General features: G+C 36.8%; 2 protein-coding genes across 3 annotated transcripts; both read left to right on the top strand.

The window, feature by feature from the left end:
- The first annotated feature begins 3,835 nt into the window (after window positions 1-3,835).
- On the top strand, window positions 3,836-21,099 carry LOC112033912 (uncharacterized). Of its 2 annotated transcripts, none has more exons than XM_024066845.2 (4): window positions 3,836-4,236; window positions 7,128-7,354; window positions 12,711-12,968; window positions 20,597-20,889. In XM_024066845.2, exons 1-4 carry the CDS (start codon window positions 4,053-4,055, stop codon window positions 20,774-20,776), a joined length of 849 nt encoding a protein of 282 aa, XP_023922613.1. In that variant the 5' UTR covers window positions 3,836-4,052; the 3' UTR covers window positions 20,777-20,889. The 2 variants fall into 2 exon arrangements, with proteins under 2 accessions (XP_023922613.1, XP_023922487.1); XM_024066719.2 differs by having other exon boundaries at window positions 3,848-4,236; window positions 20,625-21,099.
- Window positions 21,100-41,965: 20,866 nt separating this feature from the next.
- LOC112034233 (uncharacterized) lies at window positions 41,966-68,447 on the top strand (the record flags this gene model as incomplete). The annotated part of the gene is made up of 4 exons (XM_065771724.1): window positions 41,966-42,263; window positions 53,240-53,466; window positions 59,458-59,715; window positions 67,874-68,447. Coding segments are annotated over 4 exons (1,089 nt in total), but the record flags the coding sequence as incomplete, so codon positions are not given.
- Between the last annotated feature and the right edge of the window lie 3,642 nt (window positions 68,448-72,089).

The following is a 72,089-nucleotide window of genomic DNA, read 5'->3' as shown; positions in this document are numbered from 1 at the left end:
AAGATTTTTAAAACAAATTGGAGAATAAACTTTCTGCCTTAAAACTAAATAAAAAGAGGTTTTTAATTTGTAAAAAACATGCTAAGGGGCTGTGTGTGATTTTTGGAAAAGATAATTAGGGTTTTAGAGAAGATGAAGGCTAAAAAATAACTCTTTTCAGCTAGTGTTCTGATTGGAAACATAAAATGAGTAATTATAAGTTAAAATTAGGGTTTTTGGGGCTTTTCAATGATCTTTGGACGTTCTCAAGGTCTATGGGCTGGCCCACATCAAAGCACGATGTTTTGGGCTCTTAAAATAAAGTTTTAAAACCTAGAAAATTGGACTGTCCAGTTGGCCCAACTTCAAATGGTCATAACTTACTCAATATAAGTCCAAATTAGGCAAAATGTGTGTTCAAATTGAAACCTAGGGGCCAGGATGTCTACTTTTCAATAAAATACACCTCACTCAAAATTTCTTTGTGGATCAAAAGTTATGGTCAAAATAATGAGAAAATGTCATTTTTCAATATTGATTTCAAAGCAATTTGAACACTTTTAGTTGTGATTACTTCCAAACTATTGTGAACTCTTTAATTACCCTTGGTTGACATATGTCAAGCTCATCATTGGGGCTAGGGACCAAAATTTATTAACGGGTACAAATACAGTGTCTATAATGGTCATTGGATAGTCTTCTATAGAATTCTTGGGAGTAAGTATCTCAGACGGGAAATACACTTTGTAACCACACATTGTTGCCTCTCTTGGAGAATTTTCAGATAAGTTCACAAGTGCCAAACAGATACAACAGTTTCTTGAAATTGTTAATTACATGTTTGACTTCATCCCAAAGATCTATAGATAGAGGAACTGTTTAGCTCAACTCCTAAAGAAAGCCCCTCTAGAATGGAACTCTTTTCACACAGAAGCAGTCCAGTAATTGAAGAAATTAGCAGAAAAGCTTCCCCTGCTACAGATTCCAAGACCACAAATAAATTATGTAGACAAATGCAAGTGATGAGTATTGGGCATTAGCCCTTTTTGAAGAAAATGATGGAAAAAAAAATGTGGATATAAAAGTGGTGCATTCAAGCCTTCAGAGCTTCATTATCATCCTACTTTCAAGGAAATACTCACAGTAAAACATGGAATTGAAAAATTCCAGTTTCATCTCCTTAAACATAACTTCTTGGTAGAAATGGACTTGTCCTCCTTACCAAAAATGCTTCTATTCAAGCGGAAAATGCTCCCTCATCCTCAGTTGCTCAGATGGTCAAATTGGTTTTCACAATGGTCCTTCCAAGTCAAGCGCAACAAAGAAAAAGACAACTTGATCACTGACTACCTTTCTAGGAAGCCCCCAGCCATTAACACCACAATTATTCCTCCGCTTTTGTGTGTATATCCTATTATAGACCCGTCCTTATCCTCAGACTCATCCTCTTTAGCCCTTGATGATATCCTTAATATGATAGAAAACCTTCTTTTAGACATAAAAGACTAAATAAAAATCCTGACCCTTGAAGCCAGATCTAAAAGAATCATCAAAGTCCTCCATAATTACCTTAAGCAAAACCACAATCATTTTCTTACTCTTTGGGTCCGTTTGGATATAACTTGAAAACTGATTGTTTCTAAAAATACTGTAGCAAAATAATTTTTAAATGTATGAATAGTACCGTGGGATTCATGTTTAATATTTTTTAATGTGTGAACAGGGCATAAACAGTGTGTAAACAGTGCACGCACGGTTCATGAACAATACTTTTTGTCTCTAAAAAGTCAATTACTCCGGCGTAAAAAAAAAAAAAAATAAAAAATAAAAAACTGAAAACGCAGCTTACAAAACGCAACACAACATTAAGCACAATCCAAACCCTCACTTTATCCTAACCTGGACCAACCATTGAAAACCCCTTTTGCCTTTTGGATAACCAACTGGATTGTCATACATTATTTTTACATGTGGTACTTACTCAATGAATATTACTTATGCCTTTATTTTGAACCAAGATTCTATAGACTTGTTTTCCCCCATGAAAATAGACATTTTTAAAAATTCTGGTTTGAAATTTTGAAGAATGATGCTTATAATGGAGATTGGAAAAAGTATCCTATCACAAAACATCCAAGATTTGGTCACAAAATTACTAGAGGATCCATGATTGCTAAGCTTAATTCAAAAAAGGAAATCTGAGCAAAAGGTATCTTTCACCCACCAGAAATTCATTGGCTCACTAACCCAGATGACTCCCTTCACTTACATATGGACACCACTTGGGCATGTTGTAAGAATGCTCTTACAAAGACAAAATCCCTTAATATGGGAACCTTATCCGAAACAGGACAAAGCACTCCAGAAGCTTACAAACAATAGTGGCCAGATGAAGATGACCCTTGGGAAATGCCCAATCCAATCCAAATAGGCTGCCCTAACCTATATGAGGATAATTATGACCTATATGCTGACTTTGATGAAGACTAGTTCTAAGGAAGAGACGGATGAGATTAAGATTGTCCAACACTTAAAAAAAAAAAAGTCCCAAAAACATCCTGAAGTAGCTTCACTTAGCCTTATCCATGCATGCCAGTCACACTTATTGCTTTCTGCAGCAGCCTTATCCAGTAGAAGCTTTCACTCAGCCAGGCCCCTATCTCTTCATCCACTTATCACCCATAAGCCAAGCCCTTATGACCTCATGCATGATCGGATATAACTGATTGTAAATTGTAGATAAGTTGTTTTGAATTTCATGGCCTATAAATAGCCACTTGGAAACTATGGAATGACAGAACTTAGCCTCCTTCAGAAATCCTTCCCTTGTGTCTAATGTATAGACCCTATTCAATCTAATAATATCAATGAGCCTGTTTTATATAATCTTCTATTCTAGTTTATGTTTCCAAGTAATGTTCTATGTTTCATTAGTAGTTTACTTTCTTAACCAGTTCCTATAAGTATCTTCTTACACCCCCTTTGAATTCCTGTCTGTGTGTCCTGTCTATGTGTCGCTTCTCATCTCACTCTTTATCCAAACTCATTCAAAAAATTGACTCTCTCTCTCTCTCTTTAGTTACATTTGTTTAACATACTCAATTTCACAGTATATCAAAATGTCAAGTAATTATATGTCAAGTAATTATGATTATAACATTACTTTCATTATTTCACATATGAATACTATTTTTATTAGAGAAATACTCAATCCGTCTCATTTTGTTTGTCCTCTATTCTATTTTGGGATGTCTCAAAAAATTGTCCTATTTCTAAAAATAAAAGTCATTAATTTACTAATATTCTAATTATACCCCTATTAATTTACTAGTTCAATTTTTTGATAAATTTATTTAAGGGTAGTTTTAGAAACTTATACATTTTTAAAAGGTGACAAGATAATAAATAATGTTCCTTTAAAAAGTTTGACCTTTTAAACAGAACAAACAAAGTGAGACAAAGGGAGTATTATATTGATAACATTTTTACAACAAATTTTAAATAGTAAATTGTTATGGGTGGACCAAAAAAAAAAATTTCCACTGACATAACATAACACTTTTTTTTATCATGCACCAATCATATTTCATAACCTTTTTTTTTTTTTCTTGGGAATATGCCCCGATCAAATCATAACTTTTTTTTGTGGGTGAGGGAAATCAAATCAAATCAAAACTTGACACAACAAAATCAAATAATTTTTATTTATTTTATTAAAAAAATAAAGAGTGATATATAATTTGAAAATAACCATCATTGAACTTGCCATGATGGTCACATTGCCCCTATTCCGTCCACATTCAGAACTAAAAATATTTAAAAAAAGAAAAAGATGAAAAAGACAGAATTACAAGTCATAATCAGCAGAAATTAAGAAAAAGGGCTTACTATTAAGACTGGGAATTCATCAGTGCCACTGCCACCAGTACCACCACCTATTACCGGTACTTATAAAACCAAAAATTTCCGATTTCCATTCCCATCAAAATCCAAACCCACTACCATTTACACCTACACGTGCCAGAAGAGCATCGCAAACAGTGCGAACACTTGCAGAAGCAGCACCCAAAAAAATGGTCAAAGCTATTAGAGTTCACGAACTTGGTGGTCCGGAAGTCCTAAAATGGGAAGATGTGGAATTAGGAGAACCAAAGGAAGGCGAGATTCGTGTCAAAAATAAGGCCATTGGCCTTAATTTTATCGATGTTTATTTCCGCAAAGGAGTTTATAAGACCCCCACATTGCCCTATACCCCTGGTTTGCTTTCATTTCTTTTCTTTCTCTTTGCTTTATTATTATTATTATTATTACTTTTTTAATCTAAGAGTGTTATTATAATATTAGCTTATAATGCTTTAGGATTTTAGATCATGTCAATGATTAATATTAATGGCTCATGTTTGATTGTTATGACACATGTTTGTTATTATTTCTTATTTGACTTTATTAAATTTTAGTAATTGAGCTAACTAGAATCTTCTTGACGATGCATGTTAGTTTAACATAAAATATGTGATATAAAGAGCCTTAATTAGTTGGCATATTCTAGTGTTTCCAATGGAGACTTCGATAGTTCGAATTTCCCCTCCCACATTGTCACTATTGAATTATAAAAGTTAAAAAAAGAAAAAGAAAAGAAAAAAAAGGGTGATGTCCAAACCTTCTCTAATCACTTCATAGTTCATAGATATGCCTTGTCCTTAACTTGCTCTAAAATGTAACAAAAGGAATAATAGTGGGGGGAGCTCCAGCCCTCTACAATGTGAGCCATTGGCCAGAATTGATGGATCATCAAGTGAACAAGAAATTTTTATGTGAATTAAAAAATGGAAGGTATGAAGGCTACTCAATGGGTGATGAAAATTTTGAAGTATTAAGGGATTTAGCAAATTCCTAGGAGTTTCTAAGAGTCTTTGGAGAACAGTTTATGGCTTTATTTGGTACAATTGAGGAGAGATAGAGAAAGTCAGCAAGTGCGGGGAGTGTGCAGCATTTAACTAACCCAACTCCTAGAGGAGCTAGGGATCTTTAAAATTTGGTATCTACAGTTAATTATGATGCTGGATGACATGGGAGTACTAGTAAGGAAGGTTGTTAATGTATTCCTAATGAAGCTACGCCTGTTTTCTTGGAATATAGTGCGTTTAAATGACTCTAACAAATGAGCGGTTGTAAAAACCATGTTGAAGGGATGGAAGTCTGATGTGGTTTTTGGTTAGGAAACAAAATTGTCAAAATGTATGCAAGTGTTGTTAGAAGTCTTTGTGCTAGCTATTTGAAGATTGGATGGTACTTGCAGGAAAAAATATAACAGGTAAGGTGCTCTTAATATGGGGCAAATGGGTGGTTGAAAAAATTGATCCAAGTGTGGGTGTGTGGGGAGGTTTTCAATGTCATGTTTATTGAGTAAAGTGAAGGATAAATTCAATTGGGTCTTTATTGGAGTACATGACCCTAATGATGACAAGGTAAGTAGTCGATAGGAGTTGAGAGATTCACAACAGAGTTGGGAGGTGGCTTGGTGTGTGGCAAGGGAGTTCAATGTAGTTAGATTTCCAAGTGAAAGGCTAGGTTACAATCAATTCACTATTGCTATGACAGAATTCTTAGAATTCATTAATAGACTCTGACATAGGACAAATTGGAGAAATTTGTCTACGTGTAGTTATGGTGGGTTAAGGTTTAGAAGGATTTGTGGATTTCGAGGTTTAGAATCTTTTTAGAAGAAGGGTGAGGGACCAAGAGAGAAAAAGATTGGATTTATGGTTGAAAAGAGGAAGAAAAAAAAAAAAGAAATTGAATTATTTAAATATGTGAACAGTACTGCAAACGGTGCCCATGAACAGTATAAAGACTTGCCTAATACTTCTAATCAACTCTCCATCTCCTTTGAATACATTGAACACAGATATAAAGACTCTTTCTTGTACCAGAAGTATTAGGACCACTAGTTTGAGTGTTTGACTAATTAACTAATACCTTAAAAAATACTAACTTGGACTAAAGAAAATAATATCTAAGATACTTAGGATCTCATAGAAAATTCTAGACTCAACTAAATTACCAAAGTAACCTTAATTTGCAGGAATTATAGAGCGACTGAATATAAAATTGACCATAACTACAACACAACAAAGCCTTAGTCCCAAAATTTGGATCGGCTATGGATCATCGACATATTAGATTGGGTCGGCCATGTGAATTATTTTCCTTCATTCTATTCTATCTGAAGTTATGCTCTCTGTTACTTCTCTAATTGACATGTCAGTTTTTATTACTTCTACTAATGTTATTTTTGGCTTTCCTCTACCCTTTTTTTTTTTTTCATTCCCTCGACTTGGATCAACTCACTATTTCTCAAGCTATCAAGATGTAGGCAAAAATTTATGCAGAACTCACAAACATGTTAATACAAATACTTCCAATCATGTGTCAGCCTCCGACAACAATAAACTAACCATGTGCCTTATATGTGTACAACACATGAAACTAACAGAATGGGGGTTACCAAGATTTGAACTATGGACTTTCACAGGGAATCTAGCTCAATACTGTGCTAGTAACCATCAGTTCTACAGGCTGTAGCTATCAAGAAGTGGGCCAATAATGTATAAGTGCTCACCAAATTGATAACTCGACCAAAAGACTTATTTTCTTGTGATGAAATTACTTTCCTTCAATTAAGCTATTATTAAATTACCGATTGTCCCAAAAGCTTAAACTATTAGGAAATGGTGAATTTAATCACTTAACCATAAGTCCAACACTTCCCCTCACTTGTGGGCCTAAACTTCCCCTTAATAAGTGGGGGCCCAACAAGTGGGAATTTAACATTTTAATGGGTGGTATAGTAAAGCCAAGGATTGAACTTAGGATCTCTTACTCTGCTACCATGTTAAATTACCGATTGTCCCAAAAGCTTAAGCTATTAGGAAATGATGAATTTAATCACTTAACCATAAGTCTAACAACTATTATTCGAATAGTGATTTCTTTACAACCATAGTGCATATGTGGTCTCAGAGAGTTTTGTTAGTTTCTGGAACTTGGGATAGTTTCTTGGAATGGCACAATACTGGATTTACCTATTTTATATGAGGTTAGGTCCTAAGGTGGGACCAATTTATTAATACCAGTTTCTGATGCAGGTAGGGAGGCTGCTGGGGTAGTGACAGCTGTGGGACCCGGACTAACTGGCAGGCAAGTTGGAGACCTTGTAGCTTATGCTGGTGATCCAATGGGCTCATATGCTGAAGAGCAGATCCTTCCTGCAAACAAGGTTGTGCCTGTTCCTCCCTCTATTGATCCTATCGTTGCAGCATCCGTCATCCTCAAGGGTATGACAGCTCAATTTCTACTCTGCCGTTGCTTCAAGGTAGGTTCTATACTGATGCAGCTGCATGCATACTGCAGAAAGTTGAAATTTATATTAAATTGAGCCTTTAAAGTATTTGGACTAGAAACCTTGATAGAAATAAAAATTGTGGTAAAATGTCATCTAATATTGAGTTGGTATCGTCTGTGAATATGTATTCTGCATCACATGCATTTAATGCTTGTAAATTCCAATCTATATTTAGAAGAAGGATCATCATCGCCATGTTAAGGGTGTGGCTTAGGAGTGTGCATGGGTTGGGTTGGGTCAAGTTGAGGGAATTTTTCGACCCAACCCACTATGGTGGGTTAAAAAAAATCCAACCCAACTCGCTTGGATCGGGTTGGGTCGGGTTGAACCCTTGGGTTGGACAGTTATTTATTTATTTATTTATTTATTACTATTACTATTAAATTGAGCAGAAAAAAATATATCCCATTTGCTACCTGAGTTGATAAACAAAATATTCATAAATTAGTATTCCAACTCAGTTATAAACAAAATATACATGAACCAGTATCCCAACTCAGTTATAAACAAATTGGAGTGGAGTGGGAGAGCGAGAGTGGGAGGCAATAGAGCGAGAAATAAAATTGTTAGGGTTTGCAAGGTAATTAGGTTTTATATAGGAAGAGCTGAATAGGGGAAAAAATTAAATAAAAAATTTATTAATTATATAATATATTTTTAAATATATATAATTTAAAATTTAAATATATAGATGGGTCGGGTCGGGTTAGGTGGGTTTGTGATTATTATGACCTGAACCCAACCCGACCCACTATTAAAAAAATTTTCATAATCCAACTCAACCCACCAACCCCTAAAAACCGACCCAACCCAAGTTGAGTTGGGTCAGTTTTGGCGGGTTGGTGCGTTGGTTGCACACCCCTTGCATATGTATGTGAATGCATACATGAAAGTATGATAAACACCAAAGTTATCATTATAGCTTTTGGCCAGCTGTGCCTGTGTTACAATGTTATACTTATTTTGATTAGCCACAATGCTGAAGCCCATATCTATTAAGTTATTTGAATGAATTATTTTTGTTACCAAAAAAATTGTAAGTTATCCTTTTTTTTTTCCCACACACACGTCACTCATATATATATATATATATGTATAATAATGAGATGAGTTCAAGTTACACATTTTTTACACCGTAGATTCATAAGAGATCTAACGGCTAAAAAAATAGCATTAAATGCTGTTGATTTCCACCTCATTCATAATTAATACTCTAGCATTTTCTCTCTATCCTTATTTATTGTTTTTCACTTAATTAAAGAGCATATTTCCATTTTTAACAACTTGCAAAGATTTTTCCTTAAAATCTTCCATATATATATATACAGGAATCATAATCCACTAGCAATAGAGCATCAAAACCCCTATCACTACATCAAGAAAATGTTGGCATTTTCTGCACCGATTTCTTTGCTTTGTAAATTGCCTCCTACAAGTGAAATTTACGATCAAAGATAAGCGAAGAAAACTAGGATCAGTCCAGATGAAACTTTCAGAATACCCCAAAAATGGTCCAGTGTTGAGATCTTTGTAAGCCCAGGATTTCGATTTTAAATCAAACCCAAAGATAGTCACAGTGGATAAATTCCTTGCCTCCGGAAATACGATGGATGCACAATAGGCCTTAGTACCATCCACAACTACAGCTCTTCCACATGGAATAGTTGAGTTAACCAATACTGGATACTGAAACCAAGTTTCCCATGTAGAAGACATAACATTGTATTTTAAAAAATCAGGATCTTTTTTACCTTTATTAGTAATATCAACCTCCACAATCTCGTGTTTGTCTTCCTCCAACTCCAAATGAGCGTAAATAATACATTCGAACTTGCTGGTATAAGAGGGTGGGTTTGGTAGGCTTTCCCAGGTTCCCAATATATGGGGGCATAAACCTCAATCCATCCACAGCCAGAGGAATGATTAAACTGTTGAGAAATACCTCATGGCTTTAGAAGATTTTAAGGAAAAATCTCTGCAAGTTGTTAAAAATGGCAATATCCTTTTTAATCAAGTGAAAAACAATAAATAAGGAGAGAGAAAATGATAGTATTAATTATAAATGAGGTGAAAACCAATAGTATTTAATGATATATTTTTTAGCCGTTAGATCTTTTATGAATCTACGGTATAAAAAAGGTATAACTTTTATAAAGTTACATCAGGTGTAACTTGAACCTATCTCTATAATAATTGTTTATTGGTAAATAAAACTTACACATCCATAAGGGGTTAAACCACCCGTGACTTCACCCTCCACCTATTTTAAGGGAAGAGATTCAGTGGTAACAGAAGAAGACACTTTGGAAAGGCCTACAAGAGACATGGCATTCCAAATTCTAAAGCATAGTTTTTAATTTGAGTTTTCAATGATGCTAGGATGCCACTCATGATCTATCTAGCTAGTTTGATTGTTGGGAGTTGTTTTAGTTGGGTCTTAAATTTATTTTCTTAGTTGCTGCTTAGTTAATGTTGATTTTTAAAGGTTTTCTTTTGTATAAATTTAGGGGTATTTCAAAACTTTTTGTCAACAAGTTTCTAGCAACATCACCAGAAAAGCATATGTGGCTGTCTTATGAGATATTAAAATTTCTGAATTTTTTAATTTATTTACAGTTGTTTACATGAGTGTGTGAAACATACAAATCCTAGGAGTGATTCGTAAAGAAACCTTAGCTAGTTTTATTTTTAGGAGTTATTTTTAAAATCAGGTGAATTTGGTAACTATCAAAAAAATTCTGGTGCATTTTTATACTTCTCATCAAATAGGGTATCTAGTGAGTCTTTAAAAAAATCATGTTCAAATTCAAAGTTGACTTTTATTCAAGTCTTGAGCTGCTGAGCACATGTGTGTAGGTTTTGAGTCTTGAGAGCTGCCACTTGCTTTATGCCATGGTGAGAGAAACTTTTTGGCAGTAAATGGTTAATAAAATTTTTGAGCTGATGGAGGACAAAGATAGATAACCTAAGAGGCTGCACCTAGGCTTTTGGAGTCAACACAAAGTAAGAGAGAACAAACCTAGGAGTCCGCACCTCGGGTTGGTTGGACTTAGCACTTGACCATTAGAAAAATTCCAAGAGAACTTTTTATTTAGCAGTGTGTCATGTAGTGTCTTTGGCAAGAACGGAATGCGAGATGCTTTGAGGGAAGTGAATGGTCTATACTCTAAATCTCTCCTTCTTCACTCTTTACTAGATCGGAGTATTGCTTTTAACTCTCTTCCCTGTTCTAATTTATTAGATATGTTTGAGCATTGTAATTTGAAAGATTGATGTACTGTCAAGTATACCTCTGGCGTACTTGGGTTTTTTTTTAATTAAAAACCTTTCATTACTATAAAAAAAAAAAAAAAAAAAAAAAAAAAACTACTCTCTCCATTGAAGCATAATAGCTTGATTTTATATCACTCCGCTTTTAGAGGAGCATTTTTCTATGATTACTTAGAGGCATATCTACCAAGGCTTTTGTTGGATCAACACCCTGTTTTATTGGAGTGTGGTGCTGTGAAATGGGGTTTAGTTTTGAAAATATGTGGAAAGAGGCAAATGGCTTTATAGAAAAGGTGAAAGGTTGATGGGATTCATATTTATGGATCTCCTAGTTTTGTTCTGGCAAACAAGTTGAAAGCCTTGAAGCTTGATTTGAAAAAGTGGAATACCTTAGAGTTTGGCAATATTATTCGATAAAGAGACTTTGTTGAGTAGTATTAATTCTATGGATGAGATTGAGGAGCATAGGATATTACTTGATGAAAAATTGCAAATGGAGTAGGCCTAAGTAAAGCTTGAATGAATCTTGTTGATGAAAGAGATTAATTGGAGGCAAAGCCAAAAATCAGTGATGTTGTGCTGGAAGGAAGGGTACAAAAATACAAAGTTCTTTCATAGGCTTACAAATTCACACCGCCATCATAATTATATTGGGGGATAACTTGTAGATGGAGAGGAGCTCACTAATCAAGAGGCAATTAATCATTAATGGGAAGATTGCAGATTTTTATAAAGGCTTATTCTCTAAACAAGGAGTCTGGCAACCTTTACTAGATGGCTTAGATCTTCTAGCCCTTGAGGAGGTGGATTCTAAGTGCCTGGAGAGGTGTTTCACGGAGGATGAGGTCCATGAGGCGGTGTCAAACATGAGTGGGGACAAAGCACTAGGTCCAGATGGCTTTATGATGGCTTTTTTCCAAAACTGTTAGGGTGTTGTGAAGGTGGATTTAATTATGGTTTTCCATCACTTCTATGAGCACTACACCTTTGGGAAAAGTTTTAATGCTACTTTTGTCTCTCTTGTTCCAAGAAAGCCTGGGGCAGCAAAGATTAAGGACTTTCTTCCTATTAGTTTGATTACAGGGGTTTACAAGATCTTGGCTAAAGTATTGGCAAAAAGATTAAAGTTGGTGCTTCTTAAGGTGGTGTCGGTTCCTCAAAATTCCTTTGTTAGCAAGAGGCAGATTCTAGACTAGGTTTTGATTGCCAATGAATGCATATATAGCCATCTAAAGTCGGGTATACCAAAGGTTTTGTGCAAGCTAGATCTGGAGAAAGCATATGACCACGTTTGCTGGTTGCTAGAGAATTGTGGGCTGTGGTCTTTTCTTTATTTAAGATTTAGTGGATCATGCCAAGATGTGTTATTGAATTGTTGGCTTTCTGGAGGGGTAGATTTGATCATCACAATATAAACATACAGAATGCGATTCCTCTGTCTTATGTGGTGTATATAGAGAGAATGAAATGTTTAAAGCTTCGAGGGGTGTGAAATTTTTTTTTTTTGGATTTGAAGCTTTTGTCTCTGTGATTAGTATATGATTGGACAATTGCCACTTTATATTTTCCTTTTTCAAAATTACTTGAGTTTATTTATCTTTATGTGAAATTCAATTTTGGATCTGAAGTTTTTGTTTCTGTAGTCATTATATGATTGAACAGCTGCTACTTTACATTTTTCTTTTTTGAATTTACTTGAATTTATTGATCTTTGTGGTTTTGGTTGATAAATTTTGGCGTGTCTCTCATATACATCCCATGTACATGGGTTGTGTCCCTTTTCTTTTGAATTTTTTAATAAATTGTTATAGTGTGTATATGTGTGTAAATAATTTGGATTGGCAGCAATACCATGATAAATCTGAAAAGGTCTGTTTTCATTGGTTTGAAAAACTGTTATTATTAGTATATTGCTATGCATTTGTCCCCTATTCTCCTAATTAGCACAAATGGAACACTTCAAACCTGGCATTGTGCTAAATTTGGCTCTCTTTCCCAGCCTGTTAAACATTCTTATTTACATCAACTACTAGATATGAATAATTGTCTTGTGTAGGTTGAACCTGGACACACAATCCTTGTTCATGCAGCAGCTGGTGGAGTTGGTTCTATATTAAGCCAGTGGGCTAATGCCCTAGGTGCCACTGTCATTGGAACTGTCTCAACGAAAGAGAAGGCAGTTCAAGCCAAGGATGATGGATGCCACCATGTTATAATCTATAAGGAAGAGGATTTTGTTGCTCGTGTCAATGAGATAACATCAGGCAATGGGGTTGATGTTGTCTATGATGCTGTAGGAAAAGATACCTTCCAGGTATTAGCATTTTTTTTTCTTCTCACTCTCCCTTCATTTCTGGAGAAATTTTGGGTATTTAACTGAGATAACTTCATCTTCTGTATTGGTGCCATCAAATGATGCATTTAAGATATATTTATATAATTATATATGATTTTCATAGTTAGCTCCTTGTGTCATCTCATATTTGTGGCCAGGGGTGCAACTTGATTTAGGTTGCTTTACCTTTGAACTTTGCAAACCCATTGATTGATAGAGTATTCATTTTTAGGGTTGTATGGTTGAGTGGATAGAAATCTAGGATGGACAGTTTTTTTTTTTTTTCTTTTTTTTTTTTAATTCTATTTTTTTAATAAATAGACGAGATAGGAAGGATGAAAAAGTGTAAGGATATATATATATTATTTGGTTGAAAAGAAAAAAAGGAGTGGATAGAAAAGATAATTTTTATAAATTTATTGTTATTATCTTATTACATAATAGGTAACTTTTTATTAGTTTACAATTTTTTTCCCTATTCTTTTATAGGAAAAGGGTAATATCGCCACATAGATCAGTAGAGATGAACACATCATATTTATTATATATATTTTTTTTCCTCTACCTGTTTATTTTGTGTAAAAAATGCTATTATATAAATTAAATACCGTGATATCTTATAAAAATAATAAAACGAAAGTCTTATTATCTATCCAAAAAAAAAAAATCTCCCAATCATATTCTTTGTAGAAAAATGGTCTTATGATCTTGAAAACAACAAAAGTCACCATTGTCTAGGTAATAAATTCAACCGAATTTTCACACCTGCCACACATATTCCTTCCAGTCTTGAGATCTTGAAAGACACAGGAAGAGGGCAAAAGTATTATAACATAGTTAGGAGTTTTGGTTATGTTACTAATAGACAGGAGATAAAGGAAATTTAGGGACATATAAGATGAGATAACAAAAGAGTGGGGCTAAGATTAGCAATGCCCAAACCAAAAATGAGTGTGGTAGAGCCATTTGCCCAAGTGACATGACAGGAATGATTAGAGTGGTGAAGTTGGAAAGCAAACCTGACCCATCATGTGATTATATGCACCTAAGTCAATGATCCCTATCTGAGTGAGAGTGGTAGTGGAAGAAGATGCAGCGGAATGAGGTTGTAGAGACACAAGACGACGATGCTCTCTCTCAGGAATAGAGATAGTTTGGTTGCTGAAGTGGGTGTAAGAGGCGATGAAGTATTTTACTTTATCTGAAAACTGACCAATGGGCTATAGGTTTGCCATAAAGGTCCTAACAAAAATCTACATTGTGATTCTCACCTCCACAATGAGTACATTTATAAAGGTGCTTCCTTTACTTTGGCCTCCCCATTGATCACAACCTCCACAGCCTCTATTTTACCACAACGTCTGTTTTCATAGGCCTCCAGCTGTAGTAGCTATAGATTGATCAAAAGATTAAGTTATGATATTTGTGCTGGAATCAAACAATTAGACCTGATGAAGATGATTAAAAACCTCACTTAAAAGTTCTTAGGCCAAGATTTGAGATTTCTTTTTCATTCTTTATTTATTTTTTATTTTTTATAAGTAATGATATCTATTATGTGAATAGACTATTCAGTATGCATAAGAATGAGCATAGAGTAACCTAAAAGAATTACAAAAAAAAAAAAAAATACATATATATTATAGAGGTAAGAAAAAATATCTTAAAGACACTACAATATGCTGGAAAAGCACAAAGTAGTCAAAAAGTACATAAAGAAAAAGGAAAAAAATAGAAACCAAATTACAAAAAGAAGAGAGCTAATGAACAAGGGATGGAGTGACGTAGGACAACGACACTATTTCAATGGAGCAATTAAACAACAATAGAACAAAGGATAAACCCTAGTAGTCAACACCTAAGGGCTGCTTGAAGTTAGCATTAAGCAAAACTGGAGTCGGCACCAGTGTAAAAGAAACACACTTTTTAATAATTCTCAAAAGTTGTCTTACAATAATCAGAAAAAGTGCTTAAATAGCTAACAATAAAATGCATAAAGAAACCCTAATTATTAAATGCTCGGGCTTGCTTAATCTCAAGCCCAATAACTAATAGGCTCCATTCATAAGGCCATAGGTTAGACCGTCTTCTTTTTGCTCTTCTCCCATGCATGCGTATAATTGGGGTTTGTACCTTGTGTCCTCACCATGGAGTCACAAGATGTGAGTTTCCAAGCCCGAGAACAATCAAACCAAAAACCATTGAAAGAAGCAAGCAATTGATCTCCAGAACTATTTACATTCAATTCCTCAACCAAAAGGAAGATCAAGCACCATTCTTGGTAAGACCTAGGCACCCAAAAATCAAAAGACAAAGCACCATAATTGTTGTGCCTTCTCACAATGAATCAACAAATGATCCACAATTTCCCACTACAGTGACACATGCAACACCAATCAACAAAATCAAACCCCCCTACTCCTCATATTATCACTAGTGAGAATCTTATTCTTAGCTGCAGTCTAAACAAAAAAGAAACTCGCTTAGGTGCCTTCACTCCCCAATACCTTCCTAAGAAAAAGTGACAGAGGAGGAGTCTCGTAGAGCATTATAGTGCGAGTGAATGTCAAAATTCTCATTCTTCTTCAAAATCCATCTCAATCGGTCCCCATTATCAATTAAAGGGGTATTATTCTCCAAAAATGAAGAAAATCCACCATAGAACACCTCCTAATCATTCAAATCTCGGGCAAACCTCAAATCCAAGTCCACCTTCCCCCTTCCTCTGTCTGGTCAAGGATAATGCACCAAAAGTCTCTTTTCTTTATGGATATCTCATACAAAACTGGGAATGTCACTCGAAGAGGTTGAAACCACACACAACAATCATGCCAGAATCTCACTTTATTCCCACGCTAATCTCAAATGAGTATTTTTGGCTAAAATCCTCCCAAACCATCCCATACAAATATCTCTCCTCAAACTGCAACCATGAACACCCCTGCCCAACTTAGAAGTCTATCTCCCCATTCTTCCCCAAACTTCATAGTTATCACCCTCCTCCAAAGACGATTCTCCTCAACCAAAAATGCCATAGCCATTTTCCTAATAGGGCTTAGTTTCCTTATCCCTAAACAACCATGGCCATAGGGACACACACTTTATCCCATCCTACAAATGTTGTTTGGATTCACTCCCCATACCTTCCCAAAGAAAATCCCTTTGCAGTTTTTCAATCTTATTTGCCACACTAGTAGGAATGTTAAAAAGTGATAGGAAATAAGTAGGAAGACTTACTCTTAAATTAAAGTGAGCCTAGCACCTTTGGACAAATATAGCTTCCTCCATCTTGCCAATCTTCTCTCAAATTTCTCCAATATAGGATTCCAAATAGAAGACGACTTATGAGAGGCCCTAAAGGCATGCCAAGATAATACATGGGTAGATTCCCAACCCTACACCACAAAAACCTTGCCAAAACATGCACATTATCTACCGCCCCAATTGGGCCATTTTGCTCTTACGAACATTAACCTTCAAGCCAGTGACAGCTTGAAAGCATAGAAGCAACATCCGTATATGAAGAATTTGCTCCACATCTGCATCACAAAACAAGCTTGTATCATCTACAAACAAAAGATGTGAAACACAAACTCCATCACCTCGACTACCATTAGCCTTAAAGCCGCTAATTAAACCCCCCTCCCCCCCACCCCCCCTCCACTCTCTTCAACATCTTACTAAAGATTTCCATCATGATCAAAAACAACGTAAGAGAGAATGGATCTCCTTGTCACAATCCCCTCAAACTTCCAAAAAAATTAGCTAGAGACCCATTTACCAAATCTGAAAACTGAATTGTCGAGATACAAGTGTGAATCTGCCTACACCATCTCTTTCCAAAGCCCATCCTCCTTAACAAATCTAGAAGTGCCTCCCAATTCACATGATCATAGCATTTTCAATGTCTAGCTTGCATATAACCCCGAAACTTGACTTTTCACTTGACTATCCATGCATTCATTGGCAATAAGAACCTAGGTTGCACGGACACGCCATTTTTGGCGTCGTGTCGGTGTCCGACACGTATCGGACACCGGAACGGCCACGACGCGCCAGATTCCGGTGTCCGGCGGTGTCCTTTTTTTTTTTTTTTTTTCGTTTCTCCGACACGGCTCCGACACGGCTCGACGCGGCTCCGACGCGGCGCCGACGCGGATCCGACGCGCGAGCAGTGAAAAAAAATATATATAACAGATTCTGCCCTCTCTCTGACCTCTGCCCGCTGCCGCAGCCCTCTGTCCCTCGCCGGAGCTAGATCGGGCCGATCGGAGAAATCCATAGACGTCGACGCGGTGCCGGCGTACCCTGTCCCTTCCGATCGGCGAGCTCCTCCTCTCTCTTCCTTCTTCTTCTTCTGCTTCTTTTTCGTTTTCTTTTTCTTCGCAGAACCATCTGCCTTCTCTCTTCTTCTGTTCATTTAAACTTTTATAATACTTTTTTATATATTACCTCTTTGTTTTGTGTGTCACCTGCCAACCCACGTGAAAGCCACTTTCAAACTTTCAACTTCAAATTTTATATTATTATTTTGACTATTATTTTTAGTATTATTATTAGTATTTCACCATAGCCTATTTAAACTTTTAGTTTGTATTATAAACATTTTATGTATATTATTGTATTAATTTGAGTGTTAATTTATTTATTTGTAATTTTTACATAATTTAAATTCTAGATATAAACGTATTTTATGTCTAAAAATATTTAAAAATATGCCTAAATATAAATTTAATTAATTATTTAACCGCCGTGTCCCCGCCGTGTCGTGTCCTTATTTTTCAAAAATTGCCGTATCCCCGTGTCCGTGTCCGTGTCGTGTCCGTGTCCGTGTCAGTGTCCGTGCAACATAGATAAGAACTGAGTCAAGTATATGTCTACCACCCATAAAACCATTCTGAGATTTTGAGATCAATTGATCTAAAACCCTTTTTAGATGATTTGCTAACACCTTAGCCAAAATTTTATACACGCTCCCCACCAAGCTAATAGACCCGAAGTTTCTAATATATATATATATATAGCTAAATTGTAGCATTTATTGTTACTACGCTCTTGTTAACACCTCATTAGCCATATCATTATTCTTTTTCTTAATCGTTTTTATCTTTAATTTTTTTTGCCAATATTAAATATATTAATATATTGGTTTTACATATCCCTCTTAGGCAGTTTTAACTTTCATATTCATCTACTTTAATTTTGATGTTATAACTAGATAATAAATAAATAGAAAATTAAAACAAATATTGTCTATATATATTCATATTAGGCGGTTTTAACTTTACATATAATTTTGTCTTTACATGTTCATCTACTTTAATTTAGATATTTATAACTAAAAATTGAAAAAAAAAAAAAAAAAAAAAAAAAAAAAAAAAAAGGACTATAAAAAGGTCTCCATAAGTCTTGCTTAATCTTTGATGGTAGAAAAGATACAGCTTGACAACTGCTCCATAGGAGGAGTCCGCCTAAAAGATAAAAGAGAATTGCCACTTGAAAGACCACACACACAAGACCAGTCAAAGTTTGAAATATCAAAAGTGCGGCTATTTTGTTCATTCCATAAAATCCACATTAAACATAAGGGGCAATGTTCCAAATATCCGATGAGTGCTTCCCAAACCAATTCTTCCACCCAAATATGATGTCCACTATCCTTTTAGGTAGCACCCATTGATCCCAAGAGCTCCAATGATGCAGCTCTACAAGATATCACAATGAATCAATAATTGATCAACTGGCTACCTGCTACACCAACACATAAAACACCAACCCACTAGAGAAAATCACTTTATGAGATTATCACTAGGATTTTTCCCCAATCTACTATCCATACAGAGAAGGATAGCTGCTTAGGAGCCTTAACATACCAGATACTATTCCAAGGGAAGGATGTGACTTGTGTACCTTGAATGGCCTCATAAAAAGAGCAAACAGCAACCCTATTACTCCCATTTAGTGCCCTTCTCATTTTATCACACCCCCTAGGGGAATTGGTGGATAAAAGATATAGGATAGAATGCACTTGCTCCAACTCCAAATCATTAAAACCTCTGTGAAATCTCACATTCCAACTCCGCCCCTCCCCATCAACCAATGCTGAATGAACAGCAGCATCTCTAGCTACTACGCAAGCATTTACATCTGGATACAACACCTGCATAAAAAAAATTCCTGCACCACTTGTCCTGCCAAAGTCTCACTCATTCACCGTCCCCCCACTTCGAAACACACATATTGCAGGAATCTGTCCAGACCAGTCTGAATGCTTTTCCATAAGCTAAAACCATGTGTTCATGTAATTGGTTTCGAAGTTCAACCAAGTAATGGAATATTTTAAGCTACAACCATGTGTTCATCTAATTGGTTTTGAAGTCCGACCAAGTAATGGAATATTTTTTACCAAATAAAAATACTTCTATTGACTTTGCCCGCTGAGCATAATTATTATTACTTAATTTAATTGAGGTGATTGAAAACAGTTCAGGGGAAAAAGCAAACCAGAGTCCAATTCTTTCTTTGATTCCATCACAACCACTAAACATGTAACCCAACTACAAGAAATTTAATTAACCAAAAAAAAAAAAAAAAAAAAACCTCACAATTTCATAACCAGAGAAAACAGATTCATTAATTCAAGAGATTAAAGAGACCTAAATAAATTGAGTTGATTAACAGCACAAAGAACTTTCCAATAACACAGCTGAGATAAAGAAATGACAAACATGTTAAGAAAGTGATATGGGTTGGATTACTCACCGAGACTCAACCCTTGGTTGCAGTGGAGTGAATCATTGATGAAGTCTTTTTGACGGCATACTGAGTTTGTACCAGCAGATGATATCTTCTCAGGGTGACAAATTTAACCGGTCATGGTTTAAATGAACCAACTATCTTGGTATTGAGAATGTCGAAATCAGGTCTAAGGAATTATCACCATCAACAGAAATTGACTGTGGGTGGTTGCGATTGGGAGTTGTGGTGCTGAACTATGATCGCAATGGTGATAGTCACAATGGTAAAGTGGTTGCAGTGATGTCTTGGTTATCGACACTGGTTGATTAACGGTGATAACGGTTCCATAGTTTGCATGGCTCTAATACCCTGTAACCCATTTTTTGGTAAATTATTCTTAGGGTTAATAAATATCATTAGCCCTAATAGATATTATTTATAGTTTTGTGAATAAATACATTATGACCAATTTACTCTTACTCTTACACTAATACAACATTACTTTTGAACTTAATTTTATGAAGGGTTTGTAGTATCAACGCATCATACTTATAGAAATAAAAATAAATCATACTATTTACAGCCAGCTCTCCCCTAGTGTTACCTTGGCATTTCTCAATTCTTAGCTAGAGATGTCAAACTCAGATATTTCTATTTCAAGTAAGGTTTGAAAGATTATGAAACATGTAAGGTAATCACTGAATCAAGTTCTGCCATTCCACATAATAAAACCAAGCTCGAATACTAATAATTGGTAAATAATCAAGCTCAAATTTAATGTTCCCAAACCTTAACTTGAATCTACTGAAGCTGGTACGTCATAGCTTTGGTTAACTGTTCTGATTTGTTTGTTATGTGTTGGTAAGAAGTTTCTTATTCAGAAGGTAATATATCCAGGGATCATTGGCATGCTTAAAGCCTCGTGGGTATATGGTGAATTTTGGTCAGTCATCAGGTACACCAGATCCACTTCCATTGTCAGCTCTTGCTGCAAAATCCCTGTTCTTGACCAGACCTTCCCTCATGCAATACACTGCAACTCGGGATGAGCTACTGGCAACTGCTGGCGAGGTATTTGCTAATGTTGAATCTGGTATCTTGCGAGTTCGAGTAAATCATACCTACCCGTTATCTCAGGCGGCTCAGGCACACGCAGACCTTGAAGGTAGGAAGACTACTGGATCCGTTGTGCTGATACCGTAAGGCATCATTCAGTAAGTCCTTCCAATTATCTTATTGGTTTGAAATGCCTTGTGGTCTGTGTGGAACGAAATATGTCTTCTAGATATGGCTGGGTAGCCGAATGTAAATCTGTTTTGAAACTAGTCATCAAGAGAACTATTGTGACAGGAATAAATGGATTTGAACTGTATCTTCTGTTTTCTCAAAATTTATAATTTCTTTTACTTTTGTATATGTTTGAATTTTGTATATATTTAAATATTGTTTAAGTGATTAAATTTACAGTTTCTTAATATATTAAGTTTTTAGGACAATCAATAAATTATCATGATATCATAGCACGTCGTCCTAAGTTTGAACCATGTCTCTACTTTACCTCGTATTTAAAAAGTTAAAAATTGCATGCGCTTTGGTGGGGATCTGGGATAGGTAGTATTAGAATAATAATTAAGTGATTAAATTCACTATTTTTTTCAGTTTAGTTTTTAAGACAATTGGTAATTTATCAATATATATCATAATGAATTCATTGTGAGAATATAGATTAAGCGTTCTTACAAGGTGATTTAGAGTGAGAGAGGCTAATGAAGCAGGAATAATTTAGATTGTATGTTTCTTTCATTTCACATACTGGCAATTACTTCATCCCATTTTGCTTTGTTTGTTTGTTTGTTTTTTTATTTTTTTAAGAAACAGTACCATTGTTGGTTCTTTATGTAAATTAGATTAAGAAACAATGGTTGCCAATTTAGATTAAGCGTTAAATGTCCCTTCCACTTTCTGAAAATAGTGTTATACTGCTACTTCATAGCATTTCTTTATTACACTTTTTTTATTATTCGAAATATAAAGTAGTAATATTCCATATAGAAATTACGAGAGTGTAATTTATAGAAAATGACGCTTCTATTTTACATTCGAAAGCCTTAAACATATTGTCCCCGTAAAAGTCAAAACGTTGGACTTAGAGCATTCGCATCAGCTCATTTATAAATTTTTCCATTTTACACATTCAAAATCTACTTTTTCTATTTTACACACTTAATTTTACAAGACACCTACATCAGTCTGTTTATTATATACACCTATTTAAATAAAATATTCACACTTCCCTATTTTTTATTATATCTCCCAACTACCCTACGCGCCCCCTCACTTATCAGATCACCTCTCCCTCTCTCTTCTCATTTTTTTCTTAACAGCCCTCTCTCTTATCTCTCTCTCTCTCTCCGTCTTGTTCTTTCTCAAAAAACTACCAGCCCAGATATCTGTCTTCACCGGCCGTTCTTCACCGGATTCAGAAGCTTTCTTCACCGGCCGGTCCAGAAATCAAGCTCCGGCAACCCAGATCGCGTCTTCACCGGCCGTTCTTCACCGGATTCAGTTCAGAAGCTTTCTTCACCGGCCGGTCCAGAAATCAAGCTCCGGCGACCCAGATCGCGTCTCCACCGGCCGTTCTTCACCGGATTCAGAAGCTTTCTTCACCGGCCGCCCCAGAAATCAAGCTCCGGCGACCCAGATCGCGTCTTCACCGGCCGATCCACGAACCATGCTCCACGAACCAAGCTCCGGCGACTCAGAACCAAGCCCCGGCAACCCAGATCGTGTCTTCACCGGCCGATCCACGAACCACGCTCCACGAACCAAGCTCCGGCGACCCACGAACCAAACTCCGATCTCTGTGTCTTTTGGTTTGTCTGTGTGGGTTTATTTGTGTGTGGGTTTGTTTGTGTGTTGATATGTGTTTGTGTGTGGGTGTGTCTGAGGTCGTTGTGCACGGAATGGGGAGAGAAAATTTGGTGCGAACTGGATAATATTATTTTAGTATATACACGAGCTACAGTACCCGTGTATATTTACACGGGTACTGTAGCTCGGGGAAAAATATGGATGGTTTTACATATTTTTACACCCACTGATGTGGGTAAAGCTCCGGCGACCCACGAACCAAGCTCCGATCTCTGTGTCTTTTGGTTTGTCTGTGTGGGTTTATTTGTGTGTGGGTTTGTTTGTGTGTTGATATGTGTTTGTGTGTGGGTGTGTCTGAGGTCGTTGTGCACGGAATGGGGAGAGAAAATTTGGTGCGAACTGGATAATATTATTTTAGTATATACACGAGCTACAGTACCCGTGTATATTTACACGGGTACTGTAGCTCGGGGAAAAATATGGATGGTTTTACATATTTTTACACCCACTGATGTGGGTGTTTTTTTGCTCAAAATGTGCAAAATTTACACTATATATGTATTTTAGAAGACTATAACTGATCTGATGTGAATGCTCTTAGAAAAAGGATTAACGGATCACACAAGCATCATCGGTGTCTGCCCTTTTTTTTAAGAAAAAAAATATTTTTGACTTTGTTTATTGTAGTGTAAAAGAAGCTCAACAAGAAAAATAAGAAACGGAAAGGAAATTACTATTAGTCCTAGAGCCCGTGCGATGCACGGCTTAATTAAAAGTTATATCTGTTGAATCTATATTAATAATTTGAAAGTTACATATGTTAAATCTATATTAATAATTTGTAAGTCACACAATAAAAACAAATAAATTTTACAAATTGAGGGGATGTAAACAACATATCACCATTAGAATGTTATAAACATGTAATTCATATATGATATACAAAATTATAAATCTTCCAAAAGGAGAATAAGGGATTTGTAGAAATTAATATATTCATTCTCATGGAAGATACACCACTATGAAAGCATGTCTAACAATATTTAATCATTGATAATCAAACCATAAGCATATAAAATATATTAAATTTCAGGAAATTAGCTCCAAAAAAAAAAGCAACAAATACTAAAGAGAAATTTATTTCCACAACATTTTCACAACAAATTCAAAAAAAAAAAAAAAACAACTAACCACTTATAATTTGTTGTGAAAATATTGTAAACATAGTAGTTCTCATAAAGAAAAATGCTATGTTCACAACATTTTCACAACACTTTCACAACAAATTATAAACGATAGGTCGTTCTTACTTGTTATGGGTGGACCAAAAAGTAATTTAAGTTGTACATTCAAATTAGAACCAATAACAACTAACCATTTATGATTTGTTATGAAAATGTTGTAAAAATGTTGTGGATATAGTAGTTCTCAGTTAAAACCTATTTAATTTGATTATAAAAAAAATAAAAATTAGAGTAAACAAATACGTACTTGTAATGTTGTAGATGCCATAGGTTGGATAAAGAAAGACTAAACTAAATCAAAAAGCTGTACAATTGGTAGGAGAATGAAAAAAATACACCAAATAACCATGCACGTGTGTGTGCGTGCGCTCCACCTAAAAGGAGTCCACATAAAAATAAAATACCCTAAAGAAAAAGAGTCCATGAGGTGTATGTAAAATCAAAAAGGATATAGACGTTCTCAAGAATTAGAAAAGATATAAATAAACAAAGATTACACATTAATTTCGTTTTTGTTATTCAAACTTATCAGGCCTCTTTTAGGCATAGTAGTTGTATGCCACCAACTAACTAAATTTAATTTTTTTAAAAAGAAATTTAATAAATTTTCTGCAATTTTGTGCAATCAGGGCTTCTAAGCTCAACTTTTATTATATACGATGATATTTTAATTATCAAGTTTTACAATTTTTAATGATATTTTTAAAATATAATAATGTTGGAGGGGGGGGGGGGACGAGAATCCAAGGATACGGACAGATAGGACGAGGATAGCATCATATGTACGGACCTCGAAATACACTAATAACATACCCTCGGGAAAATACGAACAATCCCCTGCCGGATCAGGAAAACCACAATGCCCGAGGACTTCGAGGACACCTGTGCACTCTTGGGAGGCCGAGATCCCATGTTGTAGGTCGTCGAGCATAAACTGATGATGAAAAGGAAGATTTGTCATCAAGTTAGGAAGAAATGAAGATAGATAAAGTATCCACCACCTTCGCATTTAATGTTCTGCATACACTTAGTTGGTTGTATTAATGAGGACATGACTCCTAAATAGTGTCACCACAGCTCATAGTCTAATGTGGGAGCCTTCTAGTAAGGCCCTGATGGGATAAGTATCAATGGAGGTGAGCCATGACCCTCCATATGTAGGGCTTAGATGCACTTTAGCTAACTATATAAAGCACATGAATCCCTAGAGAAGGGGGATTTAGAATTTCTAAGGAAGAAACACTTGTAATATCTATCTTGGACTAAACCTAAGGAGTTCAATACAATCCCTTTAAAGCTATCATTCTAAAATACTTGCATAATAATACTTAATGTTAATCTTTCCAATTACAAATAGTTTAATCTATTCAAAAGAGGGTATATAAGGTTGATTAAACATCCCACTTCTACAAATTAATTGTGTGAGCAAACATAGCAAGTATATCATCCTTTCAACTTATCTTATCTTCTTGCCGCTATAATTGGCACCATCTGTGGGAAGGTCACCTAAGTACCCTTAAAAGTCTTCTTACTATGGCCAATTCTAAAAGAAGTGGCTCATTGGAGTCCGTGGGATCCCAGATGTGAAGAAGGGATCGACATATGGCCCATACCCATAGCGAAAGATCACCATCTGTACACTCTGAGCGAACGGGTCAGCATCAAGCTAGTCATAATTCACGTGATAAGGAGGTGTATAACCTTAAGAAGAAAGTGGACTAACTACGCCGGTGTATTCATCACAAGGCCCAAGTAAGGGAAGAGAGGACTCCCACCCTAAGCCAGAGTTCTAGCTCTGAGGATGATAGAAATTATCAATGAAGAAGTAGAACTCCCCCCAGTGAATCTTTCAAGTTGTCATCACGATACTCTTTAGGTGAAAGGCACCATCGCAGAGGTCTAGGACCCCGTCGAGGAAAAGTCAGGGATATGACGCCATGGCAAAAGCACTCCAGCAGATATCCCCGTTCACCCTTTTCTAGGCATATCAAGCAGGCCAAACTCCCCCGTCGCTTCAATCAACCAACTTTTACAATATACAATGGCAAGACAGACCTTGTTGAGCATGTGAGCCACTTTAATCAAAGAATGGTCGTCCATTCCAAGAACAAATCGTTGATGTGTAAAGTTTTCCTCTCAAGCCTCGGCCTAGTGACTGTGAGGTGGTTTGATGGCCTTGAGGAGGGATCTATAGGATCTTTTGAGGAACTAACAAGGGCATTCGGTGCAAGATTTGTCACATGCAGTCAAGTCCTAAGACCTCTAGATTCTTTGCTTTCAATGTCCACGAGGGAAGGAAAGACGTTAAAAATCTATTCCGACAGGTATTGGGAGATTTATAATAAAATAGATGGGGATTTCTAGGATGTGGCTGTCAGAACCTTCAAGGTGGGTCTCCCTACACATTCCGATCTATGGAAATCTCTTACCATGAAGCCTCCTCAGAGCATGCATCTATTAATGGACCGGATTGAGGAGCATAAGAGGGTTGAAGACAATCAGAATCATAGTAAGGGGAAGGCAAATGCTTTCACACCTGACCACAAAGATAATTTGGCCAATCGGTTTACACCATCCCTACTGAGGAGAGATTTTTTCAGTTAAGCATCCTGCAACCCTGCTAGACCCCAAATGGTAAGCTCGGTATTTAAAGAACTGATCTACCGAATGTTAGAAAAGATCAAGAATGAGCCTTACTTTAAATGGCCTAACAGAATAGGAGGAGATCCCACCAAAAGAAATCAGAATCTGTATTTTCGGTATCATCAGGACCAAGGAAATACCACGAAGGACTATAGGACTTTACAAATCTTCCTGGATCAATTAGTTAGAGCCAGGAACTGAAGCAGTTCTTACACTAGCTTGCAGTTCAAGAGGAACAACCCATAGTAGGATCTCAGAGAAATAGAGTTCCTTGATCTTCCCTATGAACAATTAATGTCATCTTTGCAACCCTGAGGAAAGGTTCTAGCTCAGTCAATGGGATGATGACAATATCTCCACAATCAATTGGGGATGAAGAAGGTGGGTTGTCCAAGAAATTTAGGATGCAGGACTAGCCAATCCTGGGGTTTTTCGAGGCCAATAAGGAGGGAACAATTCAGCCCCATGACAATGCCCTCGTGGTAACCTTGCGAGTTGCAGGATTTGATGTCAAGAGGGTAATAATTAATCAAGGAAGTAGGACTGAGATCATGTACCCGGATTTATTTAAGGGCTTGGGGCTTAGGCCAGAAGATCTAAGCACATATGAGACACCTTTGGTCGGATTTGATAGAAACACTATTATCCCTAAAGGGATGATTAGGCTACCTGTGTAGACAGGAGAACAGGTGGTGAATGTGGATTTCATTGCGTGGAGACTTATTCACCTTATACAACCATTCTAGCAAGGTCATGGCTTCATGCAATAGGGACTGTATCTTCAACTCTGCATGTAAAGTTGAAGTATCCCACCGAGGAAGGTGTTGGGGAATTATTGGGATGCCAGGTAGTGGCCAGGCAATGCATGGTAGTGGCGATTAGGCACCAAGTGATTGAAGTTAGTTCGTCGGAGTCAATTCCTGCCTTATAGCAATCACAGCCTATATTACTAGCCCCCTTGAATTCCTCGACATCGTGTGAAAGGCATCATCGGAGAAGACGAAGAGAAGTACTTCCAGATTGGGACTGAGCTCCCACCAGATAAGAAAGAAGAGTTAGTGAGATTTCTAAATAGAAATTTAGATATCTTTGCTTGGGGTGCATACGAAGCACCTAGAGTTAACCCAAAATTCATTTGCCATAGTTTGAATGTGAACCCGAAGACAATCTTGAGGAAGTAGTAACCTCAACGGTCTTCCAAAGAACATGCCGAGGCTATAAAGGTGGAAGTTTGGAAACTTAAACAAGCGGGGGCTATCAAAGAGGTTTTCTATCTCGAATGGTTAGCCAACATGGTAGTGGTAAAGAAGAAGTCCGAGAAATGGTGAGTATGTGTGGATTTTACGGATCTCAACAAGGCTTGCTCCAAAGATCCATTCCTTGTTTCGAGGATCGATAAACTTTTTGATGCAACATATGGCCATCCTAGGATGAGCTTCTTAGACGCTCTCCAAGGATATCGCCATATTCCACTAACATTATTAGATCAAGAGAAAACAACTTTCCTCACCTTAACAGGAAACTGTCATTACTAAGTAATGCCCTTTGGGCTAAAGAATGCTGAATCCACTTACCAGAGGATGGTAACAAGGATGTTCAAGGGCCAATTGGGCAAAAATGTGGAGGCCTGCATCGATGATATGGTGGTGAAAAGCAAGAAGGTATCTGAGCACTTGGGGGATCTTGATGAAGTCTTTATGGTATTGAGGAAGCATAGGCTTCATTTAAATGCCTCCAAATGTTCCTTGGGGGTAGGATTGAGAAAATTTCAGGGCTAAATGATTACACACCGTGAATTGAGGATAATCCTTACTAGATTAAAGACTTTACAAGAAAAAAGTTCATGGCAAAAAGACTTTGACAACCTGTATATCTGAAACACTTTAAACAAAACTCATTAAGGTATCTTAGTGTGAAACAGAAATAAAAGATTACATAAAATATATAATAAGCATGTGCATAAAGAGAGAAAAGAAACAACACATGTAGAGATAAGTGAAAGAACTATAATAACAACCTCATCATATATATATATATATAACATCATAAGTACAAGGTTTGCTATCACAAAGTAAGAACAATGTATCTATAAAAGAAGAAAATAAAAAAATACATAAGTCCTCACTACATCCCTCAAAAAGAAAAACACTCCCCCTAATAAAAATCTCTTATGCTAACTCTCCCCCTAGGTATATGACTACACTCATATCCAAAACTACTCCCCCTTTCTGTCACGAATGACAAAAGGTAAGTAAATCAAGCAGTCATCTCGTCGTCACCGGGTAAGCTAACATCCTCATCCTCATCATCATCGTCGTTGGAGTCAACATTATCATCCTTATCCTTAAATTCCTCTAAAGAAGGAGAGGGAGACTTTACAAAGCCACCAAGGTGAGCCTACTGTTGAGCAATACAACCAACACGAGTGTTCACCTAACACAACTCATCACTGAGTGTGTCAAGGCGAGCATCCATGCGCTACAACTGCGCTATGACCGCCTCGAGGGTCATACCACCCTTCGATGAAAAAGGTGCAGATGTGGAAGGAAGGAAAGAAGCCAAAGGAGTCACTATCTCTGTCTGTGGCCACTTCGGTCAAAGTTAGGCCTCGTTCCATCTGACGGTAGCAGCATCTATGGCACATATAACCAAAAAATGAGAAGACACAGTATAGGAGACAGAAAAATAGCGAAGAAGCCTTATGATAACTGAAGGAAAAATGAGCTTATCACGAGTCGACGTATCCCTATGGACATCTATGAGAGATATAATGAAGTGAGAAGGAAAATCTATGGTAAGCCTCTCAAGGAAGGATAGCAAAAATTAAGCACGAGACTCTGTGATAGAGTTATAGTGAGACAAAGGATGAAGAATGAATGTCATCACCATGTTAAGGAACTTTAGACCTTTTACAAAGACCGAGTAAAGGGTGTTTTAATTGTCACCCCCAGAAGAATGTGTCTCATAGAAAAGAGACAAGAGTTTGTCTTTGGACACAGTCCTCAGACGATCGCAACCAAGGTAGCCAGGATGCGCTACCCTAAGAACATGTAGCATCTCAGATACAATATCCGGAGTGACTACAATACGCATACCTCGAACGTGAGTGATAAAATGAGGTACTGAAATATCGAATCCATGCATATTAGAGTAAAACTCTTGTATGATCACGGAGGGACAAGTGACCAGGATGCCACACAGTGACTTTCAACCCCTACTGTAGATGACAATGGGAAGATCAATATCAGAAAAGTCTGATAGAACGACTTGGTGTTTCGAATGAATGCCTTGTCATGAAAAGTTCTTTGAAAAGTCCTTACAGGCTTTATCATCACGAAACTTGACATGAGATGGAGTAGGATCAGAAGGGGAAGAAGAAGAAGATGCCCCAGAACGAAGAAGGTTTCGGGATGATGTAGATTTTCATTTAGGTGCCATAGAACAACTAACGAAAGAAAGAGAGAGAGAAGAGGACAAACAGAAAAGCACCAAACAGTTCAATATAAGAATATAAAGAAATGAAGGTATGTATACATAAAAATGCATGAGCATGTGATATGCAACATTAAAAGCATCATGGGCTCAGCCCAATCCAATCCTACTAGTACACAACATTTTAACATAGTAGTCACACATCTAAAATGCATGAACATTGTTAAAAATGCAAATGTGATGCAATGCATGAACATTTAGGATCATTTACACAAAACCCATCCTAAAAATTTCACCAAAACTTCATCAGTTTTGAAAAACCCCAAAAATTCTTTGAAAACCCAACCTAGGTCTAATGCATGAAATGCATGAAGAACGAAGGATTAAAGACCCTTTCCAAAGAAGAAAAGCTTGATCTAGGCCGAAAAACACTTGGGAATGAAGTTTGCAGTGAAAGAGAAGTGTTTGGGAAGAGGGAGAGACATTTTTTGTCGAGAAAGAACGTTGAGAAATGAGAGAAAATCACGCTGAAGCATATATATAGACATCCTAGTTTCTTGATAAATCGAGAGGTGTCGAGAGCTATTGAGAATTAAAATAGCGAGAAATAGCTATCGAGAGGTATCCATAACAAAAGAGGCGCAATGGATTGAGAAGTTATCAAGCATCTATTGAGCATACAGAAACTTCCTCGATGGATCGAGAAGCTTTCGAGCAGCTCTCGAGATTGAATCTCAAGAATCTCGATGGATTGAGATTGTGATAACAGCTATCGAGAAAAGAAGCTCAAGAGGCTCGATAGATAGCTTAGCAGTCGAGAGGTATCGAGAAGCTATCAAGATTGCATAAAAACGATTTTTCAAGTAAGAGAAATGTCAAGCATTTAGATCTAAAACACACACATACACATTAAACAAGTCTAACCAATTTTATATTTCAAAAACAAGTTAAGACATTTTAGTGGGCATACATGAACACATGTATTCCTTGTGATGGTCAAATCACATTGTACTTGCACATGTATCAAGAGTAGCAAAGAATATTGCGTGTTGTATGTGAAAGATATCGCAAGATTACGTAAGTGTCTACATGTTATGACGATTTGAAAAATGAGAAAATCACTTTAACTCACACACAATCATAACTGTTTGATGGAGACTATTGCCTTTGAGGTACATCGTATAACTCCCACATCTTCTAGAAGATACACTTACAATCATATATAAAGCATTTTGATTCTTTTTGCTTTTATTTTTCTTTGCATTTTTTTTAAGCAAACCATGCAAGGGCATATAAGAGAGAGAAAAGAAATACCCAATAATGTTAAGCTTTTGACATTGCACTTTTGCTATGCCGAAGTATACAGATGTCATTTCATGATTGGCGAGTAACAATGGTGAGATAGTTATTTATGCCTTTCTCTTAGGATTTTCAAGTCCTTCCTGTCAAAAGAGTGATACGAGTGTTAAGTACAAGAGATTACTTAATCTTACTCATCACAAACACGAGTCATAAAACTCACTTATTTAGTTGTGCATAGAGATGCTCATCTAAACTATAAAAGATACAAAATTTAGAAAATTTTGTTTCAATGACCATCCAAGGTACACAAGTACCAATGTACACAACCACACACTGCTTTTGTATTTTTTCGATTTTTCAATTTTTTTTTATGAGAAACAAAATAAAGCAAAACTGAAAAAAAAAAAAAAAAAAAAACAAAAAAAAACAAAAAACAAAAAAAATCAAAAAAAAATCAAAAAAACAAAAAAAAATCAAAAAAAAAAACAAAAACATGGTAAACAAAGCAATGCATAAAACTAGACTGACTCAAAACAAAAAAGCAAAACACACAAGTAATGCAAAATCAAAAACAAGAAGGAGAGAGAAAAAAATTGACAAAATCACTTGGAGCCTTTTTCCTTCCACACCTTGGAAGAATATTTCCGTTTAGCAAACCCTTGATCTGGCGGTGAAGGATAAGAATTAAAACCGTTCAAGTTCAAAAGGAACATGAGGGCTTTAAGTAGATCTCCAAGATGAGCAAAAGAGGATGGAAATTGATTCTGGTTTCCCGATGAGATCATGATGTTGCTCTGTTGAGTGGCTAACCACTTATAGTAATTAGGTCGAGTATGCCCAACTGCTCCACAGTGATGATAGAGATGCTTCTTTTTCTATTTAGGCTTTTGAGTGTTTCCCTTCTTAGCCCTAGGGTTTTTAGTCTCTCTTTTATCCTACTTAAGGGGTGCTCCTAAGATAGATTTACCCTTATCTATGTTCTCACTAGCTAACACATTTTTCACATCATTGTTTTCAGATTCAACATTATTAGTAGGAGAAACAAAAATAATAGTACTAGTAAAAACAATATTAGGAGAAGAGAAATCATACCCTAAATCGATTTGATCAGAGGCAGATTACTAAAGACTAAGCATCTCTTCAAGCTTTGCACTTGAAGTCCTCTCCAACTGAAACAATTCTGCCTCAAGTTTCTTGGTCTTCTTAGCCAAGAAATTATTCTCAAATCGTAGTACTCCAATAGTTTGATTGGTTTCATCAAACTTTATGAAAAGCTCTTTTCGATCAAGTTCCAAATCACTTAGCTTCTTGGTGGCCAACCTATATAGTTTTTCATGTTTCTCAAACACCTTATACGATTTTTCATAAGCTATATGGATAGCATCTTGATTATCCATTTTCTCGAACTTAGAGTCCACCAAGTCCTCTTCATCATCAATATCTTCAACAATCCCTTCAATAGGATTTACAGTGGCAGTAAAGGCATTTAGGATTTCATCATCCTCATTATCAGAATCATCCTTAAGCTCGATGTCGCTCAAAGTAGCAGCAAGTGCCTTGCACTTCCCAATGGTCTTAAGATACGTAAGGAACTCTTGTTTCGTGTGACCAAAGCCTTGACACCCAAAGCATTTTGGTCCTAAGGGAACACTGTACTGACCACCATCCCTAACATCTTTCTTTCCTTTGTCCTGGTTCTTGAATTGAGACGAGCTAGACTGCTTGCAGTCTTTGTCAAATCCTTTAGCATTGGCATTCTTCATAAACTTTTTGAATTGCCAGGTGATATAGGATTTCATCTTAGAATCTTCATCGTCTGAAGACTAATCAATGTCACTGCTCTTAGCTTTCAATGCCACGCTCTTGCCCTTACTAGATTTCTCAATCCTTGTCAAACCCAACTCATAGGTTTGCAGATTGCCAACCAGCTCAGTCAAAGGAATTTTGTCAATATCCTTCGATTCCTCAATCGCGGTGATCTTGGCATGAAATCTCTCGAGTAGAGATCTAAGCACCTTTCTAACAATCTTAGGTTCGGGAATGGTTTCCCCAAGATTAAAGGCTAAGTTCACTATGTCCTTGAGCTTGGCATAGAACTCATCAAATGACTCATCTTCCTACATCTTAATCTCTTTAAAGTTCGTGGTAAGCCTTTGAAGTTTGGAATCTTTGACAGTCTTGGTTCCTTCATAGGTTGTTTAGAGGATGGTCTATGCTTCCTTCGTAGTTTCAGTAGAGGATTCTTCTTGAACTCCTTCTTTGTGACTGCACTGAATAAGCATTCAATGCCCTACTGTTGAAGTTTACCACTTTGATCTTAGCATCATCCCAATCGACCGGCACTTCCTTTGGCTTGGTCCAGCCTATCTCCATAGCTTGCCACACTTTCTCATCTAAAGACTGTAAGAAAACTCTCATGCATACTTTCTAGTAAGCATAGTTAGTGTCATTAAATAAATGAGGTATAATAAGAGACTGTCCTCTACCCATGACAAACAAGGGTCAATAGATCACACAGTAAAGATTAAAACCTAATCAAAATGTGCTTGCTCTGATACCACTTGATAGGCCAAGAATATATTGACCATTTGTGATGAATTAACCAATTAATTAGTCAAGTTAATTAATTAATTCAATTAGCATGCAATACGCATGGTAGCACAAACAAATCACCAACTAAGTTAATATACAACGGAAAATAAATTGACACGGTAATTCATTTACAAATGGGAAAAGCCTACACAGCAAAACCTGGGTGATTTTAAGGTCACCACTCCCGAGAATTCACTATTATCACAATAAGCGGTTACAAGTAAAGAAATCTCAATACCTTATACCAACCTACAGTCGAACCTTTACCCCAATACCCAATTGGACTTGTTCTGTAGTGACAATCTCTCCATTCAATGCACCGTTCCCAGTACGTGACTAACCAATTCGGTGCACGGATCCTAGTACGCGGCTTACACACCAACTTGAGAAGGATGTTGGTTGCAAAGTTCTTCAGTTCATGAACACGATGAAGATCACGAAACTCCTTGGTTACAAAACCCTATGATGTACAAACATAGTAGCTTCTTGAATAGAAAGATGAACTAGGGCATATGTCTCCGGTTCATAATATGCTTGTGAAAAACTATTGCATTGAGGTGCATCAGCAGTGACGTCTCTTAAAACAATCCTTATATATGTTTAGGGTTATAAGAAAAGAAATCTCAAACATCTATACACGGATTGGATGAAAATCAGAACTGAAAATCTAATTTTCTTAAATCTCGATAGATACCCTATCTATCGAGCAGCTGTCGAGCATCGGGCTTAAACAGCCTTTTAAACTTCGATAGATACTAGCTGTCACGTTTTAAAATCCAGCACTTCTTCACTTGATTCTTGGACAAATTTGCATGGGTTTAACACTTGAACTTGAAACCTTATTCCTTGAAGCATTAAACACATCTTAAATCTACCCAATTACAAGTAAAGTGTGTTTTGTCAAAGAACTAACCAATTCTATATTGACATAAGTTCCTAATATGATCCGCATATGTTCTAACACCTAAAATAGGTACTAGCTGTCAAGTTTTAAAATCCAGCACTTCTTCACTTGATTCTTGGATAGATTTGCATGGCTTTAACACTTGAACTTAAAACCTTATTTCTTGAAGCATTAAACACATCTTAGATCTACCCAATTTCAAGTAAAGTGCATTTTGTCAAAGGATTAATCAATTCTATATTGACATAAGTTTCTAACATGATTCACATATGCCCTAACACCTAAAATAGATTTTTGCTCATTTAAAAATTATATTTTCCATTTTAACACTCCTCAAGTCAATTTGATATCTGATTGGGCTCTAAACTGGTCTTAGGTCTTAGAGCTTGAGCATCATTAGGGAACGAGGGCCCTAGTCGTAAAGGATACAAAATGTGGTGTCTACACTTACCTGCTTGCATCATAGCACCTATAGCATCAATGAATGGGTATGTGAATGAATGTACATGGCATTAAGATAAGAAAGGGAGAGAAAACCCTAATTTAAACATGTAAACAAACAACCAACATGTAAAAGGTAAACAAACAACAAACATGTGAAACAGAGACTCAAGATAATAAATATGTGAAAAAAAATCTAAAACAAAAGCACATTATACAAGATAAAGAACAAAACAAAAGAGCTAGGGTTTTTGGGCAGGATCATGCATACACATGAACAAGCCTGCGTATGTATAATCAAGCCTGCATACGCAGAAAGGATTATGCATACGGAGAAACCAGCCCAGAAACTTTAACAACACAGCAAAACAGAGAAAGCACAAAATGATAAATCTAACATCCTAACATACTCACAAACATAAAGAAAGCCTGAAACTAACCTAAACAAACATATATAAATATAAACTAAACAAGGAAACAGATTAAAGAAAAGATTAAAGGCAGAAATGGTAAAAGAAAAGTTTAAAAGAATACCTCGAAAAAAGAAGCTTTCAAGCTTGATTTTGACCGTTCCCCTCAGTCAATCTATTCACAAATCAATAGAAATGTGATTAGTAATCTTAAACTCAAAGGATCAAGGCTAGAAAAGGCCCTAGTTAAAGAAAACTGACTTGAGGATGCTTTGTGAAAGACTCTCTCTTTGATTCACTATTTTTAGTGAATCTTAGGTTTTCCCTTAGGATTTTCTATGTCTTGAAAAGGTACCATGTAAGGTTTTATATAGTTGAAAAATAGGGGTTTAGAACAAATCCTAGACAATGTGGGATTCACTCCAAACCTCAGTCTTTAATGCAAAAAACTTGCATTTTTTATATCTCTAAAACCCTAGTTGCGTACGCAGAATTGTGCCTGTGTACGCAGGTTTGTACTTGGGGACGCAAACTGTGGGTTTTCTTTGGCTTTTATTTTCTCAAATTAGATTTTTGCTCATTAAAAGTTATATTTTCCATTTTAACACGTCTCAAGTCAATTTAACATCTAATTGAGCCCTAAACCAACCTTGGGCCTTGGAATTTGGGCATCATTGGGGAAATAGGGCTCGAGTCGTAAGGGGTACAAAATGCAGTGTCTATACTTGTTGCTCTAGAAAAACTCTGCAACCAGAGAAAATTTCTTTCAGAAATGGAAAGGGTTCATAAAAAGCTCAAGGACAGTTGCAAAAGGAAAGACTTGTAGATAAAGTGCTATGAGAAAAGTTGTAGTTGTTCGACGAAAAGAAGAAGTCATTTCAAGGAATGTCCTTTGGAAAAGAAGTACCATGCAAAACCAAAAAAGAGATTTTTCATAAAGAAAAATGGAAGTTTCTCAAAAGGAAGAAATTCAAAGGAAAAACTTTAAGAATCTGTTTTGTATACAGAAAACCAAGCCACTTTGCAAAGAACTGCCCAAGAAAAGAGAATGCAGCAAAACTTCTTGAACAAGTATAGATCCATGCAGAAGGCACTCCCTTCTCAGATATAGAATCACTCTTTTCACTTGATAATGACTACTCTCCTCAAGCCCTAGTAGTTATGGCATATTCCACATTAGAAGAAGATTCAGACTCACTCAGTTCGAATGCCTTAGACCTAAAAATCCAAACCATCTATACATCCCAGCCTATTATAGCCCCCCTAAACAGTCCTACTCCTATAGCCTAAGTGCATATTCCCTTGGAAACCTACTCTAGACTCATTCCAGTTATAGCCCTTTTTGACACTAGCGCTACAGCAACAATTCTCCATCCAAGATTTTACCTACAGAATTCTGGTTGTCCTATAACCAGATGTTTAGTGCAGCAAATGGAGAAACATTTTAATCACCCAAAAATGTAAGTCTATATCAAAATTTTTCCAACCCTCACCATAAGACATCAAGTCCTTGGATCCCCTCTCACTGGCATAGACCTCCTTATAGGATTTGATCTCCTTCATCAAATACCTTGCCTTAGATGGTCTTCAAAAAGACTTTTGCACAAACAACATCTCCTCACCTGGACTTAGGTTCCTCACCTATTCACTATTGACCCCTATGACTCTTTAAGAACCTAGATCATCAATGATTGTTGTGCAAATAGCCATTCTAAATTCTTCCTTAAAAATCCAAATCATTTATGGAAGAATCCAAATTTTTTTCATACATCTCCCTTTCAAAAAGAATAGAGGAATGAATCAAGAACATTTAGCTTTAGCCAAACAAGAGTTATCCACCCTCCTCACAGAAGACCTTATTGAACCCATGACCTTCTCGTGGGCATGTGAAGCCTTTTATCTCAACAAACATGCTAAGCAAATCCAAGGAAAACTCAAACTGGTAATTAATTACCAAGATCTCAACCATTTTCTTGTAGATGACAAATTCCCATAAGTTTTTTTTCAAATTTGATCTCAAAGCAAGATTTTGGCAATTAGGTATCCACCTAGAAGAAAGGTACAAAACAGCATTTTGCATCCCTAATCACCATGGACAGTCATCCCCTTTAGTCTTAAAAATGCCCCATCTCAGTTCCAAAAGGCAATGGTATCGCTGTTTCAACCACTCTTGACTAATTCATTAATCTATGTGGATGATATTCTTCTATTCTCAAAAGATGTCGATTCTCATGAAAAATTGCTCACTGAATTTTATAATTTAATGAAATCTCAATGAATTATACTCTCAAAAAAGAAAATGGTTGTGAGCACAGCGGCTTCCTCCTTAAGAATGGGAAGTACACCTCAGCCAAGTGGGCCGAGGCGGAGAAAAGATGGAGTCACCACCTAGATTAGGTCTAGGAACCATAAATATAGCGCCCTTACATGGAAGAACTAGTCTTACTACTAGAGTATGGATTCGGAGTTTAGGTATGGGGATGGGAAGGTGTTAGGCACTTAACCCCACCCGACCTATGGGTTGGCTTTTAGTCATTGTATCTTACGTCTTAATCTCATTAAAGGCTTATTCAATATTGTTATCTATACTCACACACGCGCGTGCGCACACACACGCACACTAGCATACATCTAGCAATTAACATGGCATCAATCATCCCAAAACCCTAACATACATCTACATGGAAACTCATATCAAACCTAGCATACATCTATCATGCATATCATCATATCATCTCACCCAAGGCTGTAAACAACAAGACATCACAAGGGCAGAAACATAGACATGGCAACATCAAAGAAACATGTGATTGCATTCTAGACATCAAGAACACATCATCCAACCAAGCATGTTCAACTCATCATTAAATACATATCCAATGCATGTTCATGTGGATGCATGACTCATCTTACTGCATCTCAACACCTATGCATCAATGAATGGACATGTGAATGCATGTTCATAATATTAAAGCAAGAAAATAAAATCCTAATCTAGCATATTAAAGACAAACAAATAATTAAACAGAAGAATAGAGACTCAAAAACATAAAAATGAGCCAAAACAGAGGCATATGACACAAGGATATAAAGAAAAAGAAGCAAAAAAACTCAGATTAAGGTTTCTGGGATGAAGTATGCGTGCGCATACATAAGCTTGCGTATGTAGGCTAGTTGTATGCATACGCATACTTCAAGCCTACATGCCCCCAGAAACCCTAACCCAGAAACTCAAAAACATAGAAACAAAGAGAAAACTTAAAACCGAGAAACTAACAATCTAAACATGCTTCTGATATAAAAATAAACAACCTAAAATAATATTAAAACACATCAAACATAATTAAAAACATCAAACAAACAAATATAACGAATGGAGAAATATATCAAGAAAATCACATGAATCATATTAAACAAAGTGGGAAACCATGGAAAAGAAGTTCACCTTGCTTTAGAATCATAGATTTGAAGTTTTTTAACTGACCCCTCAATGCCTACCACACAAAGATTAGATTAAGGACAAGAATAATCAAAAGAACACAATAGTTTAGGCAATCACAACTCAAAAAAAAATTTAATTGAAAAAGATTTTGAAAACAAATTGGAGAATAAAATTTCTGCCTTAGAACTAACTAAAGAGAGGTTTTTAATTTGTAAAAAACATGCTAAGGGGCTGTGTGTGAGTTTTGGAAAAGAGAATTAGGCTTTTAGAAAAGATAGAGGCTAAAAATAACTCTTTTTAGCTAGCGTTTGGATTGGAGACATAAGATGAGTATTTATAAGTTAAAATTAGGGGTTTGGGGGCTTTTTAATGATCTTTGGACATTCTCAAGGTCTATGGGCCAGCCCCCACCAAAGCATGATGTTTTAGACCCTTAAAATGAAGTTTTAAAACCTAGAAAATCGGACTGTCCAGTTGGCCCAACTTCAAATGGTCATAACTTACTTAATATAAGTCCAAAATAGGCAAATGTGTGTTCAAATTGAAGCCCGGGATGTCTACTTTCCAATGAAATACACCTCACTCAAAAATTCTTTGTGGATAAAAAGTTGTGGTCAAAACAATGAGAAAATGTCATTTTTCAGTCTCATCCTGTCCTTATCCTCAATTTCCTATTTAGACCTGTCCTCATCCTCAGTCTCATCCTCTTTAGCCCTTGATGATATCCTTAATATGATAGAAAACCTTCCTTTAGACATAAAAGACTAAATAAAACCCCAACACTTGAAGCTAGATCCAAAAGAATCGTCAAAGTCCTCTATAATTACCTTAAGCAAAACCACAATCATTTTCTTACTCTTTATCCTGACTTGGACCAACCATGGAAAACCCATTTTGCCTTTTGGATAACCAACTGAACTGTCATACATTATCTTTACATGTGATACTTATTCAATAAGTATTACTTATGTCTTCATTTTGAACCAAGATTCTACAGACTTGTTTTCCCCCGTGAAAATATATATTTTCAAAAATTCTGGTTTGAAATTTTGAAGAATGATGCTCATAATGGAGATTGGAAAAAGTATCCTATCACAGAACATCCAAGATTTGGTCACAAAATTACTATAGGATCCATTATTGCTAAGCTCAATTCAAAAAAGGAAATCCGAGTAGAAGGTATCTTTCACCTACCAAAACTTCATTGGCTCACTAACCCAAATGACTCCCTTCACTTACACATGGACACCACTTGGGCATGTTGTCAAAATGATCTTACAAAGACAGAATCCCTTAATATGGGAATTATCTGAAACAGGACCAAGTACTCCAAAAGCTTACAAACAACAATGGCTAGCTAAAGACGACCCTTGGGAAATGCCCAATCCAATCCAATCCAAATAGGCCCCCCCCCTGACCCAATGAGGATAATTATGATCCATATGCTGACTTTGATAAAGGCTGGTTCCAACTTCCAAAGAAGAGACGGATGAGATTAAGATAGTCCAACACTTAAAAATAAAAAATAAAAAAAGTCCCAAAAACGTCCTGAAGTAGCTTCACTCAGCCTTATCCATGCATGCAAGACGCATTTATTGCTCTCTGCAATAGCCTTATCCAGTAGAAGCTTTCACTCAACCAAGCCCCTACCTCTTCATCCACTTGTCACCCACAAGCCAAGCCCTTATGACCTTATGCATGATCGGACATAGCTGATTGTAAATTATAGATAAGTTGTTTTGAATTTCATAGCCTATAAATAGCCACTTTGTAACTATGGAAGGGCAGAACTTAGCCTCCTTCAGAAATCCTTCCCTTGTGTCTAATGTAAAGACCTTATTCAATCTAACAATATCAGTGAGCCTGTTTTATATAATCATATGTTCTAGTTTATGTTTCCAAGTAATGTTCTATGCTTCATTAGTAGTTTACTTTCTTAACCAGTTCCTATAAGTATCTTCTTACACCCCTTTTGAATCCTTCTGTTTATGTGTCATGACTGTGTGTCGCTCCTCATCTCACACTGAATCCAAACTCATTCAAAAAATTGACTCTCTTTCTCTATTTAGTTACATTTGTTTAACATACTCAATTTCACAATGTATCAATATGTCAAGTAATTATGATTAGAGTAACATTACTTTCACTATTTCACATACGAATACTATTTTTATTAGAGAAATGCTATATTGATAATATTTTCATAACAAATTCTAAGTAGTAGGTTGTTACGAATAGACAAAAAAATAATTTCAACGACATAACATAACACTTCTCTTTTTATCATGCACCCATCATAATTCATAACCTTTTTTTTCTCCGAAATATGCCCTGATCAAATCATAACTTCTTTTTTTTTTTTTTTTTTTTTGAGGGAAATCAATCATAACTTGACACTACAAATCAAATAATTTTTATTTATTTTATTAAAAAATAAAGAGTGATATATAATTTGAAAATAACCATCATTGAACTTGCCATGATGTCACATTGCCTTTATTCCGTTGTCCACATTCAGAACTAAAAATATTTAAAAAAGAAAAAGAAGAAAAGACAAAATAACAAGTCATAATCAGCATAAATTAAGAAAAAGGGAGTACTATTAAGACCAGGAATTCATCAGTGCCACTGCCACTGCCTCTATTCCGTAGACCACAATCAGAACTAAAAATATTTTAAAAAGAAAAAGACAAAATTACAAGTCACAATCAGCATAAATTAAGAAAACGGGATTACTATTAAGACCAGGAATTCGTCAGTGCTACTGTCACTGCCACTGTCTTTATTCCGTTGTCCACATTTAGAACTAAAAATATTTCAAAAAAAGAAAAAGAAGAAAAAGACAGAATTACAAGTCATCATCAGCAGTAATTAAGAAAAGGGATTACTATTAAGACCAGGAATTCGTCAGTGCCAGTGCCACCAGTACCACCACATATTACCGGTACTTATAAAACCAAAAATTTCCCATTTCCATTCCCATCAAAATCCAAACCCACTACCATTTACACCTGCGCGTGCCAGAAGGCATCGCAAACAGTGCGAACACTTGCAGAAGCAGCACCCAAAAAAGGGTCAAAGCTATTAGAGTTCACGAACTTGGTGGTCCGGAAGTCCTAAAATGGGAAGATGTGGAATTAGGAGAACCAAAAGAAGGCGAGATTCGTGTCAAAAATAAGGCTGTTGGCCTTAATTTTATCGATGTTTATTTCCGCAAAGGAGTTTATAAGACCCCCACATTGCCCTATACCCCTGGTTTGTTTCATTTCTTTTCTTTCTCATTGCTTTATTATTATTATTACTTTTTTAATCTAAGAGTATTATTATAATATTAGCTTATAATGCTTTAGGATTTTAGATCATGTTAATGATTAATATTAATGACTCATGTTTGATTGTTATGACACATGTTTGTTATTATTTTTATTCGAATTTTTAAAATTTTACCAATTGAACTAGTCGGAACCTTCTTGATGACGCGTGTTAGTTTAACATAAAATATGTGATATATAGAGCGTCAATTGGTTGGCATCTTTTAGTATTTCCAATAGAGAATTCGATGGTTCAAATCTCCCTCCCACATTGTCACTGTTGAATTTAAAAAAATAAATAAAAAAAATAAAAAAGGGGTGATGTCCACACCTTCTCTAATCACTTCATAGTTCATAGATATGCCTTGCCCTTAACTTGGTCTAAAATGTAACAAAAGAAGAATAATGGGGGGAGCTCCAGCCCTCTACTATGTGAGCCATTGGCCAGAATTGATTGATCAACAAGTGAACAAGAAATTTTTTAAGTGAATTAAAAAATGGGAGGTATGAAGGCTACCCAATGGGTGATGAAAATTTTGAAGTATTAAGGGATTTAGCAAATTCCTAGGAGTTTCTATAGAGTCTTTGGAGAACAGTTTATGGCTTTATTTGGTACAATTGAGGAGAGATGGAGAAAGTCAGCAAGTGAGGGGAGTGTGCAGCATTTAACTACCCAACTCCTAGAGGAGCTAGGGATCTTTAAAGTTTGGTATCTACAGTTAATTATGATGCTGGATGACATGGGAGTACTAGTAAGGAAGGGTTGTTAATGTATTCCTAATGAAGCTACGCCTGTTTCTTGGAATATAGTGCGTTTAAATGACCCTAACAAATGAGCGGTTGTAAAAACCATGTTGAAGGGATGGAAGTCTGATGTGGTTTTTGGTTAGGAAACAAAATTGTCAAAATGTATGCAAGTGTTGTTAGAAGTCTTTGTGCTAGCTATTTGAAGATTGGATGGTACTTGCAGCAAAAAATACAACAGGTAAGGTGCTCTTAATATGGGGCAAATGGGTGGTTGAAAAATTGATCCAAGTGTGGGTGAGTGGGGAGTTTTCAATGTCATGTTTATTGAGTAAAGTGAAGGATAAATTCAATTGGGTCTTTATTGGAGTACATGACCCTAATGATGACAAGGTAAGTAGTCGATAGGAGTTGAGAGATTCAAAACAGAGTTGGGAGGTGGCTTGGTGTGTGGCAAGGGAGTTCAATGTAGTTAGATTTCCAAGTGAAAGGCTAGGTTACGATCAATTCACTATTGCTATGACAGAATTCTTAGAATTCATTAATAGACACATAGGACAAATTGGAGAAATTTATCTACGTGTAGTTATGGTGGGTTAAGGTTTAGAAGGATTTGTGGATTTTGAGGTTTAGAATCTTTTTAGAAGAAGGGTGAGGGACCAAGAGAGAAAAAGATTGGATTTATGGTTGAAAGAGGAGGAAAAAAAATTGAATTATTTATGTTATGAGTAATAGGAGCAAAACAATAATATCATGTACTTTATATATAAATAATATTTTATGTGTTAGGGTTGACTTACAAACCCTAAACACTTTCACAGTAAACAACATGGTATCAGAGTCACCAACCTGCCGCTGCTGTTAACCTCCGACCACCACTCACCGGCAACCATATCCTTACGCTAGCTCCGACGATCTCGATTTAGTGGCTGAAGGAGCTGTCCAATGCTAGTGACCCTCTCTAATCTCGCGACACCAGATTGACATCGCCTGATCTCGAGAGGTAGGGTTTTACTCGCCCTCCTCCGGCAACCATTCTAGCTTACTCGCGGTCCTCGCGCCGCTGCTGGAGTTTTTCAATTGAGGGTTTCAACCATGGTTTGATTTTCTTCCCTTCTTCAATATGTTCTCTGCTTATTTGTTTAGGCAGCCTTAGGTTGCTATTAATGGTGGATTGGGTTTTTTTTTTTTTTTTTTTTTTTTTTTTGGTGTTGGTATGGATTTGTTGCTGCCTTGTTTTTGGAATAGTTTGGTGTTGATTCTTTGATAGATGAGTTACTGTTGGTGTGGCTGATTGGTTGAAGTACATTGGTTGCTGGTTAGAGTTTGTTTTAATTCAGTCTAGCTTATTTCTTTAGTGTTAGTATGTTCTTTAGATTGCTATTATGGAGTCTAAAGACAATGCTCAGCCCCCTAATTATTTCTTATCTCCTGATATGTTATCAATTACCTCCATTCATCTAAATGGTAGTAATTATGCTCAGTGGGCACAGGCAGTTGAAGTCTTTCTTCTTGTTAGAAAGAAGTTTGATTGCATGATTAAGAAATCTCCTGTACCTACAGACCCTAAATTTGCTAATTTGAGAGCCGAAGATACACAAATTAGGAATTGTTTGTGGAATAGCATAGAGTCTAAGATCAGTTGTAGTTTGGTTTTCTTACCATCTGCTAAACTTGTTCGGAAACAAGCCAAGGAACTTTACTCTAGTGTTAACAATTTGAAGCGGATTTATGATCTTCATCAAAATTATTTCTCCTTGAGTTTGAGTGATATGTCTTTAGAAGACTATTATAACAAGTTTAAGGATGTATGTGAAGAACTCAATATTTATCAGTCTATCTCCTATGATGTTCAAATTATGAAGAAACAACGAGATTCTAAGCATGTTGCTCGCTTCCTCTCTGGATTGCCTAAAAGTTTGAATCTAGTAAAATCACAAATTTTAGCTAGTCCAAACCTCCCTTCATTAAGTGAAGTTTTTGGTAGACTTCGACAAGTCACATTATCTGATTCGAGTACTAACCATTTCTCTTCCTCCAATATTGATGCATTACCTTCTAGTGATAAATCTACCTTTACCACTTATATGGGGAGTAATAGAGGTGGTCGTGGAGGTCGAGGTCGTGGGGGCTAAGGCCGTGGAGGTTGTGACCAAAGGGGCCGTGGGAGTGAACAAGGGGGTCGTGGTGAGTACTAACCGTTTCTCTTTCTCCAATATTGATGCATTACCTCCTGGTGATAAATCTACCTTTACCACTTATATGGGGAGTAATAGAGGTGGTCGTGGAGGTCGAGGTTGTGGGGGCTGAGGCTGTGGAGGTTGTGACCAAGGGGGTCGTGGGAATGAACAAGGGGGTCGTGGTAAAGGACGTGGTGTTTGTTAGTGCACTTATTGTCATGGTGAGAATCATACAGTAGACTTTTGTTGGGAGTTGTATGGTAAACCCTCGGCTCACCAAGCTAGTTTTCAAGTTCAAGAACCACCTTCACAGTCACTTCCACCAACATCCAGAGTAGTCTATATTCCTGAGGAAGAGTACAATCACCTATTGACTTTGCATTCCAACTTTGTTGGGTCTGATTCTACTGCTACTTTGGCTCAACAAGGTACTTTCGCTGCTTGTCTTACCACTCAGGACCCTTGGGTCGTTGACTTAAGTGCTACTAATCATATGACAGGTACCTCAGGTTTACCCTCTGACCTTGAGCAATCTAGTATCCTTACCAATGTTACATTGGCAGATGACTCAGCCACTATAGTTTTTGGTTTAGGCAGTGCCAATCTTAGTCCTAATCTTTCTCTCTCTTATGTCTTATATATTCTTGATTTTCCTTTTAACCTTTTGTCAATTAGTAAGCTTACTAAAATTTTGAATTGTGCTATCATTTTTTTTTTCCACTCATTGTATCTTTCAGGATCTCAAGACGGGGAAGATTATTGGTGGAGGGCATGAAGCCAGTGGACTTTATTACTTGGATCGATGTGGTTCTTCCCGTTTAGTGGCTTCTCATTTGTCTTTATCGCCTTTTCAGCATCATTGTCACCTTGGTCATCCATCTCTCAAGAATTTGAAGTCATTAGTTCTGTTGTGTCGTCAAATTGAGTCTTTACAATGTGAAACACGCCAGTTGGGTAAACACCATAGGGTGCCTTTTGCCTCTAGGCGTGAGAGTCATGTTAGTAGTCCTTTTCATTAGTTCATTCTGATATTTGGGGTCCAATAAACACTCCCTAATTGTTGGGATTTAGATATTTTGTCATTTTTGTTGATGATTATTCTTGAGTCACCTATCTTTATCTTATGAAAGAACGATCTGAATTGTATTCAATTTTCAAATCATTTTATATGGACATAAAAACTCAATTTAATGCTTCACTTTGTATTTTTCGGTCTGATAATGCCTGTGAATATTTTCATACATCTTTGTCTCAATTTTTTGATGATCATGGTATAATTCACCAATGTTAATGCCCTCATACTCCACAACAAAATGGTGTTGTTGAACGCAAAATGCATCATTTGTTAGAGGTCACTTCGTGCCTTAAAGTTTCATATGCATGTTCCCAAATCATATTGGAGTGATGCTATTTTCACTACCTGTCACCTAATTAATCGTATGCCTTCCACTATTCTAGGTGGTTAGATCCCTTATACTGTGCTCTCTCCTGGTGCACCTTTGTTTGATCTACCTCCTAAGATCTTTGGTTGTGTGTGCTATGTTCATATCTTAGGTCTAAGGAGTGACAAACTTGATCCTAGATCCATTAAATGTGTTTTTCGTGAGTATTCTCGTACTCAAAAAGGATATTAATGTTACTCACCTACTCTTCGGCGTCGTTTCATTAGGGCTAATGTCACATTTGATGAATCTCAGTCCTATTTCTCTCCTTCGGTTGCTAGTGACAGTTCTCCTCCTTGTCTTCCTCTTGTACCACTTGTGTCTCCTATTGAATCTCCTCAAAAACCACTCCAGGTATATTGTCGTCGGCAGAAACCTCCAACCGAGACCTCTACCTTGCCTAGTAATCCAACTCCTGATCCTGCCTCTCTTCCAATTGCTTTGCAGAAAGGTAAGCATTCTTGTACCTCTCACCCTATCTCTCAGTTTGTCTCTTATGATCACTTGTCTTCAGCTCTTCATGCCTTTACCACATCCTTAAATTCTACTGTTGTTCCTAAGTCTGTCCAGGAGGCTATGTCCATCTTTGGTTGGAAATTTGCTATGGAGGCAGAAATGTCTGCCTTGTCTGAAAATGCTACTTGGTCTTTAGTTACTTGTCTTCCAGGGAAAACTATTGTTGGTTGTCATTGGGTGTATAATGTGAAGTATTTTCCTGATGGTTCTATTGAGCGTTTGAAGGCTCGCTTGTTTGCCAATGGGTATTCCCAAACATACGATGTTAAATATGCTGAGACATTCTCACCTGTTGCTAAAATTTCTTCTGTCCGGATTTTGATCTCCTTGGCTACTAATTTGGGTTGGCCATTATTTCAGTTAGATGTTAAAAATGCCTTCTTAAATGGTGATTTGAAGGAAGAGGTGTATATGGAGTAACCACCTAGGTTTGTTGCTCAGGGGGAGTCTGGAAAAGTGTGTAGGTTGCATAAGGCCAACTATGGTCTTAAACAATCTCCTAGAGCTTGATTTGGTAAATTCAGTGAAGTAGTGTTAAAGTTTGGATTGAGACGTTGCCACTCTGATCACTTTGTGTTTTCTCAAACCTCTGATAGAGGAAAGATTTTGTTGATAGTATATGTTGATGATATTATAATAATCGGAGATGACAAGTAGGGTATTGATGATTTGAAAAGATACCCTCAAAACTCCTTTCAACCTAAGGATCTGGGTAAACTTCGTTATTTCTTGGGTGTTGAGGTAGCACGATCTAAAGAAGGCATCAGTTTATCACAGAGGAAGTATGTGTTGGATATTTTGGAAGAAACTGGCTCGTTAGGATCTAAACTAGTGGAGACTCCTATGGATCCTAATGTCAAATTGTATGAAGATCAGGGGGAGCTGTTATCTAATCCTGAGAGATATCATCGTTTGGTTCATAAACTAAATTATCTCACAATTACTTGCCCAAATATATCATTTGTAGTTAGTGTTTTGAGCTAGTTTATGAAAGATTCTTGCCTTCCGCATTGGGAGGCAGTTATTCGAATTGTGAGGTATCTTAAAGCACATCCAAGCCGTGGTCTTTTGTATAAAGCTAATGGTCACCTACGAGTAGAAACCTACACTGATGCTGATTGGGCTGGATCTCCGTCAGATAGAAAATCCACTACCGGGTATTGCATTTTTCTGGGAGGAAATCTAATTACTTGGAGAAGTAAGAAAGAAAGTGTTATTGCCAAGTCTAGTGCAAAGGCTGAGTATAGAGCCATGGCACACACATCATGTGAGCTTATGTGAATTAAGCATTTACTTGAGGAATTAAGATTCGTTGTGAAGCTGCCTATGACTATGCATTGTGATAATCAAGCAGCAATTTACATTGCCTCCAATTCTGTGTTCCATGAGCGAACCAAGCATATTGAAGTAGATTGTCATATTACTCAGGAGAAAGTAGAAGATGGTGTAATTGCTACTCCATATGTTTCTACAAGAGTCCAGATTGCTGATATGTTTACTAAACCTTTATGTAAGACTCGTTTGGATTTATTATGTAACAAGCTAGGATTTTATGATATATACTCTCTAGCTTGAGAGAGAGTGTTATGAGTAATAGGGGGCAAAACAGTAATATCATGTACTTTATATATAAATAATATTTTGTGTGTTAGGGTTGACTTATCAAACCCTAAACAGTTTCACAATAAACAACAATTTAAATATGTGAACAATACTGCAAATAGTGCCCATGAACAGTATAAAGACTTGCCTAATACTTCTAATCAACTCTCTATCCCCTTTTGAACACAGATATAAAGACTCTTTCTTGTACCAAAAGTATTAGGACTACTAGTTTGAGGGTTTGACTAGTTAACTAATACCTTATAAAATGCTAACTTGGACTAAAGAAAATAATATCTAATATACTTAGGATCTCATAGAAAATTCTAGACTCAACTAAATTACCAAAGTAACCTTAATTTTGCAAGAAGTATAGAGTGACTAAATATAAAATTGACCATAACTACAACACAACAAAGCCTTAGTCCCAAAATTTGGATCGGCTATGGATCATCGATATATTAGATTGAGTCGGCCATGTGGATTATCTAATGGGTCTGAAGTCCCGAATATTAGAGGCATCATTCTTCTTAGGAATCAAAGCTATAAAGGTAGCATTAAGAGATTTCTCAAACTTACAGTGCTGATGGAACTCTTCAAAGACTGCCAAAACATCTCTTTCTACTACTCTCCAGCACTGATGGAAAAAGGCCATAGGAAAGCCATCTGCACTTAGAGCTTTATCCCCATCCATATCTCTGACCACTGATAGAATCTTATCTTTCTCAAACCTTCTCTCCAACTAGCCCCTCTCTAACTCCCCTATTTGGTCAAACTCCAATCCTTCCATAAACGGTCTCCACTCCTCAGGCTCTTGATGCAAAGTTTTACAAAATTGAAGAACTTGAGCTTTAACTTCTGCTCCGTCCTCATAAATCACCCCATCCACTTCTAAGAAACTTAGATGGTTATACCTTCTGTGAGAATTACCCATCTTGTAAAAGAACTTAGTATTATTATCTTCCTCCTTAATGCATAACATCCTTGATTTTTGTCTCCACGAGATCTCTTCTAGAGAAAGAAGAAGCTCAACTTGCGATCTCGCTTCATATCTCTCATCTTTTTTCATCTCAATGAGACCAATAACCCCTTCCTTAGCATCTAGTAACTCTAAAGCCCCCAACAATTCTTTCTTCTTACGCCCAATATTGCCAAACTCTTGGCAGTTCCATTGAATAATATCTTCTTTTAAAGCTTTCAATTTTTTAGCAAACACAAAACAAGGTGTGCCCGAATAAGTATGTCGATTCCACCATAAACCAACCCTATCAACAAACCCATCCGTCTTCAATCACATATTCTCAAATCGGAAAGGACTTTTCCCCCTTGCCATACCCTCTACCTCCAAAAGAATTGGGAAATGATCTAAAACAGTTCAAAGGAGAATCCGTTGGATCACATCCGAAAAGTGTTGCTCCCAGTCATGAGAAACTAGAGCTCTATCAATCCTAGACATGGATGGTTGGTCCATGCCACTAGACCATGTGTAACTCCCTCCCTCCAACGACAAATCTATCAAGTTTAAATCTTCAATAAATTCAAAAAACTTTTCCATAGCCGGAGTAAGCCAAGACCTACCCCTTCGTTCACTAGGAAAACGAACAACATTAAAATCCCCAAAACAACACCAGGGAACATTCCAATGCTGCTGAATACCAACCAACTCATCCCACAAATCGCCCCTCAAAATATTATCATTTGGGCCATACACCCCTGAACATGCTCAAATAAAACCATCCTCTACACCTTTCCAATGAACTGACATCGAAAATGAGCCCACCAAAACCTCCAGCTTTTCTAAGACCCTCCTATTCCACATAATCAAGACCCCACCAGCCGTCTAATCAACATCAAGAGCCACCCAATCCACATACAAACAGCCCCATATACTACAGACCAGTTGTCTATCTATGTAAGCAAGCTTTGTTTCTTGAAGGCATACAACATCACCCTTCCACCCACGTAACAAATTTCTTACTACCAGACATTTTTGAGGGTCATTCAAACCTCTAACATTCCAAGAAATCATTTTCAGCTTCATAAAGACTTTTAAGGCCCCACAACTATCTCTACCTCACTACCAACACACTATCTCCCATCATAATTAACTGTTGAGATTAGATTCCTCAACTCTCTTTTCCCTTTACCTGTGGAGGACGCTATTTTTTGGTTAACAGCTGCTTTCTTTCGTTGCTGGTTAATAACCGCCATCTCCCTTTCTAGCCTTTGAAGATAATCAATACACAATTTTTCATGACTATTTGCAGAAAGCCCAATCATTTTACTAAAGCTTGGGATTCTGTTCTTCACCCAACTAGAGACATCCAACGTATTTCCGATATTCAACACCTTAGAATCATTGTGCGTATCCATCAACAAGGTCATCCCCGAAATGATAATAGTAGACAATGGGTTACAATCTGCCAAATTCTCCTCCTCACCTGAGACCACTTCTAATAAAGCCATTTTCTCCACCATCAAGGCACCCAAACCAGGTTGGCCACAACCTGACTTCAATTCCATCATCGCTGAATTGGGCTGACCAATCTCACCAACAACTATCTGCCTGGTTCCTTCATTATCCGCCCTTTGAAACAAAAGCTTACTACTCACACTACCAACTTTATCCACATTATTGACTCCAAAATCCACGAAGCCCCTTTTTGCCAAGAACCTACCCTTTAGGAGTTGCAAATTTGCCAAACCGATCTTGCCCGGGACCACCGCGACTTCATCGAAGCTAACCCCATTGGAGGAGCAACCATTTAATTCCAACAGAGCCACTGCGAGTCCGTCGGAGTAAAACCCAGAAGAGATAAACTCCATCGGAGCCGCCGCAAGACCATCAGAGCTGCCGCAAGACCATCAAAGCTGGTTGCAACCACCAAACCATCCACCATGGAACTGTCGAGGCATGTCCCGTCAATAAGCTCCTCCTTAGGAAGCGCCGAGAAGCTCTTCCTGCCATTCTCAGCCTGAACCCAGTCCTTCTGAATCCTCATCGAACCTCTAGCCACCTGTGTTGGCCTCCCTGAACTCATCGGAGTCACCAATGAGCTCTCTCTAACCCTCTCGTGTATATCAGTTGAGCGTAAAGGCTCTACAATGTTATTAGAGCATTCCCCAGGCTCAATAATTATTGGGCTTGAGGAAGTTAGGCCTAAACTAGACTTACAAATGGTCTGTTGGGTAGTCAACTTATTAGAGTCCACACCCAACGAGCCCATGCCCAAATCTTTACAAGCCTGTGACACCCACTTAAAATTCTTAACTCCCCCTTTAGTACTATCCTAGGCAACACGTCTCCTTCCTTTCACATCAATCTTCACGATTAGACCACTCCCAATCCAGCAAGATCTCCTAAGATCACTTCTCTTCCCATTTTCCTTCATTCTATTCTATCTGAAGTCATGCTCTCTGTTACTTCCCTAATTGACATGTCAGTTTTTATTACTTCTACTAATGTTATTTTTGGCCTTCCTCTACCCTTTTTTTTTTTTCCATTCCCTCGACTTGGATCAACTCGCTATTTCTCAAGCTATCAAGATATGGCCAAAAAGACTTACAAATGGTCTGTTGGGTAGTCAACTTGTTAGAGTCCACACCCAACGAGCCCATGCCCAAATCTTTACAAGCCTGTGACACCCACTTAAAATTCTTTACTCCCCCTTTAGTACTATCCTAGGCAACACGTCTCCTTCCTTTCACATCAATCTTCACGATTAGACCACTCCCAATCCAGTAAGATCTCCTAAGATCACTTCTCTTCCCATTTTCCTTCATTCTATTCTATCTGAAGTCATGCTCTCTGTTACTTCCCTAATTGACATGTCAGTTTTTATTACTTCTACTAATGTTATTTTTGGCCTTCCTCTACCCTTTTTTTTTTTCCATTCCCTCAACTTGGATCAACTCGCTATTTCTCAAGCTATCAAGATATGGGCAAAAATTTATGCAAAACTCACAAACATGTTAATACAAATGCTTCCAATCATGTGTCAACCTCCAACAACAATAAACTAACCATATGCCTTATATGTGTACAACACATGAAACTAACAGAATGGTTGTCACCAAGACTTTCACCATGGACTTTCACAGGCAATCTAGCTCAATACTGTGCTAGTAACCCTCAGTTCTACGGGCTGTAGCTGTCAGGAAGTATAAGTGCTCACCAAATTGTTAACTCGACCAAAAGACTTATTTTGTTGTGATGAAATTACTTTCCTTCAATTAAGCTATTATTTGAATAGTGATTTCTTTACAACCATAGTGCATATGTGGTCTCAGAGTGTTTTGTTAGTTTCTGGAACTCGGGATAGTTATAGTACACACTGGAGATTTTTCTTTGAATGGCACAATAATGGATTTACCTATTTTATATAAGGTTAGGTCCTAAGGTGGGACCAATTTATTAATACCAGTTTCTGATGCAGGTAGGGAGGCTGCTGGGGTGGTGACAGCTGTGGGTCCTGGACTAACTGGCAGGCAAGTTGGAGACCTTGTAGCTTATGCTGGTGATCCAATGGGCTCATATGCTGAAGAGCAGATTCTTCCTGCAAACAAAGTTGTGCCTGTTCCTCCCTCTATTGATCCTATCGTTGCAGCATCCGTCATCCTCAAGGGTATGACAGCTCAATTTCTACTCCGCCGTTGCTTCAAGGTAGTTTCTAAACTGATGCAGCTGCATACATACTCCACAAAGTTGAAATTTATATTAAATTGAGCCTTTAAATTATTTGGACTAGAAACCTTGATATAAATAAAAATTGTGGTAAAATGTCATCTAATATTGAGTTGGTATCGTCTGTGAATATGTATTCTGCATCACATGCATTTATACATATGCAGTCTGTTAATGCTTGTAAATTCTAATCTATATTTAGAAGAAGGATCATCATCGCCATGTTAAGAGTGTGGCTTAGGGGTGTACATGGGTCGGGTTGGGTCAGGTTAAGGGAATTTTTCAACCCAACCCACCATGGTAGGTTAAAAAAATCCAACCCAACCCATTACAGGAGTTCAACCCAACCCACTTGGATCATGTTGGGTCAGGTTGAACCCATGGGTTGGACTTTTTTTTTAATTACTATTATTATACCTGAGTTGATAAACAAAATATTCATAAATTAGTATTCCAGCTCAATTATAAACAAAATATACATGAATTAGTATCCCAATTCAGCTATAAACAAATTGGAGTGGAGTGGGAGAGTGAGAGTGGGAGGCGGTAGTGCGAGAAATAAAATTGTTAGGGTTTGCGAGGTAATTAGGTTTTATATAGGAAGAACTGAATAGGGGAAAAAAATTAAATAAAAAATTTATTAATTATATAATATATTTTTAAATATATATAATTTAAAATTTAAATATATAGGTGGGTTGGGTCGGGTTAGGTGGGTTTGTTTTTGTTATGACCCGAATCCAACTCGATCCACTATTAAAAAAAATTTCATAATCCAACTCAATCCACCAACCCCTAAAAATTGACCCAACCCAGCGGGTTGGGTTGGGTTGAGTCAGTTTTGGCAGGTTGGTGGGTTGGCTGCATGCCCCTTGCATATGTATGTGACATTGAAAGTATGATAAACACCAAAGTTATCATTATAGCTTTTGGCCAGCTGTGTTACAATGTTGACCTTATTTTGATAAGCCACAATGCTAAAGCCCATATCTATTAAGTTATTTGAATGAATTATTTTTGTTACTAAAAAAATAGTGTTAGTTATCCTTTTTTTTTTCCACACACACGTCACTCATATGTATATATATATATATAATCATTGTTTATTGGTAAATAAAACTTACACATCCATAAGGAGTTAAACCACCCATGACTTCACCCTCCACATATTTTAAGGGAAGAGATTCAATGGTAACAGAAGAAGACACTTTGGAAAGGCCTACAAGAGACATGGGAATCCAAATTCTAAAGCATAGTTTTCAATTTGAGTTTTCAATGATGCTAGGATGCCACTCATGATCTATCTAGCTAGTTTGATTGTTGGGAGTTGTTTTAGTTGAGTCTTAAATTTATTTTCTTAGTTGCTACTTGCTGCTTAGTTAATGTTGATTTTTAAAGGTTTTCTTTTGTATAAATTTAGGGGTATTTCAAAACTTTTTGTCAACAAGTTTCTAGCAACTTCACCAGAAAAGCATATGTGGCTGTCTTATGAGATATTAAAATTTCTGGATTTTTTAAATTTAATTACAGCTGTTTACATGAGTGTGTGAAACATACAAATCCTAGGAGTGATTCCTAAGAAAACCTTAGCTAGTTTGATTGTTAGGAGTTATTTTTAAAATCAGGTGAATTTGGTAACTATCAAAAAAATTCTGGTGCATTTTTATACTTCTCATCATATAGGGTATCTAGTGACGCTATAAAAAAAATCATGTTCAATGTTGACTTTTATTCAAGTCTTGAGCTGCTGAGCATGCGTGTAGGTTTTGAGTCTTGAGAGCTGCCACTTGCATTATGCCATGGTGAGAGAAACTTTTTGGCAGTAGATGGTAAATAAAATTTTTGAGCTGACGGAGGACAAAACCAAAGATAGATAACCTAAGAGTCCGCACCTAAGCTTTTGGAGTCAACACAAAGTAAGAGAGAACATACCTAGGAGTCAACACCTAGGGTTGGTTGGACTTAGCACTTGACCATTAGAAAAATTCCAAGAGAACTTTTTATTTAGCATTGTGTCATGTAGTGTCTTTGGCGAGAACGGAATGCGAGATGCTTTGAGGGAAGTGAATGGTCTATACTCGGGATTAAATCTCTCCTCCTTCACTCTTTTTTGGATTGGAGTATTGCTTTTAACTCTCTTCCCCGTTCTAATTTATTAGATATGTTTGAGCATTGTAATTTGAAAGATTGATGTACTACTGCTCAAGTACACCTCCAGCGTACCTAGATACTCTTTTTTTTTTTTTATTAATAACCTTTCGTTAATTTTTTTTTTTTTTTTTTTTTTTTTTTTTTTAGTAATAACCTTTTGTCACTTATAAAAAAAGAACTATTGTCTCCTTTGAAGCATAATAGCTTGATTTTATAGACAAGTTTTTGATCACTCCACTTTTAGAGGAGCATTTTTCTATGATTTCTTAGAGGCATATCTACCAAGGCTTTTGTTGGATCAACACCTTATTTTATTGGAGTGTGATGCTGTGAAATGGGGTTTAGACTTGAAAATATGTGGAAAGAGGCAAATGGCTTTGTAGAAAAGGTGAAAGGTTGGTGGGATTCCTGTTTATGGATCTCCTAGTTTTGTTCTGGCAAACAAGTTGAAAACCCTGAAGCTTGATTTGAAAAAGTGGAATACCTTAGAGTTTGACAATATTGTGTGATAAAGACACTTTGTTGAATAGTATTAATTCTATGGATGAGATTGAGGAGCATAGGATATTACATGATGATGAAAAATTGCAAAGGGAGTAGGCCAAAGTAGAACTTGAATGAATCTTGTTGATGAAAGAGATTAATTGGAGGCAAAGCCAAAAGTCAAGGATGTTGTGCTTGAAGGAAGGGTACAAAAATACAAAGTTCTTTCATAGGTGATTACTTGTAGATGGAAAGGAGCTCCCTAATCAAGAGGCAATTAATGGGAAGATTGAGGTTTATGAGGCGGTGTCGAACATGAGCGGGGACAAAGCACTAGGTCTAGATGGCTTTTTTCCAAAGCTGTTGGGGTGTTGTGAAGGTGGATTTAATGATGGTTTTCCATCACTTCCATGAGCACTACACCTTTGAGAAAAGTTTTAATGCTACTTTTGTCTCTCTTATTCCAAAAAAGCCTGGGGCAGCAAAGATTAAGGACTTTCTTCCTATTAGTTTGATTACAGGGGTTTACAAGATCTTGGCTGAAGTATTGGCAAACAGATTAAAGTTGGTGCTTCATAAGGTGGTGTTGGTTCCTCAAAATGCCTTTGTTAGCAAGAGGCAGATTCTAGACTAGGTTTTAATTGCCAATGAATGCTTATATAGCCATCTAAAGTCGGGTATACCAGAGGTTTTGTGCAAGCTAGATCTGGGGAAGGCATATGACCACGTTAGATTTTCTGTGCTTGTGAATGGTAGCCCCAGAGGATTTTTTCATAGTTCACAGGGGTTGAGACAGGGAGACCCTTTATCCACTATGTTGTTTATCATTGTTATGGAGGCACTTAGCCGGATGTTGGAGACGGTGGGGGGAGAAAGTTATATAATAGGTTTTGTTTGTGGGTGGTAGTCCCAATGTTCAGTTAGTAATTTCACATCTTCTTTTTGCAGACCATACATTGATTTTTTGTGAGAGTGGAGCTAGAGCAAATTTGGTACTTGAAGGCTATTTTTGTGTGGTTTTAGATTATTTCTAGATTGAAGATCAATTTGGGGAAATCTGAACTAGTCTCTGTTGGTGATGTACTGAATATAGAAGCTTTGGCAGGTATTTTGAGAAGCAAGGTTTCCCAATTACCCATGACTATTTGGGTCTTCCTTTAGGTTCCACTTTTAAAGTGAAAACTGTGTGGAATAGTGTATTGGATAAATTGGAAAGGCGGCTGGATGGAAAAAAAATGTATTTGTCTAAGTGGGGGTGTATTATGTTGATTAAGAGCATGTCATCTAGCCTACCCACCTACTATTTGTCTTTGTTTACTATCCCTTTGAGTGTGGCTAGACATATTGAAAAGTTACAAAGAGATTTTTACATTATAAAGAGGTTTTTTATGGGGAGGGATGGGAGATGAGTTTAAGTATCATCTAGTGAGTTGAAGGAATGTGTGTGAACCACTTCAAAATGGGGGGTTAGGTATTTGAAATTTAGTGCACTTTAATCAGGAGTTGTTGGGGAAATGGTTGTTGTATTATGCTTTGGAGAGAGATGCTTTATGGAGAAGGGTTATTGACACAAAATATGGCAGCATGTGGGGGGGTTGGTGTTCCAATCAGGAATTATCTCTCTTTCCAATAGTGTATAAGGAAAGGGTGAAATACTTTTCAATGCTTTGTTTGCTTTAAGGTGGGGTGGTAAATTTTCTACTAAGCTTTGACATGATTCTTGGCGTGGGGGACCTCCTTTAAAGGAGAGTTTCCTAGAGTTGTATGGGATTGCTCAAGATAGATATGCATTAGTGGCTTATGGAATATTAGAACGAGGTGAGATGGTTCTCACAGTATATACACTTTGAGGTAGGTGAGCGTAGCTGAGTTCAATTCTGGCATGATGGTGGTGTGGTGAGCAACCGTTGAGGTTGGTCTTTCCTTACTTTTATGGTTTTTAGATAAAGATTCTTTAGTTGATCCATTCTTGGAAGACAGGATGATGGGGAGCAGAGGACTTTGAGATGTAAGCTTCCTGCGAGACTTTAATGATTAGGAGATAGAGGTGGTCACCACCTTCTTCAACCTTCTTCATTCTAATTGCCCTCTTCATGAGTGTAGTGATATATTGAGATGGAGATTGAAAAAGAACGGGGTTTTTCCTTTTAGGATGCATTCAGGAACGAACATGCTAGTAGGGTGGTGTTGTGTTTACCGTTATTTTGGGTTTGACTACACTGAAGTGTTGCGTTTGATCTGTTGAGTGTTGTCTTTCAATCTTTTGGGGTTTCAGTGTTGCTATCGTAAAAAGGCCATTGACCTTTTGTTTGGTTGGCATAATAGGGTAGGCAAGCATTGATCGGATATTTGGAACATTGTTCCGTTATGTTTGATGTAAACTTTGTGACAAGAATGTAATCGTCGTACATTTGAGGATATGGAAATTTCAGGTCACAATTGATAGAATTGTTTGCTAGATCATTGTTTGATTGATCTTGGGAGTGGGGTTTTACTACATCAGCTCCATTGCTGATTTTTAGAATCTTTATCCATACATTAACTGTCGTAATTTTTTAGACTTCCTAGTGTTCAACCATGTACATGAAATAGTCTCTTTTCTATAAAATACCTATTTACTAATCAAAAAAAGAAAGTGCCAAATAATAGCAGTAGACATATGTTGTTTGCGCAAGAAGAGTGGGGAATTCGTAGATCACTAACTCTGTTGTAATGTTGCTAGAGAATTGTGGGCTGTGGTATTTTCTTTATTTAAGATTTAGTGGATCATGCCAGGATGTGCTATTGAATCGTTGGCTTGCTGGTGGGGTAGATTTGGTCATCATCACAATGTAAACATACAGAATGCGATTCCTCCATCTTATGTGGTGTATATGGAGAGAAAGAAATGTTTAACGCTTCGAGGGGTGTGAAAAAACAATTTTGGATTTGAAGCTTTTGTCTCTGTGATCAGTATATGATTGGATGATTGCCACTTTACATTTTCCTTTTTCAAATTTACTTGAGTTTATTTATCTTTATGTGAAAATCAATTTTGGATTTGAAGTTTTTGTTTCTGTAGTCATTATATGATTGAACAGCTGCTACTTTACATTTTTCTTTTTTGAATTTACTTGAATTTATTGATCTTTGTGGTTTTGGTTGATAAATTTTGGCATATCTCTCATATACATCCCATGTACATGGGTTGCGTCCCTTTTAAATTTTTTTAATGAATTGTTATAGTGTGTGTGTGTAATAATTTGGATTGGCAGCAATACCATGATAAATCTGAAAAGGTCTGTTTTCATTGGTTTGAAAAACTGTTAATATAAGTATATTGCTATGCTTGTGTAGGTTGAACCTGGACACACAATCCTTGTTCATGCAGCAGCTGGTGGAGTTGGTTCTCTATTAAGCCAGTGGGCTAATGCCCTAGGTGCCACCGTCATTGGAACTGTCTCAACGAAAGAGAAGGCGGTTCAAGCCAAGGATGATGGATGCCACCATGTTATAATCTATAAGGAAGAGGATTTTGTTGCTCGTGTCAATGAGATAACATCAGGCAATGGGGTTGATGTTGTCTATGATGCTGTAGGAAAAGATACCTTCCAGGTATTAGCTTCTTTTTTTTCTTCTCACTCTCCCTTCATTTCTGGAGAAATATGGGATACTTAACAGAGATAACTTCATCTTCTGAATTGGTGCCATCAAATGATGCATTTAAGATATATTTATATATGATTTTCATTTTTTTTTTTTTGATAAGTAATATGACTTATATTCAACAATAAAAACGCAAACAGCCATTACAAGTGTTCATGATGGTGAACACAAAAACAACAGCAAACAAAACAACAGAAAACAGAATAAGAGGAACAACTTAAGTGGCACTACTAAGGGTAGAAAAGAACTCCACAGCAGAAGAACAGTTTGAATAACCCCAGCACTTAGCCCATTCAAAAAGAGTATTTTGGCTGAGCGCTTGTTGCTGATCAAGCGTTCTCTCCAGATCCTCAAAAGAGCGCCGGTTCCTTTCCAACCAAACAACCCACATCAAACACCCAGGAACCATATTCCATACGTTTAAAGCATATTTTCCCAACCAATTACTCCAACAAGACACCAAACTCACCACAGAGCCTGGCATGACCCATTGAATCCCAAAAGCTTGTAACATTTGCACCCACAAAGCATAAGTTACCGGACAGTGAATGAGAAGATGGTCCACAGATTCCGTTGAACAGCGGCACATATAGCACCTATTCGCCAAATGGAGGCCCCGGAGATTATCCAAGGTAAGGATCCGGCCATGTGCCGCAGTCCACAAGAAGAAAGACACCCTCTTAGGCACCTTGACTTTCCAAATCCCCTTCCATTGGAAGTAAGAAGGAGCTGTACCCCTAATCTTATGATAGAAAGACCGAGTATCAAACTTACCATTCCTACTAAGACACCAAAAGGGTCTATCCCACCCAAAACCTCGTGGGATCCGAGACTGAATGAGTTCTAGGAAAGAGAAGGCAGCCTCAAATTCCCTCTCATGAAAGTTCCTATAAAATCTCACATTCCAACATCTACTACTCCCATCCTCCTGATGATCCAAAGCCGCAGTCCACAAGAAGAAAGACACCCTCTTAGGCACCTTGACTTTCCAAATCCCCTTCCATTGGAAGTAAGAAGGAGCTGTACCCCTAATCTTATGATAGAAAGACCGAGTATCAAACTTACCATTCCTACTAAGACACCAAAAGGGTCTATCCCACCCAAAACCTCGTGGGATCCGAGACTGAATGAGTTCTAGGAAAGAGAAGGCAGCCTCAAATTCCCTCTCATGAAAGTTCCTATAAAATCTCACATTCCAACATCTACTACTCCCATCCTCCTGATGATCCAACAAGTCAGAAATACAGGCTTTCTTGTCACTAGAACACGCAAATAACTGAGGATAGAGCATTTTAAGAGAGAAACCCCCAACCCACCTATCATGCCAAAAACGAATACGGAAACCATCACCCACCACAAAAGCTAAGTGTTTGGAGAACCTCTCCCAACCGACATTAATACCATGCCAAAGGCCACACCCGTGTGCCCTTATACAATCTTTAGTATTCCACCCCCCTTGATCCACCCCATATTTGGTGGCAATAACCCTCTGCCAAAGACTAGTTCCTTCTTGGCCAAACCTCCATAACCATTTACCTAAAAGAGCTTGGTTGAAGTGACCTAACTTCCTAACCCCCAAACCACCCATCTCTAGAGGTGAACACACCTTCTCCCAAGCCACCAAAGAATGTTTAAAACACTCCTCCGAAGACCCCCACAAGAATTTCCTCTGAATACGCTCCAATCTGTCAGCCACAGCTACAGGGATGGTAAATAAGGAAAGATAGTATGTGGGAAGACTAGAGAGGGTACTCTTCAAGAGAGTAAGCCTAACACCCTTAGACAAATATAGACGCTTCAAGAGAGTAAGCTAACTATGAAAATCAAATATATGATTTTCATAGTTAGCTCCTTGTGTCATCTCATATTTTTAGCCAAGGTTGCAACTTGATTTAGGTTGCTTTACCATTGAACTTTGCAAACCCATTGATTGGTAGAGTACTCATTTTTAGGGTTGTATGGTTGAGAGGATAGAAATCTAGGATGGACAGTTTTTTGTTTTATTCTATTTTTTTTTTAATAAATAGACAAAATAGGAAGGATGGAAAAGTGTAAGGATATATATATATATATATATTATTTGGTTGAAAAGAAAAAGAAGTGGATAGAAAAGATAATTTGTATAAATTTATTGTAATGCCCTTATTACATAATAGGTAACTTTTTACTAGTTTAATTTTTTTCCCCTATTCTTTTATAGGAAAAGGATAATATCACCACATAGATCAGTAGAGATGAACACATCATATTTATTATATTAATTTTTTTTTCTCTACCTGTTTATTCTGTATAAAAAATGTAATTATCTAAATTAAATACCATGATATCTTATAAAAATAATAAAACAAAAGTCTTATAACCTATCCAAAAAAAAAAAAAAAACTCCCAATCCTATTCTTTGTAGAAAAATGGTCTTAAGATCTTAAAAACAAGAAAAGTCACCATTGTCTAGGTAATAAATTCAACCGAATTTTCACACCCACCATACATATTCCTTCCAGTCTTGAGATCTTGACGGACACGGGAAGAGGGCAAAAGTATTTTAGCATAGTTAGGAGTTTTGGTTATCTTCCTAATAGACAGGAGATAAAGGAAATTTAGGGACATATAAGATGAGATAACAAAAGAGTGGGGCTATTAGCAATGCCCAAACCAAAAATGAGTGTGGTTGAGCCATTTGCCCAAGTGACATGACAGGAATGATTAGAGTGGTGAAGTTGGAAAGCAGACCTGAGTTACCACCCATCATGTGATTATTGGCACTTAAGTCAATGACCCCTATCTGAGTGAGAGTGGTAGTGGAAGAAGATGCAGCGGAATGAGGTTGTAGAGATACAAGACAACAATGCTCTCTCTCAGGAATAGAGACAGTTTGGTTGCTGAAGTGGTGTAAGAGGCTATGAAGTATTTTACTTTATCTGAAAACTGACCGGTGAGCTTTAGGTTTGCTATAAAGGTCCTAACAAAAATCTACATTGTGATTCTCACCTCCACAATGAGTACATTTATAAAGGCGCTGCCTTTACTTTGGCCTCCCCATTGATCACAACCTCCACAGCCTCTATTACCGCTACTTCAGGTTTCATATGCCTCCAGCTGTAGTAGCTACGCAGATTGATCAAAAGATTAAGTTATGATATTTGTGCTGGAGTCAAATAATGAGACCTGACGTAGATGATTAAAAACCTCGCTTAAAAGTTCTTAGGCCAAGATTTGAGATTTCTTTTTCTTTCTTTCTTTATTTTTTATTTTTTTATAAGTAATGAAATTTATTATGTGAATAGACTATTCAGTGCGCATAAGAATGAGCATGGAGTAACCTAAAGGAATTACAAATAAATAAATATATATGTCTTTTTTTTGATAGGTAAGAAAAAATATATAATATGCTGGAATAGCACAAAGTAGTCAAAAAGTACATAAAGAAGAAGAAAAAAAAAAAAATTACAAAAAAGAAGAGAGCTAATGAACAAAGGGATGGAGTCACAAGATGTGAGTCTTTAAGCCAGAGAACAATCAAACCAAAAACCATTGAAAGAAGCAAGCAACTAATCTCCAGAATTATCCACATCCTTAAACGTACAGCAAATCGGCGATTACGCTTCCTCCATATGTACCACATCAAACACAATGGTACTAATTCCAGATGTCTGAGTGGTGTTTCCCTAGCCAATTCCTCTAACCAAAAAGAAGATCAAGCAATGTTCTTGGTAAGACCTAGGACACCCCAAAAAATCAAAAGACGAAGCACCATAACTGTTGTACCTTCTCACAATGAATCAACAAATTTCACAATCTCCCCACAACAGTGACACATGCAACACGAATCAACAAAATCAAACCCCCTACACATATATATATATATATATATTTTTTTTTTTGATAAGTAAGATTGTTGTATAAACGAAAGGCTACTCTATGCATGAAGAACATAGAGCAAACCCAGAAAAAAACAAGAAGGAGAAAACAAAGAAAAAAACAAAAAAGAAAACCAATCAACAGATTAATTACAAAGAGAAAGAGAGCTAAGGAAAGAAGGAAGAGAATCACTAGTTGTGAGTCCCCATGCCCGAGACCAATCAAAAAGAGTCCCACTAAAAGGAGCAAGCATTTGATCACCGGAACTATCCAAATCTTCAAAAGTCCGCCGATTCCGTTCCTTCCAAATACACCAAAGGATGCACAACGGAATTAAATTCCAAATCTGAGACGAGTACTTCCCTAACCAATTCCACTAGCCAAAAAGCAAATCTGGGATCGATCTAGGTGCCTTCCCTACACATATTATCACTAGTGGGTATCTTATTCCAAGCCACAGTCTAAACAAAAAAAGAAACTCACCTAGGTGCCTTCACTCCCCAAATACCTTCGCAAGGAAAAGTGATATAGGAGGAGTCTCGTAGAGCATTTTAGTGCAAGTGAATGTCAAAGTTCCCATTCTTCTTCAAAGTCCATCTCAATCAGTCCCCATTATCAATTAAAGGGGTATTATTCTCCAAAAAATGAAGAAAATCCACCACAGAACCCACCTCCCAATCATTCAAATCTTGGGCAAACCTCACATCCCAAGTCCACCTTCCCCCTTCCCTCTTTCTGGTCAAGGATAATGCAACAAAAGTCTCTTTATTGAGTTTATTCATGGCTATCTCATAAAAAACTGGAAATGTCACTTGAAGAGGTTGAACCCCACACCAACAATCATGCCAGAATCTCACTTTATTCCCCACCCTAATCTCAAACCAAGTATTTTTACTAAAATCCTCCCAACCCATCCCATACAAATCTCTCCACAAACCACAACTATGAACACCCCTGCACAACTTAGAAGTCCATCTCCCCACTCTTTCCCAAACTTCATAGTTATCACCCTCCTCCAAGGACGGCTCTCCTCAACCCCAAAGTGCCATGGCCATTTTCCTAATAGAGCTTTATTAAACGTAGTTAGTTTCCTTATCCCTAAATCACCATTGGACATAGGAATGCACACTTTATCCCATCCTACCTAATGTCATTTAAATTCGCTCCCCATACCTTCCCAAAGAAATCCCTTTGTAGTTTTTCAATCTTATTTGCCACACTAGTAGGAATGTTAAAAAGTGATAGGAAGTAAGTAAGAAGACTTGATAATAGACTCTTAATTAAAGTTAGCCTACCACCTTTGGACAAATACAGATTCTTCTATCTTGCCAATCTTCTCTCAAATTTCTCCAATATAGGATTCCAAATCGAAGAAGACTTATCAGAGGCCCCCGGAGGCATGCCTAGATAAGACATGGGTAGATTCCCAACCCTACACCCCAAAAGCCCTGCTAAAACATGCACATTATCTACCACCCCAATTGGGACCATTTCGCTCATGCGAACATTAACCTTCAAGCTAGTGACAACTTGAAAGCATAGAAGCAACATCCTTATATGAAGAATTTTTTCCACAACAGCATCACAAAACAAGCTCGTATCATTTGCAAACAAAAGATTTGAAACACAAACTCCATCACCCCACCTACCATTAACCTTAAAGCCTCTAATTAAACCACCCCCTCCACTCTCTTCAAAATCCTACTAAAGACTTCCATCATGATCAAAAACAACATTGGAGATAAATCAGCTAAAGACTTCCATCATCCTTGTCTCAATCCCCTCAAACTTCCAAAAAAATCAGCTGGAGACCCATTTAGGCAATTTGCTAACACCTTAGCCAAAATTTTATACACGCTCCCCACCAAACTAATAGGCTTGAAGTCTCTAATTTATATATATTTAAAGGCCGATGCGTAGCATTTATTGTTGCTAAGCTCTTGTTGAGCCACCTCATTTGTCATGTCATTAGCCATATCATTATTCTTTTTCTTATTCATTTTTTCCTTTATTTTTTTTTTTACAATATTAAATATATTGGCTTTACATATTCCTCTTTAGGCTGTTTTAACTTTATATATTTATCTACTTTTAATCTTGATTTTTTAACTAAAAATAAATCAATGGAAAATCAAAACAAAAATATTGTCTATATATATATATTCATATTAGGCTCTTTTAACTTTACATATAATTTTGTCTTTACATGTTCATCTAATTTAGATATTTATAATTGAAAATTGAAATCAATGAAGAATAAAATAAAATAAAAAAGTCTATAAAAAGGTCTCCATAAATCTTGCTTAATGTTTGATGGTAGAAAAGATACAGCTTGACAACTGCTCCATAGGAGGAGTCCGCCAAAAAGATAAAAGAGATCTGCCACTTGAAAGACCGCACACACAAGACCAATCAAAGTTCTAATCATCAAAAGTGCGGCTATTTTGTTCATTCCATAAAATCCACATTAAACATAAGGGTGCAATGTTCCAAATATCCGATGAGTGTTCCCAAACCAATTCTTCCACCCAAACAGGATGTCCACTATCCTTTTAGGTAGCACCCATTGATCCCGAAAGCTCCAAAGATGCAGCTCCACAAGACATATGCTACATCACAGTGATTCAATAATTGATCAACTGTCTCCCTGTTACACAAACACATACAACACCAACCCACTATAGAAAATCACTTTATGAGGTTATCACAAGGATTTTTCCCCAAGCTACTATCCATACAGAGAAGGATACCTACTTAGGAGCCTTAACATACCAGATACTGTTCCAAGGGAAGGATGTGACTTGTGTACCTTGAATGGCCTCATAAAAAGAGCAAACAACAACTCTATTACTCCCATTTAGTCCCCTTCTCATTTTATCACACCCCCTAGGGGAATTGGTGGATAAAAGATCTAGGATAGAATGCACTTGCTCCAACTCCAAATCATTAAAACCTCTGTGAAATCTCACATTCCAACTCTGCCCCTCCCATCAACCAATGCTGAATGAACAGCAGCATCTCTAGCTACTATGCAAGCATTTACATCTGGATTCAGAAAAAAAATTCCCACACCGCTTGTCCTGCTAGAGTCTCACTTGTTCACCATCCCCCCACTTCGAAACACATATTGCAGGAATCTGTCCCAACCAGTCTGAATACTTTTCTATAAGCTACAACCATGTGTTCATCTAATTGGTTTCGAAGTCCAGCCAAGTAATTGAATATTTTTTTACCAAATAAAAATACTTCTATTGACTTTGCCAGCTGAGCATAATTATTATTACTTAATTTAATTGAGGTCATTGAAAACAGTTCAGGGGAAAAAGCAAACCAGAGTCCAATTCTTTCTTTGATTCCATCACAGCCACTGAACATGTAACCCAACTACAAGAAATTTAATTAACCAAAAAAAAAAAAACTCACAATTTCATAACCAGAGAAAACTGATTCATTAATTCAAGAGATTAAAGAGACCTAAATAAATTGAGTTGATTAACAGCACACAGAACTTTCCAATAACATAGCTGAGATAAAAGAAATGAGAAACATATTAAGAAAGTGATATGGGTTGGATTACTCACTGAGACTCAACCCTTGGTTGCAGTGGAGTGAATCGTTGATGAAGTCTTATTGACAGCATACTGAGTTTGTACCAGCAGATGACATCTTCTCAGGGCGACAAATTTAACTGGTCATGGTTTAAATATTATTAGGGTTAATACTATGTAATCCAATTTTTGGTAAATTATTCTTAGGGTTAATAAATACCATTAGCCCTAATAGACATTATTTATAGTTTTGTGAATAAATACATTATGACCAATTTACTCTTACTCTTACACTAATACAACATTACTTTTAACCTTAATTTTATTTAGGGTTTGGAGTATCAACGCATCATACTTATTAAAAAAAACAATTCATACTGTTTACCGCCAGCTCTCCCCTAATGTTACCTTGACATTTCTCAATTCTAAGCTAGACATGTCAAACTCAGATATTTCTATTTTAAGTAAGGTTTGAAAGATTATGAAACATGTAAGGTAATCACTGAATCAAATTCTGCCATTCCACATGATAAAACCAAGCTTGAATACTAATAATCAGTAAATAATCAAGCTCAAATTTAATATTTGCAAACCTTAACTTGAATCTACTGAAGCTGGTACGTCATAGCTTTGGTTAACTGTTCTGATTTGTTTGTTATGTGTTGGTAAGAAGTTTCTTATTCAGAAGGTAATATATCCAGGGATCATTGGCATGCTTAAAGCCTCGTGGGTATATGGTGAATTTTGGTCAGTCATCAGGTACACCAGATCCACTTCCATTGTCAGCTCTTGCTGCAAAATCCCTGTTCTTGACCAGACCTTCCCTCATGCAATACACTGCAACTCGGGATGAGCTACTGGCAACTGCTGGCGAGGTATTTGCTAATGTCGAATCTGGTATCTTGCGAGTTCGAGTAAATCATACCTACCCTTTGTCTCAGGCGGCTCAGGCACATGCAGACCTTGAAAGTAGGAAGACAACTGGATCCGTTGTGCTGATACCATAAGGTATCATTCAGTAAGTCCTTCCAATTATCTTATCGGTTTATCCATTTGAAATGCCTTGTAGTCTGTGGAACGAATAAATGTCTTCTCAATATGGTTGGGTAGCCGAATGTAAATTAATGTTTTGAAACTAGCATGTGTGGAACGAAATAATGTCTTCTGGATAAGGCTGGGTAGCCGAATGTATATTAATGTTTTGAAACTAATCATCAAGAGAACTATTGTGACACGAATAAATGGATTGGAACTGTATCTTCCATTTTCTCTGAATTTATAATTTCTCTTACTTTTGTATATGTATGAATAATGTTTAAGTGATTAAATTTACTGTTTCTTAATATATTAGGCTTTTAGGACAATCAATAAATTATCATGATATCATAGCACGTCGTCCTAAGTTTGAACCATGTCTCTACTTTACCTCATATTTAAAAAGTTAAAAATTGCATGCGTTTGGGAGTATTAGAATAATAATTAAGTGATTAAATTCACTATTTTTTTTACAGTTTAGTTTTTAAGACAATTGGTAATTTATCAATATGTATCGTAATGAACTCATTGTGAGAATATAGATTAAGCATTCTTACAAGGTGATTTAGAGTGAGAAAGTCTAATGAAGCAGTAAGATTGTATGTTTCTTTCATTTCACATACTAGCAATTACTTCAGGGACTTTGGGATTGAGTTTGTATAAGAGAGAGAGAGAGAGAGAGAGAGTTTGTCTTTGTGAGAGTATTTGTTTATGTTTGGAAGACTGAAATCTTCAGATGAGTAGAGTTTCGCCTAAGAATAAAATCTCTGCCTAGGCTTGGCTACCTAGAATTAGCCATAAATGCGGCTCGACTACCTCGGATCAGCCATAGATTTTCTTCTTGTTCTGGTGTTGCGTTTAGATGGGGAGTTTTCACAATTTTTCAATTGAAGCTAAGTTTTTTCAAGTGGTGGTGGAGGAAGGGGGAACCTTTTTTGAGTTACGTATTTTCGAGAGGGGTAGGTATTATTCGAGATAAGTTTGTATGGGAAAAATAGCTTGTCATTGGTTGCTGTCAAAATTGGAGCAAACGGTGTTAGATCATAATTCTAGACATTTCTTTACGTTCAGAGAGGGCGATATTGCGTATACATTCCAAAAGTGTTCTAATGCTTTTGGAAATTATATTGTCGTGACTGAACTTAAGGCTGGGGGTCATAGGAGTTTGGTGATCATACCAGAAGGTAAGGTGATGCGTGGGTGGAGGGGGTTTGGCTTTGAGTTATAGAGTTTAATAACACCCAAAAAACCAACGAAAATCTCAGATGGGATGCACAAGCAGCCACAATATAATGTGAATGTTTCTCATTCTTCTGCAGCAGTGATTAGAGGAAAGAAGCAAAAGATTGTTGTGGCTTCGGATTTTAGGCCTCTTGCCATTGACAAGGGAAAAAGTATTATTGAAGATCCTTCATTAGTTGTATAAAATCCAGTGAAAGCAGTACGTGACGAGAAGGAAAGGAACCGGATTGGGAAGAGCAATTCCTTGATGTTATTCAATGGGTGTTACTATCTCCAATTTCTGATTATAGACCTATTTTGTTAGAGGTAGGAGGAATGGCAAGAGGGAAAAGTCTCTTCAGATTTGAGAATATGTGGTTAAAAACAGAGGGGTTTGTGGAAAGGGTGCAATTTTGGTGGAATCATTATTCTTTCCATGGCACTCCCAGTTTTGTGTTAGCTAAGAAATTGAAGGCCTTGAAGGAGGATATTCGCTTATGGAATTTAAAGGAGTTTGGAAATGTAGAAGTGAAGAAGAAGAGGTTGTTGGAGGAGTTAGTAAAGGTAGATAGGAAGGAAGGGAGTACAGGGATCACAATTGAGGAGAAGAGGGAGAGGGATAGAGTGATTTTAAAGGTGAAGCAGTTGGCTTCGTTGGAGGAAATATCGTTGAGACAAAAGTCTAGAGTTTTATGGCTCAAGGAGGGAGATAATAACTCAAAGTTTTTTCATCGGATGACTAATTCTTATAGAAGAAATAATTATTTGGGTAATTTAGAGGTGGATGGTGTCGTATATGAAGATGAGGCTGAGGTGGTTGCTCAAGTAGTGGGCTTTAATCAAAAGTTATATAAGGAGACTGAAACATGGCAACCAGTGGTGGATGATTTGAATTTTGATACTACTGGGGAAGTGGAGAGTGGTCTGCTTGAATGGAGATTCGAGAAGGAAGAAATTTTACAGGTTGTGCATGATATGGAGGGGAACAAAGCCCCAGGACCTAATGGATTTACGATGACCTTTTTCCGTCATTATTGGAGGGTTGTGGAGAGTGATATTTTAGCATTCTTTGATGAATTTTATGATTATGGTAAATTTGAGAAGTCCTTGAATGCTTTGTTTATTGCTTTTATTCCTAAGAAACATAAAGCCTCCAACATAAGAGATTTTAGACTGATAAGTCTACGAAGTAGTGTCTATAAGGTGTTGGCTAAGGTGTTGGCATACAAATTGAGAGGGGTGCTAAATGGTCTCATTTTTTAATCTCAAAATGCATTTGTGGGGGGGTTGTCAGATTTTGGATTTAGTTTTGGTTGCAAATAAGTGTGTTGATAGTCATATAAGCAGTAAGAGTAAGATACCAGGGGCAATCTATAAATTGGATATAGAAAAAGTCAGCCTTGCACACATCATGTTTGATGATTTCCCAACAAACCTTAAAAAGTGGCATGTAAATTGGGAATTCTTGCTTTACTTGTTGGAAAGGAACGGTTTTGGAGTTAAATGGCGACTATGGATCCATACTTATATCTTTATTGTCTAGTTTTCAATTTTAGATAATGGCTCTCCTGCTAGTTTCTTTCCTAATTTGAGAGATTTAAGGTAAGGGGATCCTTTTTAGGATGCTTAGGCAAATGGAGGAGGCTAGTATTATTAGGGGTTTTAAGGTGCATGGTGTGGGAGGTGATGAGTTATGCGTATCTCATGTGCTTTTTACAGATTATACAATTTTGTTTTGTTACCCTAGTGTTGAATAATTTCTTCATATTAGGATGTTACTAACTTGTTTCACAGCAGTTATAGGGCTAAAGATTAATGTTAGGAAAAGTGAGATGATTTCGGTTGGTAAGGTGAATAATTTGGACGAGTTAGTAGAAGTTTTGGGTTGCAAGATTAGGGTGTTGCCTATGACATATCTCGTTATGCCTTTGGGAGCCTCCTACAAGTTGTCCTCTATATGGAATCCGATTTTGGAGAAGTTGGAAAAACGCTTGGCTAGGTGGAAAAAAATGTATCTTTCTAAGGGGGGTCACTTGACTTTGCTTAAGAGTATGCTTTCAAGTATTCCTACTTATTTCTTATCTCTGTTCACTATCCCTACTAAGGTGGCTAATAGGATTGAGAAGTTACAAAGGTATTTTCTTTGGGGTGGTTTGGCAGATGAGCGTAAACTTCATTTGATAGGGTGGGATAAGGTGTGTTATCCTTTTTTTAATGGTGGGTTGGGGATTAGGAAAATTACTACCTTTAATAAAGCTCTTTTGGGTTAGTGGTTGTGGCGTTATGAAGTTGAGGAGACAAGATTATGGAGGTGTGTGATCGCATTAAATTTAGGGAGGATTTTTTTTAGGTGGGGGGACCTATGCTCTCCCATAAATTTTTTTTTTTTTTTTCCTAATTGAATCAAACAAACCTCTAATAATCCTAACTTATAATATTTTAAATATGTAGCACCAACAAAAGAAATAAAAAAGTGACCACAAATATATGAGACACTGCATAACAAAAGCTTCCAAAGTTACACATGTATTCTACTTCTTTATTCTATTCTATTTGAAATCATGCTTTTTACCATTTTATTTATTGCTTTTAATAAATTTATTTTTGGTTCTACTTTGTCAAATTTTTTTCTTCCTCTACTTTAATCAACTCACTTTCTTA

This window comes from Quercus suber, unplaced genomic scaffold (assembly GCF_002906115.3).
Source record: "Quercus suber isolate HL8 unplaced genomic scaffold, Cork oak 2.0 scaffold_48, whole genome shotgun sequence".
NCBI lineage: Eukaryota > Viridiplantae > Streptophyta > Magnoliopsida > Fagales > Fagaceae > Quercus > Quercus suber.
Note: the sequence above shows the minus strand (reverse complement) of the source record. Positions and strands in the feature narration are given on the sequence as shown.

Coding starts and splice junctions, on each gene's coding strand:
- LOC112033912 (XM_024066719.2), top strand. CDS start 4,053: ATGGTCAAAGCTATTAGAGTTCACGAACTTGGTGGTCCGGAAGTCCTA. Junction 7,355..12,710: donor TACTCTGCCGTTGCTTCAAG/GTAGGTTCTATA, acceptor TGTCTTGTGTAG/GTTGAACCTGGACACACAAT. Junction 12,969..20,624: donor TAGGAAAAGATACCTTCCAG/GTATTAGCATTT, acceptor TAATATATCCAG/GGATCATTGGCATGCTTAAA.